At 46.2% G+C, this 71,003-nt stretch overlaps 2 protein-coding genes and 1 pseudogene across 6 annotated transcripts; all 3 read right to left on the bottom strand.

Annotated features, from left to right (window-relative positions):
- Positions 1-14,027: 14,027 nt before the first annotated feature.
- Positions 14,028-30,146, bottom strand: TMEM39B (transmembrane protein 39B). Of its 3 annotated transcripts, none has more exons than XM_074976606.1 (10): positions 30,063-30,146; positions 28,324-28,444; positions 25,570-25,789; positions 23,885-23,968; positions 21,441-21,485; positions 18,827-18,981; positions 17,108-17,444; positions 15,482-15,669; positions 14,914-15,034; positions 14,028-14,403 (listed from the first exon to the last, which is right to left on the bottom strand). In XM_074976606.1, exons 1-10 carry the CDS (start codon positions 30,064-30,066, stop codon positions 14,167-14,169), a joined length of 1,512 nt encoding a protein of 503 aa, XP_074832707.1. In that variant the 5' UTR covers positions 30,067-30,146; the 3' UTR covers positions 14,028-14,166. The 3 variants fall into 3 exon arrangements, with proteins under 3 accessions (XP_074832707.1, XP_074832706.1, XP_074832708.1); XM_074976605.1 differs by having other exon boundaries at positions 28,324-28,527; positions 30,063-30,136; XM_074976607.1 differs by lacking the exons at positions 21,441-21,485; positions 30,063-30,146 and adding an exon at positions 28,633-29,733 and having other exon boundaries at positions 28,324-28,527.
- Positions 30,147-36,304: 6,158 nt separating this feature from the next.
- On the bottom strand, positions 36,305-67,103 carry KHDRBS1 (KH RNA binding domain containing, signal transduction associated 1). Of its 3 annotated transcripts, XR_012642473.1 has the most exons (12): positions 66,550-67,103; positions 58,740-58,864; positions 58,041-58,157; positions 54,183-54,329; positions 51,272-51,405; positions 49,521-49,725; positions 46,972-47,039; positions 46,516-46,574; positions 43,345-43,534; positions 40,727-40,787; positions 40,125-40,214; positions 36,305-36,650 (listed from the first exon to the last, which is right to left on the bottom strand). XR_012642473.1 is itself a non-coding variant. In XM_074976608.1 (9 exons), exons 1-9 carry the CDS (start codon positions 66,860-66,862, stop codon positions 43,437-43,439), a joined length of 1,266 nt encoding a protein of 421 aa, XP_074832709.1. In that variant the 5' UTR covers positions 66,863-67,103; the 3' UTR covers positions 40,809-43,436. The 3 variants fall into 3 exon arrangements, 1 of the variants encoding a protein (XP_074832709.1); XR_012642474.1 differs by lacking the exon at positions 40,125-40,214; XM_074976608.1 differs by lacking the exons at positions 36,305-36,650; positions 40,125-40,214; positions 40,727-40,787 and having other exon boundaries at positions 40,809-43,534.
- A 1,978-nt stretch (positions 67,104-69,081) lies between these two features.
- On the bottom strand, positions 69,082-69,453 carry LOC142001111 (histone H2B 5-like; annotated as a pseudogene).
- Positions 69,454-71,003: the final 1,550 nt, after the last annotated feature.

Genomic DNA, 71,003 nt, shown 5'->3' with positions numbered 1-71,003 from the left:
GGGACTGAGCAGGGACAAGGCCATGTCTGGGCCATTGTTCCTGACTCGCTGGAGAAGCAGAGCGAAATTCCGGCAGAGGACCTGCCCTGCAGCTGGAGTGGGATGAGGAGCCAGGTGGGATGTGTTAGTGGGTCCCGTTACATCTCTAAGCGAGCCCTTTCCAGCAGCGAGGAGAGGGCACTGCTGTGAGCAAACCAGCAGCTCCAGGAGTCCCAGGGTGCTGCTCTGGGGGGTGGACTATAGCTGGCACTGTTGTTAAGGAAGCTCACAGCAACAGCTACAGGGTTTCCTTCTACAATCACCCTCCCTAGATAGATGATCCTGCAACTGCTGCTTCAGTTGGGCAGCAGCCTATCGGGTGTCTGGATTCCAGGAGCACGGCACACGTCTGATGTTCCCTCTCGTTTTCTCCCTCCACGCGTGGAATAAATTTTGTTATATGCACCAAGGCATGTGTGGATGTGCACCACCAGTAGAAAGACACAGGCTGCCACCTGGGGGGGCACTCTGCTAATCAGCTGGGCGGCACCTGAATCTCTCCTGGGTGGCTGCCCAAGAGCTCCACTTACGGGGAACCCTGCTCATGTCCCATTCCTACAACCTACTCATCCCCAGGCCCCTGCTAAGCAGCCAGAAAGACATTGCAAATGAGCAGCAAACCCAGCTCCTGTGGCGCTCAGCTAGAGATACGGCAGCAGAAGGGAGGGACGGGCCTCCCCCTTGTGGCGCCATAAACCCTGGCCTGGTGGAGCACTTGGAAGAGAGCAGGCAGATTCCAGAGAGACGTTGGGCCTAGTTGGCTGATCTGTGTCCTCCTTCAGGGCGAGTCTGCCAGCCTGGCGTACCATCCAAAAATGGCCGTGACTGCCCCGTTTCCCCCCTCCGCCCATCCGTGTCTGCTTCTGTCCCAGAGCCACCTGCTCCGCAGCCGGCTTGGTAGCCATGAGCGTTCACCTGTCAGGCCATTAAAGAGCGACGTGAACCCTGGACCCCCACACTCAGCTAATGGCAGGTCTTTGCAGCTGCCTGGCACAGTGTAGGGGCAGGCCAGACTGGGCTGGGGAAGGGGGCGTCTGTGTGTCCCTGCTCCTGATCCATCCTTGCGCTGCCATTGAGGGGTTGGCATTTGTGTCTGCTGAGGAAACGGGTGGAGGGAGGTGGGAGGGGCTCACCGAGGTTGTGGCTGTGGGCTACTGTCTTTGCCATGTGCAAGTTTCTCGTGATGGGGGAATTCCACTGTGTGTGCGTGCGCCCCTCCTTGTCCTTCATGGTTGGCATTGCAACCCGCTGCGAGGGAATTCCCCTTTCAGTGCTGCCGGCTGTGGGCACTCTGGTAATCAGCTGGGCAGTCCCTGAATCTCTCCTGGGCAGCTGCCCAAGCGCTCGGCTTCCAGGGAACACTGGTGGCTGAGGGGACGGGAGAAAGGACTATGGTCAACAAACTCGACACCACGGGTCCACGCCTCCTCCAAGCTATCGTATTCCTGGCACATGCTCCAAGAGGCAGAAGAGAACTGCAGCCAGGAACCAGGGTGTGGCCAGAGGCCAGCATGGTCACAGTTCTCCACACCAGTCCCATTTGGTGTATTCACAAGAGCAAAGTGAAACCGCGCAACACACACGAGGGGGCCCTGGCGGGAGGCTGCAGGCAGGAACAGAGGGGGATAAAAAATGAAGCAGCCGCTGGACCTGGAATCTGTTTGAATGGAATAAATCTGCTCTCATGCGACTAAAGCAGCTGCTGCACAGCACCTCTGCTCCCTCCATCCCAGCCTTCCTCCTTCCTCTGCTGGCTCCCCGAAATCACATCAACACTCCAGAGCCTGGGCTCCTCCAAGGACAGTCTGCCAGGAGGCTTCCGATTGGACTAAACACCCTTCCAATTCTTGGAGCCTTCCTGATGGGCAGCAGGAGGTTGGGTGGAGAAGTCACTTTCCATTCTCCTAGGCTCAGGGAGGTAGCTGGAAGTCTGTATCTTCACAAAACAAAGCAAGCAGTCCTGTAGCTCCTGAAAGACTAACAATATTATGTATTAGGTGATGAGCTTGCGTGGGAAAGACCCACTTCCTCAGAGTCTGAAGCAGAACTGGGAGAAAATGGAGGAATCTGCTAAACATAAAAAGTACATTCTCCTAGGGCCACACAGAACTTTTTCCAGTTCGCTTTGTAAGGTGGGTCTTTTAGATCTTCCCTCACACCATCAGAGCTACAATCTCCCACCCTCCTGGAGGATGGAGTCAGAAAATCGCCTCTTTGTGCTCACGCTTCTGCCACATTTGGCTGTGTCTATGGGTCTTTCCTCTTCCAGGTGTGGTGGTCCCATGTGGTCTTGCACTGTCCCCTACCTTCAGTTACTGATGGTGGAATCTGTGTTTGACAGAGGTCTATCTCTGGTTTCTAATTCTTCGCAGTAGGAAGGGAGTTTGCCCATCTGTTAACAGAAACTGGATTTTGTGATTACAGTTTTTTTCCCCAGTCTGATTGTTCCACCTGGTGACTGTTTTGTCTTTCTTGGTTTCTGACAAGCTCCTGAGTATTGTTTGCTTGTCGGGTGGGGCTGTTTGCTCTGCTGACCTGGAGGTTGACTTTAGAACAGCTTAGGAGTCCTGGTTTGTGTGAACAGGGCGTGCATTTGTCTAGCATTCATTTTTGATCTGCTTGTGCTCTGTGCAACTGGGACGGAGTTGGCACCACCAGTCCTTTTACACTGTACGTTGCTAGCCCAAGGCCTGTGCCAAGTTCTCCTGCAGTTTGCAGAATCCCAATGGCTGTGAAGCATTTGTTGATAGGACTGCAGGTTTGTCCTGTTCAGGAGACCCTGCTCAGGCGATGAGCCAGGCAGTGGCTGATCTTGGTTTGGATTGCCTTCTAAACCTCCACCCAAGCGTGATCTGGGGTTACTGCTGTCTACAGGCCTCGCCACACTGGAGTGGATGCAGAATGCTTTCCTCCTGGCCCATTTTGCAGCCGTCTGACGCAGACACACGCTGGGCCCTTGTCCTGCTCCGGGGAAGGGTCGTTGGATTTTTGTTTGCCGACTTGACAGTTGCTCTTCCTTTCCAAGTTGTCTCCTGGGGCCTACGTGTTCCAGCTCATCTCCAGCAGAAGGCACCAGGGATGACGTCACAATAAGGTCACCCCCAGAGGGAAGATATTGACTGGCTGCCAGTCCTAGATTTGTGGCTCATAAGGGGATGACATGGGCCCCTCACTGCTGGATGCACAGGGGGTGGAGAGGGTGAGGCAGAAGCTGAAGCTGCTGCCCTGCTCTTCTCCCCTCTCTTGTCTGGAGATGTTGGTTTGCGAAATGGCCGTTTCCATCTTGCAGTGGAGGTGGGGGCGGAGTGTGGGATAGATTCAGCGCTGCCCCATAATCCCCATTGCAGTGCTAGAGAGGGCAGCTTGCCTGGGGACAGCCCTGCCTGTCACTGTGGGGAATAGAGCGTTTCCTTCTCCGTTGCTTTTGTTCTCTGTGTGCGCAGGGGCTGCAGTAGGTGTGGTGTCCTTCAGCCCCCAAGGCCACAGCAGTTATGGAGATTTACAACGATCCTCTCGCGGGCTGTCAGTGTAACCGCTCCCCATTAGCCTGGTCTGCCCCTGGCCTGTCCCAGCCTTTGTCCTGGCTTCTGCGTGGGCATAGTTGACTTTCCGGAGGTCTTTGTGATCCCCCCTCCATCTCCCTTCCCCAGTACACACCAGCTCTCCTGCAGCACTTTGTCCCAGGGCCCCAGTTGCTTTCCCTGGCTCCTGACCCCAGAGAACTGCATCCTTGAGGGAAGGAGCTGGCTGGGTTTGAGGCCAGCCTGGCTCTGCCAGAGGAGCAGCTCTTTGCTGCCTGCTAGTGCCAGCCGCGGGAACTCCAAGCTGGCAGGGCTTTGGGGTTCTCACCTGGGCAGGGCAGCCTTCCCTCCCCATGCCAGAGCGATCCCCAGGAGCCGGCTACTTTCAAGAGGGCGAGGGGGAGCTAAGCCTGGCAGCTGCTGGCATGTGGCATTGCAAGGGTCCCACTGGCTGCTCTGGGGGAGTTTCACGAGTCCTCGTTCCAGGAGCAACTGCTACAGTTGTTTCTGTGGCACATGCATGTGAAAGCCCTTCCTGCTTCTGGAAGAGGCCACCACATCCCTCTGACCCCTGGAGGTGGGAGCTGAGTGAGGGGGGTGTCTCAGCATGCTGTCCCTGCCCCAAGCACTGACTCCCAGCTCCCACTGGCTGGGAACAGGGAACGGTCGCCAATGGGTGCTATGGGGTGGTGTCTGCAAGCAGAGGCAACACACGGAGCCACGTGCCCCTCCCGAGGGTCTGCAGGGATGTGCTGCCTGTTTCCTGGAGCAGCACAGGGCCAGGGCAAGCAGGGATCCCGCCTTAGCCCCGCTGCATGGGGACCAGGAGGTGCTGAAAGCACCACTCAGAGGGAGCCCAATTCCCTCATCCCCCCCCCACCCCAACTCAGCCCTGAGCCCGTCTGCCCCCAAACTCCCTCCCAGACCCCCTCCTGCCACCTCCCACACTCTGAACCCCTCCACCCAACCCAGAGCTCAGCCCCCCCCACCCCCCAAAATAGCTCCAGCACCACGGGTGGCTACAGGGCCTTTTCCGCTGTCAGGTCACTGGTAAGCACAGCCTGGGGGCTGCTATGATTTTACCTAGCTCCCTAAGGCCGCTGCAAAGCTTCATTCCCAGACAGTTGGTACCTCAGCTTGGATGGCAACAGTGGGATGTCTCTGCCCATCGCTGCAGTGGTGCCCGCTGGCCGGGGGAGCCCTGCCAGTGTCTCTCGCCCTCTGTCTGAGCTATGAATATAGATGCCTGCTGTGAGTAGGGCTCTGACACTGACCCAGCCTGGTTTCCTTTCTGTGACTATTCCATGGGGCCGAGAGGTGCAGCCTGCAAACTTCTCCCTCGCCGCTGACCGGCAGGAGCCCAGGCAGCCGCGTATGCATGCGCCCAGGCTGCTCCTGGGAGGCAAGAGAGGGGAATAGGGGCCCTCGCCCTTGTGGACCGCACAGAGACCTCACCACCTCATCGCACACAGGCCACCAACCTGCCCAGGGAGCAATCGCCTGCCAGGCGCACAGTGTGCCCTCTATTTTAACACCTGGGGTGGAATAAATTTTACATGCCCTGAGGCATGTGTGGGAGTGCACCACCAAGAGAAACACACGCTGCCGGCTGTGGGCGCTCTGTTAATCGGCCGGGCAGCACCTGACTCTTTCCTGGGCGGCTGCCCAAGCGCTCAGCTTACAGGGCACACTGTGCATTACTTCCCTGTGCTGGATTTGCTGGGGTGCCCTGGAGGTGAAGGGCCTGCTCTGGGGCGGGCAGCACAAGGGCCAGAAGTAGGCTGAGTCGCCAGGCCCGTGGTGTAGGGTGGAGGCTCAGAGGTGCTGTTGAATCAGACCTTCCCTCCAGGGCGGGGGCTGTTCCCCTCCCCTGCTGCCGCCTCCAGGCCGACTAATTCCATGCTGCCCCTGCTGGGCCCTGATTGGCAGCTGCCTGCCGGCGGGCGAGGCAACCAGCTCAGAGACAGGTGGGGGGGCCAGCAGGGGAGCTGGCTCCTAAGCTGCCTTGAGCTGAATTGGAGGCCTGGCTGCAGAAGGGTGCAGCACCAGGGCGGGAACCCTCTGCAACACCTTAGTGCAGCTCCTACACCCCTGGAGCCATTCTGGCGGGGGGGGGAGGGGGCCCCCCAAGTATTGGTGGGTCACATCTGCCAGGTGGATGGGCCCTGACCTGCAGCCCTGTGCAAACTGCTGGCAGCACTTGCGATAAGAGGACAGCAAGGTGGCTGGGGGGGAGCCCTGGAGAGGGTCCCCCCCAAGTGGGGTACGAAGGGGGACAGGCTCCTGTCATCCCCCCCCACCCCCCGCTGGGCCCCCAGCTGCTCCTGCGAACCTGTGTGGCCTGGCAGGCGCTGGGTGGTGCAGCCGAGGGCTGTGGGGTGGGTGGAGGATGGGACCCCATGGGGGGGGGGCCATTGCGGCTTTGCTCTAGGCTCTTTTAATTACCCTGCAAATAAATCAGCACTCGACTGTTGCCTTGGAAACAGCTGGTGGTTTGGCTTTGCAGCGTCCTGCCGTTGGTCCAGTTAATTAACCTCCCAGAAGCCAGGGGCAGCTCCTGGGAGAGTGAGGGCCTGTGAGCGCTGCCTCGGGACTGGGCAGGGACCGAGCTCCCAAGGAACATGGAGCCTGAGTTGCCACTTGGGCCTGGCGCTGGGCAGAGCACAGGTAGAACATCTCTCACGCCTGGGCCAGGCAGTGGGTAGCTGTGTCGCTCCAGGGTGTGAAGAGGGGGCCCCCAGCGCAGCTTGTTTCTCAGGCAGGGCGAGGCAGGTTTGTCAGCAGAAGCTCTGTCTCCGCAGCGAACAGTTCACCATTTAATGCCCCTCCGCGACAGCTGTGCTGGCACAGTGCTCCAAGCTCAGCCCTGGCCAGGGCAAGGGGCCCGAAGGAGCCATCTGGCTTCACCCTGGACCCCCCCTGACATGCTTTTCCCTTGTGTGTGTGCAGTGATGGCCATGTGGCTGGGCTGGAGGGAGCAGCCAGCCGCCTTGGGTTGGAGGGAAGCACTGGGGGGCTGTGAAAGGCCAGCCCAGCTCAGCAGCACGCTTCACAGAGGAATGTTCTTCTCCAGGGCAGAAACCTGGCTATTAAATATTTAATCTCTGGGCTAAGACCTTTCTTATTTGATTGACAATAATCTTGCTGGTGCAGATGGTGCTGGGATGGCCTAGATAGCCAGAGGAGCCCTCAGAGCTGCAGGGAGAGCAAAGCATGATGGGGCCAGTGGCCCACCCCCCCAGCAAGCCCCGCTACCAGTCATGGGTTGCCTAAAGTGCCCCCTTCCCTCCTTGTTGTACAGCCAGGGAGGCACTGCACCAGGCAGAGCCAAGCTGGGCTTCCCGGATGCACTTGCTGGAACCCAGGCAGGTGCACAACGGGGACAGGCCTGTATGGGGCTGTGAAGTTCAAGACACTGTCTCAGCGAGGCTGGCTCTGAGCAGGGGTGGAACGGTGGTAAAGTAGCCAAGCCCCTCCCAATGTTCTCGCTAATCTTTTCCATCCACCTATGGATTTTGTCCACATGTGTGTGGAATAAATTTTATGTGCACTGAGGCAGGTGCAAATGTGCACCAACAGCAGAAACATAAAACCTAGCTTTGGGCATTCTGCTAATCAACTGGGCAGCACCTGAATCTCTTGTGAGTGGCCACACGAGTGCACAGCTTACAGGAAACACTGGCCCCGCTCTTCCACCTGGTGCAGCTGTACCAATAGTGCACCTGCAGGCTGATGAGGTGCCATCTCCATGGTTGTAATGGTGTCCTTGCACAAGGCGGCTCACCACTGCTGCCCTACTGGTGTCAGAGCTGGCTGGAACTAATTAGCAGCATGGTAGCAGCTTAGCCGTCGGCTGTGCACTGGTGCCAAGCCTCGTGCTGGGACCGGAGAGGCGGGGGGCACGGGCAACCTGAGACTTGGTGTGGCCTCTACAATCTGCGTCGGAGCACAGGCAGGGATGAGTAGCTTGGGGAATGCCCCAGCTTGCAGCCGAGCAACAGTAGCCCTGTTGGCCATTGCTGCCCAGGGGCATAGAGAAGACATAGGAGTTGCTTGCCCGGCTGGAGCACATGGGTAGGCAGTGTTTGCTCACTGGGCTTGACCACCAGCAGCAGCAGCCACTACTCTTGTAGCTCTGCGTGTGTGGGGTGAAGGCATCCACACGGTACCATCCCTGGTCGCTTAGTAGCCAGACAGCGAAGCTGCACACAGTGCCTTGCCCCACTCAGATGCTGTGTGAGGATCTCTCCCAGAAAGCTGAACTACAGGTGAGAAATTTTCCCCTGCACACACACCCCATGCAGAAGCCCTGCACTGGCGCATACAGCTGCAGATGGGGCCAGACCTGTCCGGGAAGAGGAAGGTGCTCGCTTTGCTGCAAGCCCCAAACTTCAATGCTTTGTGTGCTGCACAGGCCACCTGGAGTGGTTCAGGCCTTCCTGCAGGTCCAGCCTGTGCTAAGGCTGGCCTGTCCTTCCCTGCAACTGGCTCCAGCTGGACAGGTGAGCAGACTCCCTACCTCATGCGGGAGCTAAATATGCACTGGGTCAGGGAGCCACAGCCACTGTTGGTGTGGGGGGGCCAGGACACATCTGATGTGCAAGCACATGGCTCCCTGTGGCAGTGCCAACCAGCCCTGGTGTGAACAAGCACCTGCAAGGGAAGGCTGCCGGGGCATTTAGTGCCTTTTCAGTGCACATTAGCAGCTGGCGGTGGGAGAACAGGTGCTGCATGCGCAGGCTGCATCGCAGAGCCCCAGCGTAGGCATCTCAGTGCTAGGGATGAGGGCTGGGTTGGCTTAGCTCACTGTGCTTATGACTTGAATTGTGAGTGAGCCCAATGCATTATATGTGCACTTACCCTCTCGGCTGTGGGTCAGTCACCCAGCGCGGCCCTAGGACAGGCAAGGCCGTGGTGCTGCAGAAAGCACTCGGCAGCACAGAGGAAATACAGCAAATGGATAGAGGGAATGGGGGGGGGCCGCCAGCCTTTGCGCTATTGTCTCTCTTGCTACCGAAGCTGGCAAAACAAGGTGCCATCTGTTGCAGAGCCGGAGACTAGTGCATGACACAAGGGCCACCTAGTGGTCGAGCACACAAGCAGCACCTACAGGTTACAAAGCAAGGTGCTTAGCACAACCAAGTACCAAGAACCAGCTGCCCCTGTCCCGCCAGGAGCTGGGCACTGGGAGGGGAGGGAACTAGAGGGGCCAGCAATTGCTGTTGCACACTAAAATACATTGCTTGTGCATGAGCACTGGCTCTCGGGCATCAGGGCCAGGGTTTCCGCTAATGTTCTCCCTCCATGGGTGGAATAAATTTTGTTATGCTCACCCAGGCATGTACGGATGAGCACCACCAGTTGAAACACACACTGCCGGCTGTGGGCATTCTGGTAATCAGCTAGGCTGCACCTGTAGCTCTCCTGGGCAGCCACCCAAGCGCTCAGCTTCCAGGGAACACTGATCACAGCCCTGCTCGCTCCTGGGTGCAATGATTGGGAATGTGGAATTCTAATGGGCTTTCCGATCTCAGAGGCTGAGCCTCTTTGGCTTCTGCTGCCCCTGTCCTGTCGCACCTGTGATGCAATAGTATTGCAGTATTATTTGCATCATTCCTGTAGCACCTATGCAGGGCCTCAGACATGGACAAGACCTGTGCTGTGATAGTTCTGCACGGCTGAAGCCTGCCAAGACAGCCCCCCAAGGGCTCTCAGTCACTCGCTTGATGCTGTGGAGCTAACGCGGTGCCTTTGCACATGCTGAAGGGATCTGGCCATCTTATATTCCCCAGCGCCCTGGGGAGGGTGCGGGGGGGATGATAATCTGCCCTCTGGTCCCTAGTTGCTGGCTGCTCTTCCTTGCCCATTGGCCACTGGGGCACCTCTGTTTCTCTAACTACCAGCAGGTCAGCCTTGAGTGATGGGCTCTGAGGAGTTATGGCAGGACAGGGCAGGGAGCACTGTGTCATCCAGCATATTTGATTTGGTCTTCTTTCCAGCTAGCACCCATCAACACTGCAGCCTCTTGGCTATCCAGCCACCCCCTTGGGGTGAGGATGGTGCTGGCTCAGCACTGTGTCTGCCTGGCCACTGGCTGAGGTGGCATTGCCTCTCCAAGCTGAGGGACAAGGCAGGGCAGCAAGCTGTTGGTCCGCAAATGTTCTGGGCTGGCTGCCATGCCCCCAGCCTTTCAGGGCACCTCTCCTGCAAATGCTACTCACGCAGGTGGAACTTTAGGCATGTGACACTCCACCTTGCAGATCCAATCCCCCTGCCCCCCCAGCTAAGCCAATGCACCCACCTTCACACAGCACTTCCAGCTCCTTGGTGTTTGCACTCTGGGCATGCATTACAAAGTGCTGCAGGGGAGCCAGAGGCAGAGGTGGTGGGATTTGGGCTAGAGACCTGCCCTCAGTACTGGCTAGTATCAGGGCCTTCAATGGCAGCTGCCTTTATAGTTTCTTGCTTGAGCAGCGAATCCCTCCCTGGCTATCAGGGTAACGGCTCCTGCTGAGGACATGCCAGGGAAGCATCAGAACTGAACCTGCATCATTTTGGGCTGTTCCAGCTCCTCTCTCCTCCTTCTTCCAAGCAGGCAGTGGTGGTGCCTTTGCATCCCAGGTGGTCAGGGAGGTCTGACCCTCCCCCATACTTCTCCCCTCTCCCTAACACACCCATTCTCGCAGGTCACTTTGTTCCAGGCCCTTTGCATGGCCCCCACCCCTTTTCCCTGGGTCAGGTGTAGCCATCTGGCTGGAATTGGTGAGAATGAGGCCTGCCTGCCTGCCCTCCTCACTCACCAATGAAAAACTAGGAGCATTCTCTGCTGTCCCCTAGTGCCAGCAGCTGCCATTTCCCCCAGCAGGTGTTTGGGTTGACAGATGCCCTTTCACATATTTACAGGGCTCCATCACTAGTAGAATTCCAGATCAGATGGGGCTGAACACCTCCCTGGCCAGAATGGGCCGGCCGCCCCACGTACACCAGTGCTAGGCAACCTGCATGCAACTACTTGGGGTTCCACATGTGGCCTGTGAGACATTTTGCTCACCGTCGCCCATGTTCTGGTTTGCCAGATTCTGCTGGTTTCCATCTGCACGGTTGTTTTCGCCAACAGCGTTATTAAAGTGACATGCATGGGAAGGAAGGGGTGTGCTGATTACGCACATCGCGAGAGCTGAGCGCTCCCTCTGCTGCCAGAGCACTGCTATGGTTCAATTGGCAGAGCCTGCAAATTCTAGATACACAAAGGCATTTGGCAAAACTACCCTATTCCAGGAGGCTGTTTTGGTTTTGACAGTCTGGTGGCCCCCTGAGATGTAGGGCCACTCATGCAGCCAACTCACTAGCCTACGTTGCCCATTGTTGATGTACAACATACATCACATCCTCTGAAATTGGAGTCCTGATGGGCTTTTGTGTAGCAAGCCTGCTGCAGATTGATGATCATTAAGTGGTGTATGGCAGATTCACTCCACCTGCTGACCCCCAAGAGAGCTGCTGGGAATGGCTGCACAGCTGGGAAAAAATGTTCTAGGATGTCATTTGGGACAGCACTCAGGTGTTTTTTAAAAAGGCAAGCGATGCTGCCTATTTTAAAGAAAGATCCGTGCGTGGTTTTGCTTCTTTATGCCTGCTTTCCTCTTTCAAAGCCGGAGCATTCAGGTGGGTCCTCTCATGAACACTTCTAGCTTGCAAGACTTGGGATTCCCTTCATGGAAAGGGCACAGCTCTGCCTTCACATAATGGGAATGACCACTGCAGCTAAATAAACAGCTGCTACCCCCAAGAGAGCAACAATCTTTCCCGTCTCTACACACTGATTTGACTTATGCATGCCATTTGTTGCACAAGTTCTCCAAACACCACAGAACACTGCAACGTAAGCAAGGCTTGCACCGCAAGTGCAGGGGAATAAAATACAGCAAGCAAGCTGGGGAGTGGCAGGGGTAGCACCTGTTTAAAAAAAAGACAAGTGCAATTTATGTTTCCACGGAAGATTACATTTAAATGAGCAGAGCTGGGTGGGAAGCAGATTCAATACTTAGCAGTGTTTACTTTAAGCAGAAGATTAACACTGACATGGTTGTCCTTCCAGGGTTTGATTTAGCGCTCCTAGTAGAAAAGCTCTCAATGAAACCCTGAGGTCACCCCCATCAACCACCACTACACTCCTCGCAGTCACGAGCGGAAAGGGAAGTGGACAGGAGAATTTCTCCTATCACCTCCTGCTGTGGAACCACGCCAGAAATTCAACTTAAGGTATGTCAACTCCAGCTGCGCAATTCTCATAGATGGTGTTACATATCTTAGGTCAAATTTCTTTTGCAAGGTAGACCTGCCCTCAGTTTATACCAATCATAACTTCCACACGGCTTGCCTTGCAAAGAACACTTCAAAGTCAGCTCAGAGAGATTTTTTTTTTTTTTTTTTTTTTTTTTTTTTACAAGAAATTGACAAAGAGGAGGAGTTGCTTGAATTATAGATAACACATCATGGGTACTACAAAATGTCTTTAATCAATAAATTAAGCTGCTGCAAAAACACAGTCCAGCATCAACTGAAAACATCACTTCTACCAGCTGTCTGTGCTACAGGGCAAACATAGAAAGTTTAAGAGAGTGACTGACACAATACAGACTCTCAATAGCGAGCCAGTTAAATTACACATGCATCTAAAACCCTGCAACTTTGCAGATCTCCACTTTATATCGGTGAGTATCTCCATCTACAGATATGGAAATCCAATGGTTTTTGCAGAAGCAGATACTAACTTTGTGTCCATGCAGAGCTCTGCATATAGAGGTATATCCAGTAGTTGTGTGCAAAGCCTCTGAACCTTTACCGAACCCTTCATCCCCACCCACTCACTGTCCTTTCAGAAGGTGGGCGTCAGAGCCTTTAACGCCAAATTTGATTAAGAAAGAATTAACTGCCAATATTTCGATTTTGCAAGAGAGCTGAGCTTTGGGTTGAGAATGCAAGTGTTTGTAATCCACCCCCTTGCACAGGCTGTGACCACCCAGAAAGCTCCCGAAGCACAGGGCTGCCACGTGCATAAAACCCACAAAGAAAATTCAGACGGTTATTTCCAGTGTAAAGCCAGCCCCTCAAGGGAGACAGGAAAGGCAGAGGGTTAGTAGCAGTAGGGTTTGTTACAGTTAGCAAAGCTCTCCTAGCGCAGCTGAAGCAGTACCAGCAAAGCTGCACTTTGTAGCATTGTAGAAAAAATTACCACCTATCCTGGCAAGCAAAACAAGATATAAAAGTAACAATCATGTTTGCAGTACAGTTAGATCTACGCAAGGGGCTTTTGCCAGCACAGTTCTGTCAGTCAGGAATCACTTTTCTTCGTACTCCAGACCAACAGTTTTGCCATCTGAGGTTGGTAGGGAAACACAGCCCTACTTCATTCACCTCAGGGAGCCAAAGCAGTTTTTGCTAGTTTGTAAAATAAGATTTTTGAACCAGATGGTTTAGTCAAGGCGTAAGAGAAGAAATTTTGACAGATCTGATCATCTGGTTCAAAAGAGATGAAGTTAAAATTGCACACACCAGGGGGTTATTTCAGTTGAAATCACAGTAAAGCTTTCACTAAGGGCCTCGCCATTTTCACTCCATCAGTACAACCTCCTCCTGTAGAAAGGCCTTAGATCAGGGGTGCACAAAGTTGGGGGGCGGGTGTAAAATTTTGTAAGGGGGCGCAGCACCAGCAGCTGCTGGGTCTCAGGCTCATCCATCTCATTAAAAATGTTGAAATTTGTTACAATGTGTGTGTATTCACATGTATAAACCAATTCATAAAGATTTTACATTCTACAGCCTTATTTTCTTACGCATGCCGACAAGGTGTTTTTCCGCCATATGAACATAACCAAAATTTTCACTGGTTTGGATTACATAAGACAGATTGGGGGCAGGGGGGCCTGCTAATTGCAAGGACAAAAAGTGGGGCCCAGTATAAAAAGTGAAACCTCGAGGTTGCCTCCATCAATCACCACGATACTCCTCGCAGTCACGAGTGGAAAGGGAAGTGGACAGGAGAATTTCTCCCATCACCTCCTGCTGTGGAACCATGCCAAAACTTCAACTTAAGGTACGTCAATTCCAGCTGTGCAATTCTCATAGGTGATGTTACATATCTTAGGTTGAATTTCTTTGCAGTGTAGACCTGCCCTCAGTTTACTGTATACCAAAAAGTTTGCTCACCCCTGCCTTAGACTTGACCACTCCCAACCAACAAGCAGCTTATGAACACAAGCACACTGATCTATCCATTCCTCACTGACTCAACAGCCAGATCCTCCCTATGTCCTCTTACCCCACAGATAAACAATTGCACCTGTTCAGAACAGAAGTGCAAAATCACTTGTTTATACAGAGATGCTGTAAGTACAGATAGGGTGTGGAAGTAGTATTGTTTGATCCTGCTACCCAAAACAAACACACAAACAGCTGTTGGGAGTATAAAAATATGTTTTTTTCCTTTTAATTACGTCTGTTATCAAACAAAAAAAAGCAGTGGTAAAAAAATACAAAGCTCTGAGGTCATTCGTGGTTTTTTTTTTTTTTTTTTTTTGTAATTCAAGCTGAGCAGCAATGCGATTTAATTGCACTTCTGCTCTGAGTCTCTGGTGGCAGAGTATGAGTAAGCTTTTCCCAGTACCAGCCGGTCCCGCAGCAGCTTGAAGAAGGCGTAATAATTGCTGAAGAGGATCAGAGCCAGTGAGATGGTCTGATGCCACTTCTCCGACGAGATCAGGGAGTAGAGCTGGTAGAAGATGACAGCTCCTTCCAGCAGAATTAAAATGTTCAAGATCCTCAGCGGTTTGCTGAAAAAGAACTGGAGGATACAGAGCCAGGGTAAGGAGCTGCATGGGAGTTAGGGAGCTCAGCCTGGAGTGTTCTACAGAAAATACAAGACACATTAAGAAGGAACGCTCCAAGAGTTAACCTCTAGAGACCAGCAGCGCACTCCCTTCTGACTTACAAATTAAATGTGTTCTGCTCTCCAGGACATGCGTACAGACATCCTTTCAAAAAAAAAAAGCCTACCATTGCTTGTGTTCCAGAGAGGCATGGAATAGGAACAGAGAAAGCACAGGACTAAGACTCAGACCGGGGCTATTCCTATCTGTCACTTCCCTGCTGCATGGCTGTGAGGAAATCACTTACTGTCTCTGCGCCTGGTTTCCTTCCAACTGTCTCTCTCATCTATTTAGAGTAGAATACAAGCCATCTGGGGCAAGGACTCTATCTGCACCATGCAGCAAACAATGGGGGCTTGAACCTGTCTAGGTGCTTTGGTACAATAAATAATTCTAATAAAAGAGGAGGAACAATGTCAGCTTACGTGAAAGCGGAAGTGTGAGACATCAGATGGCACAGCCACATTGTAATGGCCCACAGCTTTGTACACATTCTTGCTGTGTTTCACCAGCACCCCCTGTGGCCACATGCATTCTTCTGTCCACCTGCAAGAGAAACCAAATCCCTGAGCCCTGCCTCCAGAATTACAGGATCAGTCACATAGCAGGTACCCGTGGCCTTGAACGGAGCTTCTGCAGAGGAGTCAATGGCATTCCCCTGTTAGCTGGGGGGTATACCAATGCAGCCACCAGCAGTCCCAATTTGAGGGGGCAGAATTTGGCTCACTGAATCAGCATTTAATAGCCACTGGCACTGTTCACCAACAAACCAGAGGTTTGCTCACTGCATCTGGTAGTGGATAGGGTAGATCACGAGCATCGAATGTCAGGCAGCTTAGCAGCCACACAGAGCAACCCTGGTTTCATTTTAATTCTGGCTGAACTGAGTAGAGATCTCTCCCCACAGTAGGAATAGCAGCCTGGGAAATGAGCTCCCCACCCCTGCACACAAGAGAGAACAAACAAGTGCTAGCCAGTGGAAGGGTTCCTTACTGGTGCTGTAGCACATTGGAGCACAGGGCTGGATCCACCTTCTGCCAGCAGCCCAGGTGTGCTGCTGCTTTGTGGAGGAGGTCACAGTAACGGGCAGGCAGGAGATGCTGCATTAGAATCACAGATGTACTGATGGATACCAGCAGGAACAGCTCACATGACCACCGTTTGTCATAGTACTGAGTGTTCTGTGAGGAGCAACAATACAATGTGAAAGTGTGTTAGGACACCCCAACCCAAAAAAGCAGTGTCAGAACGCAAGGCACTGAAGTGAATCAGTGCCTTCCACTGCAGAAATTAATCCTGTTTGAGAAATCAGAGCAGGGCAGTAGCTGTGCCAGCCCTGCAATCAGAAGTAACTGGCCAAATGAAAACAAAAAAGGAGCCAAGTAGCACTTTAACAAAATAGTTGAGGGATCTCCATTCCAAAAGGCTGACTGTAGTGCCTTGCATGTTGGACAGCGAGATAGTCGTGTTAGTCTGTATTCTATCAAAACAAAAAAGCAGTCAAATAGCACTATTTAGTCTTTAAAGACTAAAGTGCTATTTGACTGCTTTTTTGTTTTGACAGAGTACAGACTAACACAGCTCTCTCTCTGTCACTGGCCAAACGAAGAAAGATTAAACTTCTGAACACTTCAGATGTGAAATCCAGGACAAGCTGGGTAAAAGGGTCCTATTCAAGTAATAGTCAGTTTCCTATGTCCAAGAGCAACAGTGAGTGAGAATTCCATATCTGATACTTATGCTGAAACACTTCATCCCTACACCATGGAGGGAATCACTACTGGTCATAGACCACTTAGGGCTAGAATCTCACAACTGGTCTCTTTTAGAGCAAGGAGCTTCAAGATCTAGTCCCATGACTTGAAGACATGACAGGCATGAAGCCTAGAGGCATGACAGATTATAAAAAGTCCCCCAAGTCTCTACTCTTGTTCTCTATTCATGCAAATGTTTGCTGGCCTGCACAATTTACAATGAAAATCCAGTAAAATAGAATGAGGGAAAGTCCCCTCTATGACAATATACCCCATCCCTAAAGAGAGGTAGGGAAGAAAAGAGAATCAGTTTTATTCTTGGATCCGTCCCCACAAGATTTCACAGCTCAAGAAAAGTGGGCCTGGCAATAACCAAAGAGAAAATCCTGCAACTCTACTGGGAGAAAACAGTTTCACCCCAATAGAGAGAACAAGCCCATAACATTTTGCCATGAATGACCGGAATACAGAAGGTATGTATAACTCAAAGGAATCAAGGCACTGAATAGCAGAAACACACACTGTAGGATTTTATATTGTATTACATTACATTAATGCTTTTCTATTTCCTTATAAGCATTGCAACATTTCACAAAACTAACCATGTTACAAGAGAATTTGGAATTAAACAAGCCCATATAAACCAGGTGCAAATGGATTTAAGTGTGTCCACACAGGAGTCAGCCTGTAACATCCAAAAGTGGATCTTTGACTCACTTCCCATACACCGGGTGAGAAGTAATCGTGTTACAGCCACACCCATCTCCCACAGACTCACTGATTTTGCTAGTGACACACCAACCTGCCTTGCTTATCCCATTAGTGGGGGGAATTACAGAAGCACATATGGGTACACAGTGCTCACCTTCACAAACCAGACAGGCACGAAGGCCACATAGTAGGCACTGAGCATGGAGCTCACCAACACCTCTTTCATCCTCCAATTAAAGTCCATCTTTAAGTACTCCACCTCATTGCGGATCAGGTTCGGAGAGAGGCAGCACGCATGGGGCGGCATGGCCTCCATGCCATACATTTGCTTGGTATGCTGCTTCCAGGTCTCTTTCAAAACTGTTACGTAGTCTTTGCCCCTGGAGTTGATATCCCCTGTCTCTCGGGGGCCAATGTTAGCCACTTGGGAGAAGAGGGCCGTCTTCCGAAGGTCACAGTTCAGTTGGAGAAAAGGAATGTACATGCCAAACCTGGAAAAGCACATGGGCAGGAAGGCTGTAACATCACTGTCCCCTGTTCCCCCACATCTGTCTTCCATCCCCATGACTGCAGAGACTTCAGTACCAGGGTTCCCTCTATTTTTTTCCATCTGGGGCAGAATAAATTTTGTTATGTGCAGCAAGGCATGTGTGGATGTGCACCATCAATGGAAACATGTTATCAGCTGTGGGCACTGTTAATCAGCTGGGTGGCACCTGAATCCCTCCTTGGCAGCTGCACACACGTTCAGCTTACAGGCAACATTGGTCAGCAGCCTACATCCCTTTCTGAACGGAGTTTAGGCTCACAAGAGCTTCTTCCCACACAGCAGCTAGCTAGAGGGGGCAGCTAGCAAGAGACTTCCATTTTTCACTGGCCATATATCTAGGGGAAGCTAGAGACACAACATAATTAGGTCTACCTAATGCACCCTGTTGGTTTTGGACGTACATTGCCAAAAGTGTCATCTCAGTAGGAATACTCCTTGCTCCTGATTTTACTGGACACTCTTCCAGCAGTTAGGTTCTCCTCCCTGAAAGATTCCTTTAATCAATCACAGCTGCTAAGGGGCCAGTCCTCATCCCTTGTGCCAGTCTCTATCATAAGAGATCACACCATCGCCACTCTACCAATGGTGGTCCTTACATCTGCCCACCTACAGGGACACAGAACTCAACTATCTGACCTGAGACCACAGCCTCATATTGTTTTCTCTGCATCTCCTTAAAAACTAGCGAGGTATGGCACAATATTCTCATAAGATGCTCCCTGCTTCATCAGCACAGAACATGTATAACTCCCAAACCACATTTGCCTACAACATTGAGTCCTCACCCATTCACCGCTGGGCAGGAAAACCTCTTCCAGAACAGAGAAGAAATACCGCTGCCTGCACAGAAACAGAACCCGATTCCTTGGCTGCAGTCAACAAGTAGCAGGGGAAAAGTGTTTGGTTCTATCCAGCTTGCAGGAGATATTTATGGCTCAAGGCAAGGAAAAGGGAAGCTCTGGGAACTGAGCAGCCAAGGACAAGTTTGAGAAATGGGCTATTTCTAGAGCATGAGAAGTCTCAACATGGACAGACATTTTACAAAACCCTGGGCACTTAGCAAACCGTGGTTAACTCCTACACTGGACAGATCATTGAAGTAGACTACGAAGACCTCTACTTAGCCCCCAAGATATCTAACCTAACACAGGTCTTTGTGATCTACCAACACAGGAAAACGTTGCAGTTCTGTTTCAAGGAAGTTAAGTGCTCATTTACTTTCAGGCCACATCTTGCCCCATGTGGCTTTGGAATAACAGCACTTGATTGAAGGCAGCTTTAGAAATTCATCATCAAGACTCGCATGGGAGAAGAGATACTTACGGGTAACACAGGAACAAGAGATTGAGGAACGAGTAGGTTCTGAAGAGGTGAATTATTGATCGGCATAGGCTCCAGCCTGTCCCAGTGAGGACTGCAAATCGAGTAATCACAAGGAAAATGGAGCGCGGCAGGGAGACTTTGCTGCTTTGTGAAGCCTGCAGATGAGGAAGAGCAGAGCAGGAGTTAAACAATTAATCCTCCTCCCAGAAAGCAAACAAAAAACCTGACAGTATAACTACTGCATGAATTCTACTCAATCTCACTAAACCAGCATCACACAGCAATGGAAGCAGATCAACCTCTAGGTACTACATGGATGCAGCCAGATGAGAAGGGCCTAGTCTAGCTCAGGATCAGCATTTGTCACAGATTTCAAATACATTTCCCATTTTGCCAAGGGAAAGGAGAGCACCTCTGTTTTCTTATCTAGCCCTGGTATGCCTCCTGTCTACAACCAAGGGGGCTACTCAGGTAAGGAGCAGATTGCTTTTGTGGACACAGTGGGAAGAAAAAACTCCAGTATCCAATTTAATGCAGCAAGCCTCCAAAGTGAGCCAAATTACCATAAGTATAAAGGACTGTCTTATTCAGATTCTTCTTGGCAGGAAGCTAGAATAACTAGAGAGAAAGGGAAGGTGAAGAGAGCCAAACATCATTCTTTAGTAAAGGATAAAGTAAGACTGTCAAGTAATTAAAAAAAACTAATTATGATTAACTGCACTATTAAACAACAGCATACCATTTATTTAACTATTTTTGCATGCTTTCTAGATTTTCTAATAGATTGATTTCAATGACAACACAGAATACAAAGTATACAATAATTTTTGGTTACACTTATTTGAACAGTAAAAAGCAAAGTATTTTTCAATTTACCTAATACAAGTACTTTAGTGCAGTCTGTCATGAAAGTTAAACTCTCAAATGTAGAATTATGTACAAAAAAACATTAAAAATAAAAATGTAAAATTTTAGAGTCTGCAAATCCACTCAGTCCTACTTCCTTTTCAGTCAATTGTTCAGACAATCCAGTTTGTTTACTTTTGCAAGAGATGATGCCCTTGTTTACAATGTCACCTGAAAGTGAGGATGGGTGTTCTCATAGCATTGTTATAGGAGCATTGCCCTGACTAACAAGCAAGGGGGAAGGGTTAAAAACCAAAATCAAAAAACCTTCACTTCATTCACGCAATCTGGGGCACCACAATTCCCCTTCCACTCCAGCCCCATGGCAGGACAGCAAGGCTCAGGGCTTCCCCCAGTGCAGGATTAATTCTTTTTGGGGGCCTATAGCTAGTAGATTTTGTGGAACCCCTCCTAGGCTCTGGGGTGGGACCAAAAATGAGGGGTTCAGCGTGTGGGAAGTGACTGCTAGGGAATAGGATGAGGTGCAGGACTTGGGCAGGTAGTAGGGTATAGGAGAGGGATAGGGATGGGGTGCAACATCTGGATAGGAGGAAGGGTGCAGGAGCTGACTGGGGGTGTGGGGTCTAGATAGGAGAGAATGTGCAGGAGCATACAGGGGATGGAGTCTAGGCAGGAGGGAGGGTACAGGAGGGGGCTTGGGTGCAGGGTCTGGGCAGGAGGGTGAGTGTAGGAGTGGATCAGGAGAATGGAGTGTGGGCAGGAGGAAGGGTGCAGGAGTAGAATGGGAGTGCATTGTGGGCAAGAGATGGGGGTTACTACCTGGCACAGCTGCTGGGGATGGCAATGCACACAGATGACTCCTTGTTGTCCCACATTGGCAGACACTGCTCCCATTGACCAGAGTCGCTTCCTCCACTCACCAGGCAGAGCCCATGGGCCGGATTTGGCCTGTGAGGCTTGCTGCGATCCAGCCTAAGAGGTTCAGAGCTTCCCCGCTAGGCAGTGGGGAGCTAGCACAGGTGCTCCAGGCATGCAGGGCAGGTGTGGGGGGTGAAGCAGCACTGAGGCCCTCAGGTGGCTGTGGGACTACCTCACCCCGCTGCAGAGGGGAAGGAGCCCTGAGCCTTGCAGATTGGATCAAGATAAGCCCCACATTAGAGATTCATATGTCTCTTCATGTTTCAACTGCCGTTCCAGAGAATGTGTCCATGCTGATGAAGGATTCTAGTCTACAATAGTACAAAGTAGTGCAGACCGACGCGCATTCACTTTCATTATCTGAGTCAGATGCCACCAGCAAAAGGCTGATTTTCTTTTTTGGTTGTTCAGATTCTGTAGTTTCCACACTGAAGTGCTGTTTTTTTAAAACTTCTAAAAGCACACTCCACTCCTCGTCACTCTCAGATTTTGGAAGGCACTTCAGACTCAACCCTTGGGTCGAGTGCTACAGCTATCTTTGTAAATCTCAAATTGGTAACTTGCGCTTTGTGAAATCTGCTGTGAAAGTGTTCTTAAAATGAACAACAAGTGCTAGGTCATCATCTGAGTCTTCTACAACATGAAATATACGGTAGAACGTTGGTAAAACAGAGCAGGGGGCATACGGTTCTCTCCCAAGGAGTTCTGTCACATATTTACGGCATTTTTTTTTTAAACTAGCATCGTCAGCATGGAAGCATTTCTTCTGGAAAAGTGGCTAAATCATGAAAGGGCATACAATAGTTTAACGTATCTAGCACATAAATACCTTGCAATGCCAGCTACAAAAGTGCCATCCAAATGCCTGTTCCAACTTGTCCATGACATTGTAAATAAAAAGAGGACAGCATTATTACACGTAAGTGTAAACAAAGCTGTTTGTCTCAACACTTGGCTAAACAAGAGGTAGAACTGAGTGGACTTGTAGGCTCTGAAGTTTTATATTGTTTATATTATTTAACAATCTACACTTTTATATTGTTTTATATTGTTTATATTATTTAACAATCTACACTTGTAAATTGTCTTTTCACAACAAAAATATTGCACTATAGCATTTGTGTAAGGTGAATTAAAATACTATTTCTTTTATCATTTTAGTGCAAATATCTGTAACAAATATACACTTTCATTTCTATTACAACACAGACTACAATATATACGGAAAGGTAGAAATACACCTCAAATATTTAGTAAATTTCAATTTGCTAGTCTATTGTTTAACAGTGCAATTAAAATTGCAATTAATCACGATTAATTTTTTTGAGTTAACTGAGATTGACAGTCCTAGGAAAAAGCAAACTCAGCGTAGTTTGAAACAAAACTAGGAATTCAGTAACCAATTTTACAAAACTACAGTGAAACCCATTCAAATTATGGCTTGAGACAGCTCTGTAAATCAGTATTCCAATAGGAAATCAGACCTAGGTTTTATGTTGCAGTCCATTCCAAACCCTTCAGAACATGGCAGGAAAAAGGAAATGTTTTAAATGGAGTCAGGACATTCCACTGTACATTCAGCTTCCAGTATGTCCCAGCTTCACCCTATGGTCAAGCTCCTGCAGTACCTGGAAGACTTCCTGGATCTATCATCTGGTTTTTGCTTTTAAATGTATCACTCTGTTACAAAAAGGTTTTACACTCAGCTGTCAGTACACGCCTTTGAAAGCGGAGTACTTCACGTGCTTAGAACACTCAGATATTTCCTACAGAAACTGTTTTATTGATGGCTCTTCAGCAATTACAGCTAGAGCATGCTGATGTTATACTTCACATTCTTTATGAAAATATGCTTATGATATGGATAGGACTAACTGAGATGTACTTTATGCAAGATGGCTCATGTAAAATATCACTGGAAATGTTATGATTTACTGAATATGGCTATTCATGTGCCCGTACAGGTTCAACCTCCCTGGTAGAGCACCCGAGGGACCTAAGAGGTCCCGGACCAGGGCTGGTCAATTCTGGCCCCCTGCTGGCCTCAGCCCCCCGCTCATGGGCTCCCTGCCTGCAGCTTCCAGTCCCCCTCCTCCACAAAGTGCAGGCTCCCCAGCTGCCGGCTTCCAGCCCCAGCCCCAGCTTCCCAGGGCCTCACCTTCCCACCTGGCCCCGGTGATGAGCTGCCAGCTAACCAGCCCAGGCCACTGCTCCCTGCTGCTGCTCCCAACATGGGCTCTCCTTGGCTGCTGCCGCCCCCAACTTGCTGCCAGACCAGCTGTGGCTGCCCTGCCCTGGGCTTCTGTCACTGGTCTGGCTGGCCCCTTCACCTCAAAGCCTCAGGACTCTCTGGTCCTGTAAGATCCAGGGTCCTGCTGGACGATGGATGTTGCTGGATGAGAGAATGTAGGATTTGGGGGGTTTTAATTTATGGAATAAATTTTGTTATGTGCACTGAGGCATGTGCAGATGCACCCAAACAACAGAAACATGCTGCTGGCTGTGGGCACTCTGCCAGCCAGCTGGGCAGCACCCAAATCTCTCCTGGGCGATCACCCAAGTGCTCAGCTTACACTGGTGAGGAATTACTTTTTGTAGCTAATTTTTTTTAGTGACTTAAGCTTAGTTTGCACATTTCGTTTTATTTGCTGAGTAATCTGCTCTGTTTGCCATCTCTTTAATAGCTTAAAATCTGCCTTTTATATTTAATAAAATTGTTTGTATTTATTATTAAACTCAGTTTATGTAATTTGTACCTGGGGAGCAAAAAGTCATACACTTCTCTCTTCACATTGACGAAGCGAGTGAAATTTTATGAGCTTGCACTCTGCAGATATTTCTACACAGTGAAAGTCAGTATATTTGGGGATCACCTCCCAAAGGGATGTGTACGTGACTGCTGAGTGATTCCTTTCACACACAGCTGATTTCAGTCTGTGTCTGCATCTGGCTGTGGCCCTATCCAAGCGTGTGCTACAAGAGGCTGGAGAACCTAATTCAGCAAACAGGGAGAAGAAATCCAAGCAGGCAGAGCAGCAGCAGCTCAATGAGACACCACTACATCAGGTGGCATCCCCAAAGGGGCTCCAACCTGTCTCAGTGGCATAGTCAGCACAGCTAACAATGCAGGTGTTTTGGCTTGATAAGCTTCTATATTGATTTGAAAGACCCTTCTCTGCTTTCTTTTACCTAATTCACCCACATTACAGAAAAGCAAACATAAATGATCATTAAGAAGGTTGGGAAGCTTTTCAGCTTGGCCTGAGGCTTTACCTCCTTCACAATGGCACCGATCAGTCTGCGCGCTAAGACAATGGTCGTCACCGTCAGCACGTTGAAGTCAATGAGGTGAAAGTTCTGCAATGACAAAAAGGAAACTCTTCCATTTTGCAACAGGCAGCAGAGCACCCGGTGGGTGGGGGTAAATTACCCACACCATTTCTACCTTTTCCCTGGATTATCAGGAAAAGGCCAAGCGTACATAATGCCAGGGTGTTCAAACTTTGCCCAAATGAGAGTCACTTGACAATTTACCAGGGGCCTGAGACACACATCTAGTTTGCATGAAGTGGAGCTGGTTATAGTCACCTGAGTCCTGAACAAAAAGGCACAGCCTACAGAGACTAAAAATCCTAGGATACAACATGGCCATGCTACCGAAATAAAGACCGAACACTGCCTGCTGGACCTCTTGTCACAATAAGCCGTATTCTTTTATTGCAGTTCAAGGCAGCTACAAGCCACAATGCAGAATTGCTGGCATGACGCATTTGAAATCGTGGGAGAGCTCCATGTTACAATCCAGCACAATATCAGCCAGGAGGAGCTACAGCTTGTTCTTGTTATGAAAGAGGTTTCTTTCAAAATTTTGGATCCCCTTTTCTGCTGATCTCCTCTCCTGTATGCTATTCCCGGTCTCCCCACTCCACCCAGTATTAAAATTAAGAGGCTCAACTTTATTCAGAGAAGGAAAGTCAGCATTGGGATGGAATCCCAGATCTTATGATTCTTAATATTATAGACAAATTCAAAATAAAAGCTGGCAGAAGCCAGAGGGCTTGTACATTCAATGTAAATATACTTTTTCTCAATGCTTATTATACAGTAGCACCTCAAAGACACAGTGCATGGACTGACTGGACAACCTGACACCATGTGAAACTGTAAGTGAGCATTCTGGCAGCAGCAAAGACCAAAACAACAACAACAAAACTCAACCCACAAAGATTGTACTATGCCCATACTGCAACTTAAAGGTAGGCATACCTGGGTTGTCTATCCTCACTCCCAACTCCAAGTGTAGAGCACCCGCTTACTGTTCACAGGCAAAGCAGTGAGCTTCCAATGTCAGCCCAAGGCAGCCAGAACGGGAGCAGCACAGGGGCCTAGACTCCTTTTCTGTAAACTATAGGTGTGATTTTCACCCTGCTTCTGCCCCTGTCTGGGAGGAGAGTGGGTGCTTTTTTCTCCACCCCACTCTCTCACCCTCCACCCAGGCTGGGAGGGGAACGAGCTTATTCAGTTAAGAAGTTGCTTAGCTGCCTCTGGATCCTGGCCCAGGGTGTAACTGCCAGAGTTGTGTTTTGTGCAGAGTTATGGAGACCCTCCATTCTTGAGGTGCTCATAGCTCTGAGGTTCTACTGTATCACTTTTCAGCGAATCAATACATAGCCCTATAGACCCTACAGGGGCAGGATACTGGGCAGATGGGCTGTTTTCCTGGTACTGTGAAAAAAGCCACTGTCACAAGAGCTGGGCTAGACTGAAGTGCTGTCCAAATAGAGCACACACCCAGCTGCTGTCAAAAAGTAGGAGGCACAAGGATACCTGCTGAGAAGGGAATGGGTTTTGGGAGCTAAGCAATCTGGAAACAGCAACTGTGCACATGGGGGTGACTGCAAGTACCTGCTGGGGCAGGGGATCTATGTGAGTTCAGCAGCACATAACCAAGTACCTACCAGCGAGGTGTGTGATGGAGGATGGGAGGGTGGGTACCACCACACAGTTTTGTAGATATTGATGTAGTGGACAAATAGAGCGATGAGATGGCAGAAGAAGAGCTGAAGTTCAAACAAGACACTCCTCTCCACAGGCAGCTCTGGGATCTTACAATGCCGGAGGGGAACCACTGTCTGGGTTGCCAGAGGAGGGCTGGAGAGGCCTGTACCTGAACCGCTTCTACCAACATAAACCAAAACCCACCAGTTACTCACCTGAGGAAAAAAATCAATGCCCACCCCCCACCCACACACTCAGATTGCAGAGGATGGAAGGGTCTATGCTAAGTGAGCAGCCCAAGCTCTATGCCACGCTCAGAGGCTGCAGTGAATTAGTACAGCCACTGCTAAGAAGATACCTGTTATGTGTAGATGTGAGGCAATGTTCAGAAGTAGTGTTGCACACTCAGGGTATGCCAATACGTTTTTGCTTGACACAGGTACAGAATTTGGTTTGCATAGCAAGAACAATATTTGGGATCAGGCCAGCACCACGGCATCTATTTTCCCACTTTCAGCAAGGCCTGAGACTTATACGCTTGCAGCCCTACAGGGACAGGGAGCGACCTTTTAAGTTAGTTGCAAGTGTTTCAGCATCGTGCTGCAATTTACATTGCATCAAGTCTATGCACAAAAGATAGGGTACCATAAAATCCATGTGAATAAAATAAATAGGTTTCTTATTCTCCCACAGAATATCCAAACACACAGGTCTAACTCCAGCTACCAACCATTTACTCAAAGGGAAGGTTATAAATGTAAGTCAAGCAAAGTACAGCCAGTGAATGATCCCTAAGCAACACTCGGCAATTAGGCCTTAGAGTTCCAAAGGGGATATATAGCATTAGATGCCAAACTCTTCCTCACAAGAGCCAGCTAAAGGCCCTGAAGAATACAGAGAGATGGAGACCTGGTGACTTGTTTGCTCAAAAAGAGAAAGCACGGAGGTGGAACAGCTGGGGGTGATGGCGGCTGGGCTGCTGCAAGCTGGTCAGTCTCCTGGTTTGGGACTTGGAGGTGGGGAGAGAAGCCAGGGGAAATGTGCTCTGGATCCCTATAATCCCTCCTTCCCGCCCCCAACACACTCCCAATGGACTGTGCCACGAGATCTGGTCTAATGCATGTTTCCAGTCACCCTTCTGTTTCACCTCACTAGCTGAGAGTCAGTGCGGCCTCCAGAGGTGGAGTGCATCACCCCTAGCCTATGGGTGTGTGCATCAGGCTTCCCCATGTACCCCACCCAGGTGAACTCACTGTAGAAAGCTCATACTGTGAACAGGGAATGTTAAACATTCTGAGGTCAGACCCAGGAAGCACTGTAGCCAAGGAGGCTTGCTCAGGTGAGAGTGAGCCCTGAGGGGGTGACACGCTGCACTGGAGTCCTGACTGACTTCATTCAGAGCATGCCAGAGCAGGAAGTCTGACTTCATCACAGTGTCTCACCCACACTTACCTTGGATCTAGACAGCTCAAATGACCGCAATGAAATTGCAGCAATGTGGGCAGCAGCAAGGACCTGGGACGTGTGCTCAGGACTAACTGGTCCTGACGCGACCTTGCTGCTATTTTTACTGGAGCTAGCTGGATCAAAGCTGGCTCAGGTATGTCTGTCTATGCTGCAATTACACTTCTGATTACCGTACAGACATACACAGATGCTCAAGTGTGTCACTGAAGGGATAACTTAACATTCATAGCCTTAGCTCTGAAATCCCAAAATTCTCAAGATTGGTTCATCTTTTCAGCCTTTGGAACTCCTGCTGAAAACACTGCTACTATGATATAGATGTCCAGAAGACAGAGATATGAGGCCTCATAGGCGCTGTGCAGACAGGAGAGCGCTAAGCACTTTTTATAAAGTAACCCTAACCAAAACGTTCCCCCGCTCATCACAGAGGCTTGCCTTCTATCTCCAAGGAAGCTTCCTGCACATCAGGGCTGCTATGTGTACATGGATTATACTATGCTCGGGACTTCTGGGGATGAACTGCTATGTAAATTACTAATATTAAAGAATCACCTCAGCCTAGAGCCACAATCACGGAATACAATAACGGATATTCACCTGCAGTACCAAGGACGATCTGTTCAAAGGAATTATGAAGAGCTCGTCATACGGGAAACCAAATGCTGATTTTCCACCACTTTCCTTCTCCTCTCCTAAACCTCTGTACCTTCCCCAGAGAAGTCAGAGTAAAAGCATACAATCCCAAGGAAGAGATGTCACCATTCAACCAGTTCAGGATTTGTGAAGGAAAAGCAATTGCCTCCATCTGTCCTAATCAACCACTGCCCCTGAAGTGCACCAAATACCATACGCTGCTGGATAAGTTTGATTAAACAAGCAGGACTCTGGAGCCATTTTATAAATAAATCTTTGTCTACAGCACCCTTCTCTTCAATGATCTCCAAGTACTTTAGAATAGCTACCTGACAGAAGTCAACATCACATACCAAGCACTCAGCAGTCCTTGGTGTATCAGAACCCATATTTCCTAACTTTAACTTTAAGGATAAAAAAACATATTCCATAGAAGTTGACATGGATAACCGAGAGTGAGGCAACCCAACATCAGCATATCAACAAAAACGTCACTGAACCACTGTCAAAATGGCCAAGGTAAGGATAGGAAACATGGACCAATGTCATGCTACATGTTTCACAGAGGAGAACCTGTTACACCATGTAAGGGAACAAAATGGACACACATTTACCTGGTACGTGAGCGCACACCAGTGACCGATGAACTTGTGGAATGTCCAGTACCCCCAGTAGCCCCAGTTTCACAAAGAGGATTTCGGCAGTAAGATGTCCGGTTAGGGCCCCGCCTTCCCCCTGCCATAACAACAAAGGGTATGGAGACTGCCTTGAGCAGCTGACTGCTGTTCACTTTTTGACTATTTCTTCAATCCTTAGAACTGAAAAGGAAAGATTTACAACACATATGGATTTGGAGCAGAGTAGATATATAACGTTCATACTCCTCTAGCATCTCAAAGCTACAAAGACTAACTTAACAGTACCTCTATGTTGTTATCCCCATTTTACAGATGGGACAATGTAGAAAAGGAGCCCTGATCCTCAGACCTGAAGAACTCAGTGCTGCTTGAAAGCTTGTCTCTTTCACCAGAAGTAGGCGGTCCCGTAAAAGATACCACTGAATGCACTTCTCTCATATCTTAGGATCATTGTGACTACAACAATTCTGGAAAAACAGATCCTTCAAGGCATTTGGGTTCTAATTTTTATTGAAATCAATGGGAGTTAGGAGCCAAAATACCTCAGAGGATCTGCCCAGAAAGCTTAAATGACTTGCCTGAAAGTTACAACAACATGCAAATAAAATCCAAGTCTGCTTAATTACAGTTTTATGCCTTAACCACAAACCCCATTCTCCCTCTCAAAGAGGCCTTGCAGAAGAAAAAGGTTGGCACACTGCCATTTTCCCTTCCTTCCAATGACCGCAGGCTGCAAACTCTTTGGGGCACGAGGGTTTGTACATTCCATGACTGAGGTTCCTAGGTACTCCCACAACACGTAAAAAAGATTCAGATTATTTCATAAACAACAACAACCACCAACTTTTTTTTTTTGGTTTTTAAGAGCACTGGATGTTTAAATCCTGTTTTGACTGGAGGGGGCCTCTAGAAGAAGCAAGTTGGCAACATCACATTTCCTAAAGGAGCACAAATATGGCCACTAACAGGGAGGGTCGGTTTTGTTTTGTTCTGGGGTCCGGATGGCTGAAAACACTGTCGGGTGATTTGCCTTCTAATTCTCCCCCAACCTCAACATTATTCCGACTCTTCGGTGGGACGAAAGCTTCACAGCCACCTCCGGATCACAGCAAAGATCCAGCCCGCCCACCAGCCGGTCTCCAGGCAGCAGCCAAGCCCAGGTGCGCCGGGGGGGGGGGGGGGGGGCGCCCAGGTAACGGCGCGAGCTACCCCAGCACCCGCTCCCCGTCCAGGGACACTGGCCTCTCCGCCCTGCCCGGCTAACAGCCACTGACGGACCCATCCCCCGGGACCTCACCCAGCCCTATTCTAGCCTCGGCCCCCACCACGCGCTCTGGCCGCCCCACGCTGCCGGCGGGGTGTGGGGAGACCTCCCCCCCCGCGGCTTTAGTTTAAACCCGCCGCCCGAGCCCCGTACCCCGCCAGGGAAGACTACGGGAGACAACAGGCAAGAGAGAGTGAACACCTGGGGGGGGGGACTTCAAAGGAGCACCCCCCCCCCCCCCCAGCAGCCACAACGAGCCCGGGCCCCAGCACCGCCGCCCCAGCCGGGGGTGGGTCCCGGGGTGATGTCCGAGCCCATGGGCAGGCCCGGGGGCACGCTGAGGTGCAGGGCGGGCCTGGGGAGCCGGCGCGGCGGGGTGGGTCGCTCCCAGAGGCAGCCCGGCCCCCGTGCGCAGCATGACGCTGCTAACCCAGCCCGGCCCATCCCTCACCCATCTCCGCGACGGCGGCAGCCGGGCCTGCGGCGGGGACAATATGGCGAGAGGGGGCGCCCGGAGCGAGAGAGACGGCGGCTGAGAACGGACAAACTGCCTCGGCGCGCAGCCGGGCCCCGCCCCTCCAAGCGGCGGAACCCAGGGGAGGGTGGAGGAGCGGCGCCGACCCACGTGGCCTAATCACCTCCCTCCCGGCCGGCGCGCAGAGGGGGAAACTGAGGCCGGCGGCGCGCCCAACGCGTCAGGGGCAGAACCAGTGATAGAACCCCGGGGCCCTGGCTTCTTGCACCCCCCCACCCCAGCCTGCCTAGGTCCCCCCACGCCCGCTGTAGCCACTAAGCGCCCCAGAGTCCTGAGTTCCCTGTCGCGCCGCTCCCTTAGCCACGACTGTGACCAGAACACCAGCGGGCCAGCTGTGATCATTGGGCCACACTACCTCAATAGCCCTTGTCCCGCCTCTTAAAGCTCCAGAGTTGTCAGACCGCCAGACGATGCAGCTCCTTCCCCTGCTGCACCAGGCTAGTATTTGCCCCATAGTTACTGCAGGCTTTAACCTAAGATCAAAGGTAAGCAACCCTTGCTGACACAAAGGGTGGATATTGCTCTTTTGCCCTCGCTGTAGAGGCCAAGTGCTGGTGATGCTTTTTAAAGTCACTAATAGTCCGACTTACAAGAGGTTCATTAATCAATTAAGATGCAGAGCTTTACTGGTGAGGTGGTGGTAGGCAGCAGTAGCTGGTCCTTTGTTAACCCACAGGCAACATGGCATAGCTTTTAGCAAGCTTTTGGCTGCATGGGGCAGGAGGGGTGGAGGTGAGAATCAGCCCTGGTGTCACTCGTGGCATCACTGTGACGGGCTGTAACAGCAACGAAGGGTCCTGTGGCACCTGCATCAGCCAGGTGAGAAGCACCTACAGCAGGCACAACTGGAAGTGAGGGATCATATGTCCGCCAGCTAGGGAACAGCCAGCCAGCCAAACCGACTCTGAAATATAGTAGTTTTACCTTTCTCCACTCCTGTTCCAAGGAGGTTACAGTTATTATCCTTGTCTCTGGCCCTTTACTGCCTCCATTGTCATTATGCACTATAACTGTCTCTGGTAGCAACCCCCTCCCTTTCAGTTTTATGGGAAACAGTCACACTCCAGGCATATCCCATTTTCCTGGCACAACCACACTTACCTTGCTTTATGTTATGAGAGGAAGCTGCATACCAGAGCTGGTGGTCCCAGCTGCTACGGTTTAGATATTCTTCAACAGACAGATGAGCTTTCTCAAATATATAGTAAATAAGATAACCGCAGCATAGGTGAGGGCAGAGGCTGGGAAAATGTGCTAAAAAGCATGCCCCACTTCTCTTTTTTCACTGGCCCTTTCCAATCTATTTTGAATCTAGGGGAGGAAAAAAAATCAGAAGGGGACAGAACAGAATTAGGAATGGAAAGAGGCTAAAATTGTGTAAGGTGCTCTGATGCTACTTTAATTTAAGGACAGGACAGGAGGGATGAATGTATGGATAATATTACTATAAACAGAGTTATATAAAAAAAGTCACTATCTTCCCCTTTCAGGGATTGACAGGTGTATTTGTGTGTGACATTTTTGTTTTTTTAAACTAAGACTTCTCTGGGTTTTTCAGTGGGGCTAGGGAGAAAGAAAAGCATGCTAACCCTATGTAACACAGTTTATCTTCTACAAAGCACACATAAGAGTACATGTTACATATTAGCTACCTAAATTGGCACATACTGGGTTCCCTGAACTACCTTCAAATTAATTGCAAATTACACCAAACTCATTCATGGAGCTTTCACCTGTTATGCTCAGAACCTGACAGGTCCCTAGTGGGATTATGTTTCTACAAGATTTATATAAACTATTTCACTGTTGCAAATGTGTATAAGCAGTGTCATTCATGTATTTTATATATATATATATATATATATATATATAAAGGAGGTTGTAAACACATGGAGTAGGCACTATTAAAGGTTATTTATACAAAATGTTTTTGAGCCCCTTCCCCATGAAGTTGTAGATTTATTGGCAAAGTTTTAAATTAATTTTTTTTTCCCCCAGAGCTACAGGCAACCCAACAGCCTATATCAAAATGACACAAAAGGTCTACACTGACTGAAATTTCAGTTCAGGCTGCAAAGAAGATTGCTTACAGAAATAACAATTAATACTTTTTTTCCCCCTAGGCACTCAAAGTGGGATTTACAATGGAACACTGGCTGCACCTACTTATCCGCAAGCAGTAGGCACACAGCTCTGGACTAAAGAAAAATCCACATGCCTAGGGATGGTTACAAAGTACATTTAGTGCCATTCATAACAGGTAAAATTACATTTTAAGTGTAGATAAATGAGAGACTTTTGGGACACATTTTCAACAGAACTCTGTCACTTTACTTGCTCATAACTAATTCCCCAACACACTCACATCTCAACGTATTTCACTCGTGCCACTGCAGCATCAGCTGCCTCCCCATAACAGCACATGACATCATTGATGCCTGAAAGACCAAAGGTGCAATGTCAGTTCCTATTCTTCTAAGCATGTACTCTTCCCTGGACTCAAGACTATTGAGCATAGGTTATTCATACTAGTTGACTGCAGCTCATGCCACAACTAGTGAGCTCTCCGCGTTCCAGGAAACAAGACTGCCAGAAAAGGAAGAACAGGAAATGCTGATGCTTAGACAAACACCCGGGAAGGGAAGAGACATGAGGCTTAAGTCTGCTCTGCTGGCCTGCATTACCACCCACCATTCAAACAACAAGAGACTCCCCACTAAACAACTGTACTCTTAACACTAATCTGTGACTAAAATATCATGCTCCTGAAAAACCAAAAACTACCCCCATGATTAAACCTAACAGACAAAAATGCCTTAAAGATCTGTGTCTACTCTTACAGCACTCAAAAGGACAATGCAGTTTTCATTAGGTGCTGCCAAACTCATCACATTAAAAGGTACATGGATTGCTGAAGAACACAGAGCCTTAAAAATCAGCCTGTTCACCCAAGAATTCTAAGTGAGTTAAAAACCAAACCGTTTGTCCGTGCCAATTTCTTGTAGTGTGAATGTTCTTCTCCAGGACTGCGTAGAATTCCCACAATTTAACAGTCCATTAGTCTACTAAAGAATTCAAATTCCGCCCCCCACCCCCTCTGTATTTTTGAAGGCTGAGTGATCCCTTAAGACTCCACAACAGCCTTTTGGCCTCACATCTTTCATTTTTCCAGTCCGCTAAAATTTGCCCCCACCTCACTGCTTTCTTGCACCATCTGTGACTAATTCTGACATTCAATGTGTGACAGACTTCACTGCACTGGGTAATGTTAATATATTATGGATATTGCAGTAACGTGCCAAATCTTCAGATGTACCCCCAGGAAGGAACTACAGTAGTTTTTAATCTGAACAGCATCTGTTCTTTACATACAGCATCCCAATTCCTTCTAACACCAGATTGGATGGAGATTCCATGAATTATGGCTGCAAGTAAGAGGAATAAGTACAGGAGGAGAAACTATGTTACAAATTTCATATTTGAAGGCAAGGAAATTCACAACCAAGGACTTTATCTACAGGAAATGAACTATGAACCTGTATTAATAGCACGGTTAATTTATTGCTAAATATTAGCTCCATCAGGCTTGTTAATTAACTTAGCTCCTACCTATGCAATAGTAATTTTAAATCTAATATTTGCATTGATCCACATTGACTGTCTTCACTACTTTCTTTTAATTTCTGCTCCTACCCTGTGTTTCTGACTCTACAATGCAGATGATGGAATGCTATGAAATGTGACAGAGAATCAGCTGTGTCCAGACTGGAGGCAAGTTTAGAAAATAAGTGAACTTATTAAACATGACAATACCAGATAGTAAAAGGGATTTGACTTTCTTGCCTATCTTATTCCTTTCTGATAGCTATGCACAGAAAATTAACATTGACATTCCAAGGCACATTTCTTAACTTATTAAAATTTTGTTCCATATGTAATGACAAAAGATTATGGGTAGCAATTACTCACTGCATATCAAACACTGAAGTTTAAGGTAGCAAACCTCCCACTAGGTTTGCTTCTATAGCTACAAGAAGAAACAGCAGTTGAACTGGGAAAGAGGTGCACTTTGCAGTCAAGTGCTGACAGTTACCACTTCCTTTCAAGGTTCTGAAAGGAGTGAGGCTAAGGCTTCAAGGTCCTCTTTACGTACAAAGGAGCCCCTTCTGAAAGGCAGCCTAGGTTAGTTAATGAGACTGAATGATCCCATTCACATAAAGAGAGAAACCAGTTCACTCATATTCTATGGCAGTGGTATCCAATAGGAATTCAAAGATTGCCACAGTTATTTTCATCCTTCCATATTCGCCATAGCCCCCAACCTCTGCTCTAAATAAATGCCCTCTCCCAGTTTCCCTCAGCCCCTCCTGGCGCTAAATAAATGACCTCCCCTAGAGCCAGGCAGCCCCCCACTTCAAATCAACACTGGCGAGTCAGCCGCTGGAGTAGCTGGAGCCACTGCTGTACACTTGTCCCACCAAGCAGTGGGATGCATGTGCGGAGCAGGTGGAGAACACTCTATGGAGAGCCGCATTTAAAGGCTCCAAGAGCAGCATGCAGCTCCAGAACCAGAATCGCCACACCGCTGTGTCCTGTTCGTGGTGAGTGGTGAACGTATTAGACATCGTGGCTCTTTGGTTTCCAAAATTGCAGAGCAGGGGAACTGGCCCATTTTGCAAAAAGGAGCGTTTAAAGATAGGAAAGTACACGAACAAACTGTAGTACTGAAAGGCTTCAAGGGCTAGGTCATACAAGCAAAGTTAGCAGCAAACTCCATTACCAGGAGTTTATGTTACCGGGGGAGGAGAAAAGGTTTAGTATTTACATTCAGAACTGTGAGAACTTTGATTTCAGCTATACTACAGACAATTAAAGAGATGGTTTCTGCCTTTGTATATGTAATTTAGACCAAGCACTTTCAAAGTGCCAGAAAGTCAAGTCCTATGAAGATTTATGCTCTGAATCCAACTCTCTCTCATGACAGAGGTAGGCATTAAATGACTGTCCCTTCTCCAACCACCTTACAGAAGTCTTTCATTACTAGTATTTCTTCTTGCCTGCAACACCCCCCCGCCCCTCCAGACTGGTACTTTAATCCTTAAGTCATTCAATGTCCAGAGAGCCAGGCGGGAGGGGCTCACAGCTGGTCTCTCTCTCCTCTCTTGATGCCACTCCATGATTCCTGCTGGATACCTTAGAGATCATCATATGTGTTTTTTTTTTTTTTTTTTTTTTTTTGGAAGGCAGGGACCACGGACCATGGCAGTAGTGTTCACAAAGGGAAGGGGCATGGAACAAAAAAAGAGTTCCCCTTGTAATGATGAACTGCCCGTGGCTCTGTTGTAAAACAGATGGCAAACATTCTGTATTAAACACACCACATTTGACTCTGATCAGAGCCCAACCTTACTTTTAAAACCAAGCTGGCATCAAAATCTTGCACGATATACACCTCCCCGTGCACTCCTAGACACTTTACAGTGGGGTATCATAATTCTATCTTAATCTAGAAAGCAATACTGTGCCACAATTACCTGTTTTGGTAATTTACTTAATCTTTTGTCCTACTAAAAACATATACAAAATTAAACCCCCTCTCAGGGAAGTTCAAAAATATGAAAAGCTGCAACAGTGGTATTGTGAAATAAGATAGACACTCACTTTAAGAATCCCAACAGGAACTGGAAATGCAGAATATAAGGAACCAGTGCAGAACAGCTGAACTTCCAGATAGAAAAAAGAAGCAGACACCTGGTTTTTGTAACATGGAGTTACTACTGTTATCACTTCCTCCTGCCATCTCAGTTTCCCACATCTACTGTGTGTCCATAAGGACAACAAACACGGGCAGGTGTTGACTATTACTGTGTCCTAACAGGGTTCTAATCTTGATTGCTACCTCTGGGTGCTAATGTAATATATAAAAGCTGTAAACTCTTTGGTGGGGTTCCTTTGGTACTGATGACTTGGACCTCAAGGATCTTATTACAGGTAAAACACTCAGACATTTGTTAGTGCAGAACCACACTGAATGGGAAAAAGTGATGGTCTCAGGGAAAAATTACTTTTAATAGATTCATAGATATAAAAAGTCTGGAAGGAATCATTATGATCATTTAGTCTGATCTGCATAACGTAGGCCAGAGAATTTGACTCAGTCCCATTGCAAGCTTGTATTTGTCTAAAGTAGAGCATCTTTCAGAAAGTCATCATAATCTGATTTTTGTGTTGTAATTCTAAAATCAGTACATATACGAGACCAAAAAAATCAGATTATACCAACACTACTTAAACCAGTTTTGGCAAATACAATTATTTACAACATTTACATTCCTCCATAAATGCTAGTAATTTTCACAAACATATGCAGGAAGTGTAATGCAGAGGCAAGCTGTATATACATTCCAAATGGCAGTGCCACAAGATTCACTTCTACTGGATAAAAATCTGCACCATAACGGGTGATCTTTATCACATCTTTTCCACAGGATCTAAATGTTGTGCCTAGTAGGAAAGAAATGGGAAAAGAATTGGTACAATGATGGAAATGGATACAATAATTACATTGAAAAAAATTATGCATTGAATACATGCAACATGGAATTCACCCATACTGAATGGTTTCCCTAATCAAACAATTGACTAATACCTTTAGACACCAAAAAGAATTCTGAAAACACTGAAACGTTATGTTACCAGTTGCTAACACACAGGTACTCATCCTTTCTTTCCTACTGCAGATGAATAGTGTTATAGATACTTGTTTGTTTCTTTATAGTTCCACAAAAGATTGATCTGCTTCTATGCTTCAGGGTTTTGTTCATTTTGCAACATGGTTGTGCTTTATGGGCAATGTAATTAATAAGGGACTATTACGTTGCAGTTCTGTTCCTTTGGAAGTTTCTCACTCCTGGGTCTCAAAAGTCTAGTGGGAAACTGACCATAAGCCTGAAAACTATGTTTTATGGTTTTTCAGGGTGGGGGCAGAGAACAAATGACTTCCAACAGGATAAGCAAATGAATAATCACAGTGCCCACCAGAGGGAGCACATCCACCGATAGTGGTGGCAGTAAATGACAGCTGAAGGAGATTATACCACTAACCTAACAGGCCCACACTCTTCCATCAGCTGATGCGGGGGATGTACTGCCCTTCAAAACTTTTAGCTAAGCAAGCTGTGGTCAGGGTTGAAAACCTAATGATGAGAAGTCTGTGCCTGTATGTTTAAAAAAAAATGAAGCAATTCAAAAAAAGCCAGCAGCTAGCTTAAGCCTCAGAAACCCACCAAGGTTTGGTTGTCTGGATACACGTAAACAACCTTAATTTTTCATTAGTGTCTCCTGCACATTCCTACTCTTCGGCTCATTTGGCGAGCAGAATACTGAAGATGGGAGGGAAGGACATTTAAACAATGATTGGAAACCTATCCTGCCATATCGAGTCAGATCTGGCTGCCAAACCATGACGTTCCATGAATGTGTGAATGGAACACTGTGGAGCTGGTCTACATAGTTAAATAAGGGAGATGTGTCTAGCACATGCTAGAGACACAGCAACCTTCCTAGTAGAAAGGGGTTTAAGAACAAAAGGAGTGCAGAGTGAAGAATTTCTGCAACTCCATTATATACATGAACTGAACAGAGAGACTAACCCTCACAGCGACCAGAATAGGAAGTGATTACGGGGCATAACCTTTCAGCACCAGTCAGTGTTCTTGCATCTATAGAATCTAGATTCTCCCTTTTGTACATGAGATTTTGGACATAGTGGTGAATTAACGCAGTGCTTTATAAGAAAAGCTGAAATCTCCTTAGCAACTACTTTGTGGTGCAGTCCAAGAACTACCTTGTTCTTATGGGAAATATCATACGGTGGGATTCAGCCACCAATCCACACAGCTCACTGATTCTTCTAGCAGCAATAGCTGTTATTACAAAAGGCATCTTTACACAAAGATGAAATGGGAAACAGCTCACAAGAGTTCAAAATGAAGAACACAAAAAGTTATGTAAGAGCAATGTCTCAATTTCCAGAGCAACTGGGTCTTATAAAGATAGCTATAAAGCTTAATAAGCCCTTTAAACTAAATTTTTAACTAAATGTATTTTAAAACTGATTTGCCATCAATCTGCACATGGAAAGCTGCAAAATGAACTTCAACAGACATGGACAAACTCAACCTTTACGTATAATCTAAATTGCGTTTTGAATAGGACTTGAAAATGGATCAACATTCTGTATTAAATACCAACATACAAAAGAGATCCTTGTATATGTTGCCATGTTAAGGGAGTTAGTTGGAGAGTGAATATGACAACAAGAGACCTTCCCATGTGATCAGGCACAACTTGCCAGGTTTTTTTAGAAACTGGCTGAGAAGAAGAAGGATTGGTCCTTATACCTTTTGCTGGTTGACAAAATTCCTCTACTATAGGCAAAAAATATTTTTGTAGTCAAACTAAAAATGTGGAAGATTCGCCGGGTAGCTTCTTCTAAATATACCGATGGCAATTTAGATCTACTAACCTACGACGCTCAATTGCATCTTATACAAGAGAGGATACTGAAGCTACATTTTCATTTGGCACTAAATCACCTTCTAGTTTAATTTTATTGTAAATCAACTAGAGTGGATGTTTCTTTTCCCTTATCAGGAAGCACATCCTGTACCAAAGCAGGAGAGCACTCTGTAGCTGTCAGGTCTGAGCAGCTCTGATCAGAACATCTGGGACCCACAGATTTAGGTGGAAGCCGCTCCGCAACCAGAGAGTCAGACCATTTCATATGGTATGGATAAGCAGGTGTTGACCAATAGAGCCAAATCATCCATAGCGGCATCTGCTAGTCTTGCCCCATTTTGACCTCAAATCATATGCTTCTTCCATAGACTGTCTCATGGCGTCCACTCCAAAACAAGGACCTACTGTGCAGAAAACTGTTCATCTTTGGATTCCATTATTGGATTTGACTTTTCCTAAAGGCAGATCTAACTGTGACCTCATAGGAAACGTGACTGAAGTTGAATCTGTAAAGAGGAAAATGGTGAGTCTCTCTGAGAGAGCCAGCTGGAGTCATAGATGGTGAGAAAACTGTCTTTGGAGATCTATCCCAGTCAAGGTCCCGACTTAATTTCTTGTTCGGGGAAAAAAGATTTAGTCAAACTGTTCTCTCGTGGAACTGCAAGATCCTCCAATAGAACTGTAGAAGTTAAACTCTTATTAGTTGCTCTACTGGGTTTCAATGGTCTCTTCTGGATCCACCCCATTAGAACGATCTGGTATTTTATCTTTAGATCTTGGATCCACACTGAACTCCAGATGGCCCAAAGAGCCCTTTAAGATATGCTTCAATTTGGCCTGCCTTTCCCACAAAACTGAAGTGCTCGGTCCCAGTAGTCTCTCTCGAGCTTTATGTTCCTTAGCTAGGAACAGCTTTTCTGGAGGTGGCATCTTGGGCGTTGGATCAGAGGATTTGGCCACCATGAGCTACATCAGCTTGAAAATAGAGTGTTCTGCCAAGGCTAGAGCTTTCCCTATTGAAGCTTTCCTGGATCCAGAAATTCTTGGTGCTGATTCATGCCTCTTCCACCTGATCCTCTCACTGCATCTAATCCTAAGGCTTGGCTGACAAGGGCTGGTGTAACAAAAGCCATTCTGTTTCTCTTTACAGCTCTGAGGAGTAAGTGTGCTGCACATAGTACAATATGCAAGAGAATGCTTCTGTCCTAAGCACTTCAAGCACTGACCATAAACGCTAGAAGCCAGGAAGACTGCTGGATATGACACACAAATTTAAAATGGATACTTCTTAACGTTGGGCTCCACCTTGACATCAACACCAGGTAATTATCACTCAGTCTAGACTTTAACTTATACTAAAACAACTGACATCTTTTTTTTTTTTTTTTTTTTTTTTAAACTAGCAGGATTTTTGTATCTATTAGTATGAATCCTTGCGATCTGGAGAGATGCAGGTACCTTTCCACTGCTGTTGTCGGAAGGAAATGAAGCTGTAGCCAGCGCTATATGCCTTCTTTTGCGGCCACACCTTCAGATTGCATTCAGATGCTATGGACAGGGGAGGGACATGTAAGCACTAATGAGCACTGATACCAGAAAGCACTTCCATGCAAGCTGCACCATTCAGTGCCCCCCTAAGAGTGGAAATATGCAGGGGATATGTGATAAAGTTACTAGATATAACTGCTCCATTGTTGGAAGGTGGGGTAGCGCCTCCAACACAGCCTTATGCTGGCTTTGAAGTGAATCCCTCTTCTGTCACCACACTCGGTTCAAAAAAATCACTGTGCCCTTGTCTTTCCACCCTCTCATCCCTCCCAAGATCCATCACTTCATTCTGCAGGAGGTTCTGTGGGAGAGGTCCTAGCAGGAACACTTTCACCCACACCTCCCCATGACCACTAAAAGCCAGTCACACAATCAGCCTTTTAGAACAATCTAATTTATCTGTGTGCATATGAAGAGCTGCTTCTATTTAGCACCTCAGATGGCAATGCCTCCACTTCCCACACAGAAAATGTTAACTAGCCATGTGATGCAAAACTCAATTAATAACCTACCCAGTGTGTGTTTGACAAAAAACATCTTCAGCCAGGTAATTTGCAGCAACATTCTGGACTCCTGCAAATTGAGAAAAGATTGTGAGTTTCCTTAATAGAAATACAGATTTAAAGAAAGAGACCCGGCATGCAAATTACACAGGAAGAAAAACATGCAACTTAAGCTGCGCTCTGAACAACATTTCATAGTGAATATAAATGTGGTGGGGGGGGTCTATAAGGGCCATCATTTTACATTTTAAATAACTGAACAGACTTTTTTTTGGAAGTAGCAGTACTATATTCAGTGTCATTTTACATTTTTGAAATTTAAAAACTTTCAGATTCCTTTTTTTTTTGCCCAGGTTACATTACAGTGCATTTACAAAGTGCACGATTATTGAAATTATGGCTAATTTATGCAAAAACATGTGGTCTTTTTTTAAAAAAAGATCTACTTTTAAACATTTTTTTTTTCAAATTTTACATTAACATTTGAAGAACTGTTTCAATAAAGTTTATGCAAGTTGCCGTCACAGTTTATGTAAAAGAGAAATGTGCTATTAAAAGCAGACATTTAGGTTACCTTTTGTTTTTTGCGATGCATGTTAGCTTTACACATCCTTATTCTCCTGCGATAATTTTCCTTTAAAAGGGGGGTATAGGGTGATCTTTTCATCAAGCAAGACATTATGCCCTGAAAGCTGACTCCAAACCATTGTTGAAAATTGTTATTTACATTTTAATAACAATCTACAAATACAACTTTGTTTTAAAGTATTCCCCTCAATCATGCACTGCTTCAAGCAGTTTGGTTCCTAATGTTCTAGTGCATTTTTCACCCCCGAGCAGTTTATTTCTTCCCCGTATGACAGGTTTGTATTTTGCAGAGAAGGGTAATACAGCAGACCATCTCAAGTTTCTCTAAGCAGCATTTTACTTTAAGCTATTATACTTTCCCAGAAGGATATTAAAAGCAATCATCTGGTCCCTTCTCAAAACAATTGTTGGTTTGTAACTGGCTTCCCAAATGCAGGCCACCTTAAAGCAGGTAGGCATCACCTTTAGATAAGAATTAGTTGTGTTCACAAAATAAAGCTCCTTTTCTCCCCCTCTGTTGGTAGCTAGTTCCTGGATTTGTCAATCTTCATTTTGTCATTCTACTTTTAAACCAGCCATTTCAGACTCCATCTGGAGTCTGCAGAACGCTGAAGCTATTTGGAATCTGATTCATTCAGCTAATTCAGTACAGAACCATAGACACTCCTTCCACTTGCAGTTTTGCAGAAGTCAGATTTCTGCTTTAGTGCTGGTTCAAACTGCTTTCAACAACTTCCAAGGGGTGAAAAAATAATAAAAAAAATAAAAAAAAAAGCTTTTTCCCCTCTTTTTTAAATTAAGGTCACTCACCAGTTTGATAGCTTTTTGTAAAAGTTACAGAAAAACACCATTTTAGCATGTGTCCATATTTTAAAAAGACCATTAACTTTAGCGTTAATTTAAATTTATTTGAAAAAAAGCTATTTTATTGCTCAACAAAAAAATGACAATTCATCACATTTACTTTGATTAAAAAAGGACTAAACTTTATTGACAAACTGCTGCAGACATTTTGACAAGTTTTAGCTACCTATTTAGGCAGACTTACACACGTAGCATTTAATCTTCAAGAACAAAGTGGGAGGACAGCGTACAAATCCAGTTAGGACTTTAACCTATGTACAAAGTGAAACTTCTAATTTTTCAGCTGCAGTGTCCCTTTTTATATGAAGCTAGTGTTGAGACACACTTGAACAAGTCAATGGGATTGCTAAATATGGACGTTTGCCAATTTTAAACTTCCACTGTATTATCTGCCCCGAATATCCTAAAACGAGAAATCTGTAATTTACAGAATGCAAACCTACTATCCATTTAATACTTTCTAATTTCAAAGCCTGGGCAATTAGACAGAGCCATGCAACAGTTAAATTTGTTCTTCTCAAAGTTCTCCACATAGAACCAAGCTAAGAACCACGTGACACTGGAAAATCTGCTTACCAAGCATCTCTCAACACCGCATATTCGGGGCTAGATTTCAAAACCCACATAAAAAGTCAATTTTACAAACCTAATTTTTTTAAATCAATTAACTTTAAAAAAAACTATTTAATTTATTATGAGGATCTTTGTATTAAAATTGAAACTTAAGATGCATCAGCAATCTGCTTTTAAGGAAAGTTTGACATCTGAGCTTATTTTTTTAAACGGTGGCAGCCACTACCGTTACATTATGATTTTAATTCTTAAAAACAACCCTGAATTTTGAAATGTAGCCTACTTCTGGGATTCTGCAACTAGAACTTTTACGGGTTTCTTAAAAACCAAACTGAAAGGTTAACAAAAACCTTAATTTCATAAGTATTAAGCAAGCATGTCACTTTTGAAACTAACTTTTTAAACTCAACTTTCATTAAAAAGGTACAGTTGTGTTTATATCTAAACAACAAAGAAAAACAATCTACACACTTAAAAAAATTAAAGTTGGTCTTCTAAATCTATTTAACTCATTTTAAAATACTACGTACAGAAGCCAGAATGCAAGGTGAGGATGGAGTGGGAGATAAAGGGGCCACGAAGAAAAACAGTTAGACAATTACTTGTCCGGTGTGAGTAAAGCAACAGGAATCCTGGGAGATACAAGAATCAGTAACAACTGTTTGCTCATAACTGATATTTTTCCCTCATGTGTTTAATAGCGTCCGTAGGGATGCTCTCTGTAGGCTCCCTTCACTGGCCTAGCTGGCGGAGCCTTCAGGGAGGGCCTTGTTCCATTCCAATCATCTTGGCCTGCAAAAGAGAGCAGTAAACATCAAACTGCACAGCACACTAACAACGTGAGATGCACACTTGCACCGTGTACTAGCTGGAACACCTGCCTCCAGTTTTGGTATCGCAACTTTGTGGAGACCAGTGACATTAATATTCCTATAACTCTACTGGCTTACAGGCCCTTTATCTATAAGATCCCAGTGTCAGTAGATTTCAAGTTCCATAAACATTCACCTTCTACCAAGAACATGTTTTTCCCCAGCATTTGACAAACGTAACTTGTATAAGAACCCCTTTGGAATTCTTCAGGTAGGATAACCCTAGGCTTACATTTGAACAAACCTGGTATCTTTTATCTATGAACGACAAGCAATTTCAGTACCTCTGAAATGGACTCCAATTCCTGGAGCAGCTTTGGCAGTCAACCTCAGCTAAGGTTACAGCTGTGAAAGCTCTTTCAGAACATAAGCAGGCAGCATTTCACAATCCATATACTCTGATTCAGCTATGTGGGATACTGCTACAAGAAGTGTTTCTCTCTTTTCTTTTTTTTTTTTTTGTGGGTTTTTTATATAAAAGCAAGGAAGTCTTTTGCACAAATCTGCTGAAAATGACTAAATCATGTGCACCAATTCTCTGGGAAGGAATTTTGTATTCAGCCTGTAGCTGTAACACAGTTTCCTGCCAGTTAGTACCAGAGAGGTGGGACAGTGATTACTTAGGCATTGTCTGCTAAAACAGTGTTTCTTTTTCAGTCCACAGACCACCAAACAATATTTTTATGCAGAACATCTATGAAAGTGTTCTTCAGGAAATTTTTGCCAGGTGAAAAAACCCACCCCCACCAAATAGCAACATATACAGCAGAACCAAAATGAAGTAATTTAATCAGGTATCATAGCAATGAAGTAATACTGTATCTGGTTTTAGTAACAGAAAATATATACTATCAGTGTATTTTTCCAAACACTCACAGCACACCTGGGAGCTGTTCACGCAACACCTGTGTTCCACAGAACACAGTTTTACCAACACTGTTCTAGACAATACCTCAACACTGTGTGACTGTCTCCTGAGAACAGGATTTTCTTACCCCCTAAACATGCTAATTGCACCAATGTGTGTAACTCTTTATGGTAAAAAGCTTTCAGTAGGGCAGCTGAATACGCTCATAAAATCCTTTTGCCATATAAACAATTAGTAAAGTATAGTTCAACTCCCATTCGCCTACAGCTAGCTCAAATCCCATATATCCAAGCTCAGCTTTCGTTATGGTTTGTGCTAGTAATTTTCTTATTTTGCACATCTGCCACTCTTTCCACAGGTCACTGGATTCAGAACAATGAACATACACCTGGCACCAAGAGATGACGTCATTGTGAAATGCATTTTGATTCTCCTCAAAGTGGCCTCCACGCTGGCTGGCCAGTTTATTTTTCTAATTTTGTTTCCATGAAAGCAGAGACCAAAGGAAATGACTGTGGATAAACAGATTAACTGTGGCAACTTCATGAGAACCATGAAGGCAACCAGCAGTTTGCTCTTCAGATTCCAGACAACACCACTGCTCTCTTACCAAGCAGAAAATACAAAAGCCTGTTTGTGGTGCACAACCAACACAGGCAACAAAAAAGGCGTTTAACAGCCATTCTAAATGCAGACATGGAAGATATCCAACATTCCTTAACCAAGTGTTTATTTGCATTTCATGCTGATCCATAAAAATCTTTGGTTAGGCAGCTGAATTTAACTCCATACAAAATAAGTATGGATCAGTACGTCACCACAAAATTCAACCATACTTTTGATTCACTCCCAAACCAGGCGATATAACATCTTAGTATTTCATATGCTTAATCACAGAACAACTAAAGATTCCCTCTACTTCTCTGAGCCTTGAAAGACTCTTGTACTCCATGCTAGCTATCCTTCTCCTCTTGAGTTCCAAGGAGGCATACTTATTGGTATTTCCACTGTAACTAATTCTATACCCTAACTGACTGTACCAGCTGCTAGAAAATGTGCTTTCAATGCATCCAGTGGCTGATCGCATTGCTTTTGTGGCACCTTCAACTGCTAGTCTTAGTAGAAAGATGGGTAGACCAGAAATCTTGCTCTTTGATACACGGCAGTGCATGTCACACCGAGCATGCCAGAACGGTCTCAATTTATTCAAATTATCTACCTTCTTTATAATGCAACAGCAAAATAAATATTTTACTATGTTTCATAAAGCGTTCTCGCTTCATATTTACTTTGAACAGCATTATTAGATCAGATCTATTATTCTATACTATTAATGCAGATTTGGTGGAAATTACAAACAGAATATTTTCATTAGCCAAACATCGCTCACATTTAGTTGTAAAGCGCTCTATCAAGTTAAAGAGAAGACTCAATGGTAGATTAAAATTCCTTCTTCCAGTAAGTATTGACTGCAGTTAGTCTCAGCTGGATGAGTTTGGACGATTACAAGGAAGTAGCTAGATCTGTGCATTCATCCAACTCGATATAACATCCTTGACAAGCCAAACTGCTGTGGAAGCAGTGCTATATGTGGAGATTCAAACCTCCAACTTATAGAGCATTCCATGCACAAAAATGACAGACACCAAAATACCCGCCTTTTGAAAAAAGTCAGGGGCACACAGTAGCAAGAATTCCTACATGGCATTCTACTGCAGGACTTTAGATAAGGTCACCTCTGTAAGAATCAAACTAGATATGAGTATAACAAACCATGACCACCTTAATTTGACTGTCATGTAGACCTGCCTTACCTGTGGAATGTAAATATTTTTCTCCCATGAAAGTAAGTTTCCAATCACTACTCCCCTCCTCCTCCACACCCCAGTCATTTTTTGGAACTATCATCAACTTCTTCTTGCATTTAACACAGAACCTTTAAATCAAAATGAGATCTAATAAACTTTGAGCAATTCCCAACTGAATTACAACCCCTTCTCTCCCTGTTGCATAAGCAGGATGTGAAGACATACCATAAGCTTCATAGGATTCTTGGGCCTCCCCATGTCCATAATCATAATATTCTGTGTCCCTGAAAGAGGAAGATAAGTAATGTTTAGCTTAATTATAAAGAAGTGTAAACATTTATTCCCACACCCCAAAAACTGGAGTACACAACTTGATGCAGACTCTCAAAAATAATTCAAGACTTGCTTTTGTAGTACTTGAATTATGACACCCAACTCCCCACTACCTGGGGTAAGTACACCCACTTAAGGCTAGTGGGAACTTTCTCAAATGTACCTCCCCCCACACGATGCTTGATTCAAACACATTAGAAGCCAACAGGACATGGCATAATTGGTTTCAAAATTATTAAAAACAATGGAAACATTTAATTTTACCTGTAAAAACAGTGTTAAAACAGTCATGCAGTATTCTGTCTCAGGAACGGGATTTAAAGGGAACTGAATGAATGGCCAACTTACCCTTGGCCCTGGCTGTAGTAGCCTTCATATCCCTCATAACTCTGCTCGGCATATGTATCATCATAACCCTGAAACAGATACTGACATAAGGATGGATACACGTGGAAGGCCTCATTCATTATGAATAAGGAGAAGAGCCAAAGTGAATGTACTCAGCAGTCCTTTTCAAATTACTCTTGACAGAATTCTGCAGGGCCACAGAATTCATATGATCTATATATTGCTATTCCTTGAGCAGCCTCAGCAAGGCCACTCACTCACTGCAGGGAGAAGGGGGCTGGGCATGCCAACAAGTGACAGAAACCAGACATGGACAGGCAGGGCTTATTATTATGCACTAGGCAGAAATGATTGATCTCATTCTCTGAGGCAAAAATGTGACTGCTGCCTGCACAGTAATATTGTTGATGTTCCTATATTGTTAAGTTCCATTTTCAGTCAATTCCCCTAGAAGCATAAAATCTGTAAAAAAAGCCCCTACATTGCCAGAGTGATGCAAAGCCTTATAAATAACCATAAGGAATGATCAGGTGGGAAGACCTGTGCGCTCTCACTCTTTTCCATACCAAAGTTACACAAAGGGATTACAGTTCAGGATTTATTTTATTTATCCATTTAAAAGAAAGAGAGGACGACGACAAACAGAACATTTACCAGTCAATAAAATATCAGAACAATCAGAACCAATCAATTCCCAAAGGCTATGTCTACACTGCAGGTTTTCAATGTTACTTATTCGACTTTTTAGTGTCTAAATAATGTAATGTTATGTTGGTAAAATGCATTCACACAGCCACAGCATTACAAAATGGAGCGTTCGCATGAGTAGATAATAGCTCTGCCTTGTTCATACATCTTCCTTTTCGATCTTGAAACGGTGTGTGCGCTAACACTGTTATTCGCAGATCTGGAGTAATTATTTAAAGGAAAAACCTCTCATCTCGAATTCTCCTGCTTGGCTGTGTGAACACTGTGGGATTTTTTTGGAAAAAAACGTGGGTTTTCTGGGAAAAAACCCAACGTGCAGACAAGGTCAAAGTAACAAGCAGGATGACGACCACCAAAACTGTATGACTTTCAGGTGTGAAAGTCTAAGCAATTTAAAAATTACTTTCTTGGCTGTTTGGTGTTCTATAATGTAATTTAGATAAAAATAAAGAATTATAATTGGAATACAAGGTATTAGCTACCAAGCGTTTGTAACTTTAACTTTTCAGTATTAAACACGTGAAAGTTTTGACTTTTTCCTGTACTGTAGTTTAAATAATTACCAAACCAATTGAAACTGGTGTGTTTATACCGCACTATTTTACTAAAGTACACAGAATTTTGGCACAGAATCTCCCCAGGAGTATTAAATGAATGTATAAATCCCAGCATATTCTGAGGGAACCTTTGTCTTGCAGTGAAGGTGAGAACATTCATCATGTTCATGATTAACTCCAGTAAAGTGTCCAAGGCTGCATTATATCCACAGTGTCAGAAGTCTAACTGGGTTCCCAAAACAGGATTTACAGAGCCAGTGGGAAAAAAAAAAAAACCAAAGGAAGTTTTGCCAGATGGAAGGAATCTTTTCTTGGGTGGGGGGGGGGGGGGGGGGGTTGGGTGGGAAAGAAATCTCACTGTGATGGTTCTTCAAATATTTACACTGGTACTATCTAAAGCAAGGCACTGTGCCACTTCTCTCTCTTTAAAATAGAGTAAGGAAATATTCTGAACTCAGCAAAGAAAACTCAGAGGGGCACGTGTTTGTACTGACAACACTGGCGCTATTTAACCAAGTTTGTTCACGTTAAAATAAGTTCTTACTGCAGTTACATCATCTGAAGACTCCAATGCACTCTGATTCTATTAAAAAGCTTTCTACACATTTGCTTCTAAGCATGGGCCATAGGCTAGACTCACTGATGACTGCAATTACTTCGTTACTAACCAACATGTAAGTATTTAGTAGCAGGAAACTGTGACCCATCAGCATTACAAGCATGGCCTGCAAGATGTTTCATTTCCTGCTGCTCATGAGCAGGGCTGGCAGATTCTGCTTGTTTCTGTCCAAGTTCTTTTTTCCTACCAGTACTACTAAAGTGATATCATGTGAAGCCAGGGCACACGAATGAAATATATGCTGATTGTACACAACACGCCTCCACATCCAAAGCGCTGCTAAGGTTCAACTGGCACACCTTGCAAAGTCTAGGTACCCAAGTGCCGTTAGCAAAACTACCCTATCTCAGGAGACCGTCATAGTCATGACCATCTTGGAGCCCACTGAGATGAAGGAGGGTTCCTTATGTGCCCCATTGCTGATTTAGGGCACACCTACAGTGCAATGAGACACCCATGACTGGCCCATTCCAGACAATTCAGGTTCACAGGATGCTCAACGGCAGGAGAGAGGTTTAGGCTTGGGCTCAAGAAAAAGTGTCTATGCCATAATCAAACAGCCCCTTAGCCCGAGTCAGCCGGCACAGGCCAGTCACAGATTCAGTGGAGACATGCCATTAGATAAGTGAGTTCTAGCTTCTTCAAAGAGTATTAAAGTTTCTTACATAATCTTCGTAAGTTTCGGGTGCAGGTGGAGGAGGAAGCGGTATTCTCTGAATGCCAGCTGCACGAGCTCTCGGTACAGGTGCGCCCCTTACTGAAGGAGGAGGTGGTACACCCCGAGCCACAGTAGCTCCTCTGGCTATGGCACCCCTCACTGGTGCTCCTCGCACCAGTGCTCCACGAGGAGGGCCCACTACACCACGCCCTCTAAAAAGAAAAAGAATAGCTACATATGTACTCTGCAAAAGCCACAATATTTTAAATACCCCAGACAATATACCAACAGATCTGCAGTTATTCATTGCACGTGCTATATTGCTGATAACATAGGCTGAAAATGCAATTCTGGGAAGAATTAAACTACTACTTAAAAACTACACATAGGAAACATTACTACAGGAAAATGCAAAGACAATGGCTGAATACCCAAGAAGTCACTGCTTCTAAACATCTTAAAAAGGTGTGAATCTGCAGAGCTTGCCTGGTTACTACAAAACCAGTCTAGAACCTTTCCTCAAAAATTACCCTAGCAAACTTACTCTCCTGATCAGCTAAGGCAGAAAGGGAACCATGGGGCCTTAAAGTCCAAAGAATGGATGACTAACCACCTAGAAGGGCCCACCTTCTAAACACATTTAGACACCAGCAAGAGGCTTGTCTTTTCATCCTTCATTTGGGATAAATCCTGGCTCTGCTAGCACTGTGTAGCAGTTTTATTACTTATTGGCCATGTCTACACTAGCCCCAAATGTCGAAATGGCCACACAAATGGCCATTTCGAAGTTTACTAATGAAGCGCTGAATATACATTTCAGCGCTTCATTAGTAAACTTCGAAATGGCAATTTCGAAGTTTGGGGCTAATGTAGACGTAGCCATTTAGTCCAACGAGTTAAGCAAACCGGCAGGGTCAGGAGAGTAGCAAGATGAAGTTTCCAAGGGCATTACTATGATTACGCACAAGCTGCAGACACTAAGTGCACCAGAGAACCCATTGACTGGGCACAATGAACCAGCGAGCTTTACATTTCAACTTCACTCGTTCAATAGTTCTAGAAATCAGACATGATATCTAGAGCCCTGCATATCTGTCGATAGTGGATCTAACAGGAGAGCCCTGCGAGCCCGAACTAGGGATGGAGATTTGTCATCATGGTAGGCCCCTGCGCCACCAGGAAGGACAGGACGCAAGAAGCTCTTTCCTAAATCTTACTGTGAGGGGGGCCAAGAGCTGGCTCTGCCTGGTCCCCTTTTCCCCACCTGGTCAACAATGACCTGTGGAACCCCAGCCTTGGTTCCTGGCTGTCCCTTACCCCCAGTCCCTTCCTTCATCCTGCTTTTCTTTTCCCTGAAGGATCCTGCCCCCTCCTTGCTCAGCTGTGCTCCTTCCCTCCACAGGATTTGTTGTGTAGATGCAAGTAAAATGTGGAACGGATGAGGAGGGGAGCCTGGCAGATGTGGGTCCATATTTTTTCTATCTGCACAGGCTCTAGTGATTTCAACAAGGTGGTTTTTCTAAAGCTACCACAAACTCAGCTTACAAAACATTCACCAACCTCTGTTAAAAAGCCTTATTACCTCCTTTCTATCATGCCCACTGCTAGAGCATACAAGACCATAAGTCCCAAATTAATAAAAGCAGCCCCACAATATCGTAAGTTACAATATTTGAAGCTCAGCAATAACAAAAGATCAATCAGCTCGCTAGGCTGCACACACAGGAAGAGTTCCCATTTCCAGAAGCAAAACTTTACCTAGGAACAGGTGGCGGAGGGGGAGCGGCTCCTCTTCCTCGCACAGGGACTCCACGGCCACGTGCTGGTTCTGGTACTCCATTCAGATAGGACAGCTCCAAAAACTGTTCCTGGCAGATGTCATCCATCATATCCTGAGAAGAAAGAGGAAAGAGAAAATTGACTCCGGACACTAACTAGTTGCTCTGTGCTGAGGTGTCAGAGGTTAATGCGTTTGAGCATCAGTTGCTCATAACTCTGAGTCACATTTCAAGCGACAGTGGCTGTCCTAAAGCATCTACAGTCTCCTTTTGAGAAATGTATGTTCCCTGCCAGCCAAATGCCCGTGACAGAAAATGCCATGCTCTGCTCTAAAGATATACTGGAAACTGATTGCAGCACCCACAGTAAAGCAGGAGAAGCTGGATGAATCCCAATGAAGAGCAAACGCTCATTTGCAAATCCAAGCCATCTTTTCATATTCCCATGAACACAGAGCAGCTCTGCTCCATGCTTTAGTTATTTTTTAACTCCCCGGGGGCTATAGCTTCTGGAATTAGTAGATTCTGGTAACTCAGAAGAAGCCATTCCAACCCACTTCCCCCTCAAAAACATCCGTATGAATTAGATTAGCAAACCAAGCTCGCCCATGGGGATTCCACAGAGCTGCCACAGCAACTCTGCTTCCGTGAGCTAAGCTTATTGCACACAACAGGAGTGCCTAGCACATTCACCTTCCCTAGCTCCCTGTCTGCCACTCCTTCCAATCTCTCACCTATTGCAGAGACATGTTGCAAACCCCAGCCCTCCCAGTGACAGGAGCCCTGTGTGCCCACCACACCACTTTTATTTTCTTTCCTTTAGGATAGAGACCTTTCAAACAGCTGGGACAAGGGCAGAACTCAAATGCGGGTGGTCTTGTTATGCTGGCATGTTTATTTTCTGTCCCTGATCAATTCATTTACCTACTGAGAAGTAAATAAGAGGTGGGCCAGGGATGACATATATCCTCCATTTTTCCCTTTTGTTTGCTCTGGTTTTCACCAAAATCCAAGCGCTCTGCTAATTGTCTCTCAGAGCATTCCTTGAAATTTTTGATTTGATCTGACAAGGCATTCAAAACTTATTGCTTTACAACCAAATAATCCAATGCCATGAAGTTGCACATAAGAGCCTCAAACTCACTTACTGAAAATCATCTCCAAATTAAAAAGAATGGCATAAGTGTTTTTATAACATGCCCATTATCAGCTGAAATAGGCTGTTTCATGTTCTGTCAAGCCCATTAAAACTGGTGAAAAGGCTGACGTAAGAGCTGACAGGACTTTTTCCTGTCAGGTCTCTAAAAGGCAATTTCAAGTGACGAATGGAACCCATCAGGGCACAGCAAAGGCTGCTCTCTTGATAGAAGAGCTGCCATACAAGCTCAGACCAGATTCATCCACTTAATCCAGTGTCCTGTTGCAGCCAGAAACAGGTGCTTCCAGAAAGTTGGCACAGGAAACCCTAAAGTGGAAGTTACAAAGTCATGTGCCATTAAAACCAGCTTCTTTCTAAGCTTGACCAAGTGAGCGAGGTTACATCTTTTGTTGGACTAACATCTTTTGGTGAAAGAAACAAGCTTTCAAGTTTACACAGATCTCTAGCATCAAAGTTAAACTACACGATAGAACGCGTTATCTATCGTTAGCACGGGGTGGCTAATGAGTTAGGGATGAAGAGCCAAGGATAGAGTGCAAAGAGACATATATTATATGTTCATTTCTCTCTCGCTCTCTCTCTACATATCTAGATCAGTGGCTCCCAACCTTTTCAAGACAGGGACTCATTTTGAAAATTGAGGAAGGCTTGCCGACCCAAGCAATTCAAAACCAGTGTGGGGTGGGGGGTGAGGTTGTCCCCTGGGAAAAATGCACACCCCCCCACAGCTTAAACACACACAGCCCGCAACCCTCCCGCCAGTCCTCTCTCAGCTACCGTTGCCAGATTTTTAGAAAACTTATATGCAGGACAGGCAGAACCACCCATGGGATTGCCAGCCAGAGATGCCTATCCTGTATAAGAGTTCCAAAAGTGGGGGCAGTGGGTGAAGAGGAAAGGAGGAGGGGGAGGAAATCCCTGCTCTAGACATAATATATAGATAGATAAAAATAAATACATAACATGTGGCTCAATGTCCTCTCTTTTCCCCAGAGCCAGGCACTCCCACCATCCTGCTGGAACCCAATCCCTCTCCGCTCCTCCAGATCCAGGCACCCCCAGGTCCCTGCTCTACCCTAATTCCCCACCCCTCCTCCAGATCCAAGCACCCCCAACTCCACACTCAAATTCTAACCCTTCCCCAGGCACTCCCAGACCTTCTCCTCTAATTCTAACTCTCCCTCTCCTTCAGAGTCAGGCACCCCCAGCCCTAATTCAATGACTGTCATGCCACACCCTTCTCCCTCTAAGGGGGTGGGGTGGGGGGGGGGGGCGGATACATAGTGGTGGTAAGTACTCCCAGCATGTGCCTTGGATTTCTTCACTCAAAGAGCTGCATGCAGGCCACCTTCGCATTAGTATCTAAGACACAGTCAGACGCCACTCAAGTTGAAACAGCCGGTTTATCAGTAACGTTAACTATGCATACCAATCAATTTGTTCAATCTTGTATTTAGCTGTAACACCAAGCACCTTTTCTAGGCCTGAAAAAGCATGGTGAAAGCTCAAAAGCAGGTTGGCCTAATAAATGGTATTATTTCATCCACCTTGTCTCTAATACCCTGTGACTGACATAGCAACACCTCACTTCTGGGCTTGGTCAGTTAATGATTAAAATCTCTTGTTTCAGTGCACAAGTTAACTAATAAGTGACTACGCAATGTTCCCCAGGGAAATGTACCAGAACCAAGGCTCTATTCTAAAAAGAGTGCGAAGAAACAAATTTATATACCGGAACAAGGAACTTCTTGACTTCTTCCATGGCATGAGCCATAAGAGCATAGGCCTCACAAGGTGGTCCAAAGACTTCAATGAAGACATGTAGATCCATATTTAAATGAGCATACTTGGGATCTCCTCCTTTGCGGAGTTCTTCCTCCTGAAAAAGAAAAAAAAAGGCATGATTCAACTTCCTAAACCCAGAAACAGTGCAGAGAAACCACTTTGTTCCTTAAGCATGTTTCTGAGCATTGATGAGCAGGACAAGGCTGTCTACCCTAAAATTTCAGGCCATGTTTGATCACAGATGTCGAAGAATAACCCCCTCAAAACAGGTTTCTGACCTAATTATTTATTTGTATTGTGCATGTGGTGATAGAAAAGTTAAGTCGTGCCACGGAAGACAAATGTCTGCAGTACCAGGAAAAAAAAATGATCATAATTTGCTGATCATTACTTCACCAGGGCAATATGTACACAGATATTTGTGTTCCTATCTATACTTTACTAAAACAGATTCCAAACCAAGAACAAACCAGTTCCTTAAAGACAAAATCGAGCTGACATCATCTTAGCCACATGCCAAAGGCAAATGGACCACCACCTACTTAAGTGGCCATTCTTTGGCAGGAGAGAGAGGAAAAAACTACAACTTGACCAAGAAACAGCTGAGAGCTCCTTGCTCCTTTCCCCAGGCTTTGTCCCCTGATCTCCAGCTAGATGCGACTCTTGTACAAAACCACTTGAGAAGACACTTGAACAGGAGAGGACTTTACGAAGAAAAAGTAATCAGCACAAATTCTCCTAATCAACAACACTGGATGAAAAAAGGAAGCAGCAATGGATTGGGAGAGATCCTTACTGAAAGATTCAGGCAGTAAGAGTTTTGGACTTTATGGCTGAGTCCTTTGCTTTGAATTCACTTTAGCTTTTCCAGTCAGATACTTGTTGAGTTTTACTTTTTATTTCTTTATAACCTGTTTCGTCTTTATGCCTCGTTACTTGCGTGGTGTAGTGGGGGATACATGTGTGCGGCTCACAGAGGATGTGGGGTTCCTGCTGAGGGTAGCCTAGGCAACCAGGTGACACCTCTGTACTGCAGATAAAGGGGGAGGTGGAGCCTGACGTTCTGAATTGGAAGTGGGATTTGGAAAGCAGTGAGCCTGGCAAAGAGACACACAAAGAAGGGCGCAAGGCCCTGGCTCTGGGGGCCCTCAGGGCCTCCTCTCCCCAAAATGAATTGGAATAACTGTTTCTGATGCTGTACTGACACCTCTGTACGACACTGGGTCCCTGTTGGTTAACAAACCTGCTGTTCTCCTTCTGAGTGACAGTCACTCCTGCCTGCGGATGGGGCGCAGAGCTTGGGGACCCCGAACCCCATTACAACTTGTAACATTTAAAATCTTTCTGTAGTTAATAAGTTTGTTTTACCATTTTATCTAAAACAATGTATTTTGAAAACATCATTTGGAACAACAGGATTTGTGCATGCCATTTTCTAGTAATCAGTGATGGATTTTATGATCTTGTATTGTTCAGGAAAGTGCTGGGCAGCACAAGACACAAATTTTGGGGATAAGTCTGGGACTCTGCTGGTGCAATATATTCCAGGAGTGACTGGCTAGAGCAAGAAAACGTTTTTGGAATTGGGGGTCAATGACTCACAAAAAAACCCCACAGTCAAGGTCCACCCAAAAAACCCACAACCCTTATAGATGTGGTCCGCAACTGAGACGCAGACATTAAAGACATTCACCTCACTGCCCTCAAGCTCCACCCCAGGACCTAGGTGAACTGGGGCTAGTAGGTTTTGTGGGGCCCGCCCAGGCTTTGGGGTGGGGCCAAAACTGAGAGGCTCACCTTGCATGAGAGGGGGCTGCAAGGCAGCAGGCTGGGATGGGGATGCAGGGGTGGGCTGAGGGTGGGAGCACGGGGTCTGCAGTAGCAGGCTGGGGGTGGGGGCACACGAGCAATGGGACCCTCTGTGTGGCTAGAATGCCAGCTTGTGCCCCTGTAAAGAGAGGGGGATGGTCCCCAAGCCAGTTCTCCATCCTCTGGAGCACAGCATTCACAATACTGCTTGGAGTAATTTGCACACAGAGGTGAAAGAGCGCAGACCGGGAATGATTGTTCTCACAGCGAAGCAGCGTAACAAGAGAATTCAGGGAACACAGCTGTCCAGACTGCACCTTGAAGAATGTCACAGATGGACATATAAAAGAAGTGATTTCCCAAGATTCTAACCCATTTCTAAAGTGGTGTGCACCTGTTTCCATTGCATGATATGGAAACTGCGAATGTACTCAACACCTCTGAAAAGGCAGACCATAAAATTTTAAGAGGCTATTCATGATTTCACTGTGATTTGACCTGGATGAATTTTACTGCAGCTTTCAGGAGTATATACTTTCTGGTGCATGCAATACAAGTTCACAATACTAAACTGGCTTGCCATTAACAGCTAGTCATATTTCTTCTGCGTAAGTGCTTTGTATCACTTCCCTTGTAAGGGCTTCCTGCTCTCAAATGCACAGTAGGACTCAAGTCACATGTCACCAGCAACATTCTTATCCAACCATTTACCAAAATCAGTTAGTCTCTGCCCCTACTGCTTCCACCTTTCTATATCAGTATGAAAGAGATGTTGGTACTTGTATTAATGCACTGTTCTAACTGCTTCTTTCAGAAGATTTTGGCAGACACAAGTAACATCCCCTTCCAACAGCACACTTTTTCCCTCCAGGCACTGCTTTGCAATAAAAAATTGAGGTAACACCTCAGACAGTGCCAATTCAGCTTTACTGTTAAGTGTCTAAATTAATTCAGCAGACTCCAAGTTGGAAAAAAAAATCTAAAAACATAAAGGTAACTTGCAAAGTTAAGTAAAATGGAGTGACAAACTAACTCTGCACTGACTACCCATTTAACCAAGCTTTAGAGGGAAGAAGGAGGGAAACATTCAGCATAGAATTTTGTTTCTGTAGCTCTTCCATTCAGAAATGCTACTGGTGTTTTGCTGTTCCCTGAAGATGAGGACTGACACATTCCAGATTGACATGGTCAGTGAACCAGTAAGTGTCTAAGGGATTTCACATGGGGAAAGATTTTATTGTAAATAATTTATTCCTTTTGGATGATGCCCTCCCATATCTTGTCTAAGGAGGGTACTAAGGCCATGTCTACGCTACAAAACTGTGTTAGAGTCAACTCACGTTGGCATACGGACCACAGTTATTTGAATTGCTTGTGTGCGTACACTTAGCTCCTGTTGTCAGCAGTGTGCAGCCTCGTCAGGAGTGCCTATGACTATTATATTACCAGATGAGGACCCTGTGAGATGGCTCCAGAAAGCTAACAACAGTCAAAGTAAACAATGAGTGTTTACACGGGGCACTGTTCTCCAAATTCCATTGACTGTGACTCTGTGCTACTCAAACAAGCGGTTTTAATCAGCCTAGGGAGGCACTTACTTCAGCAGGACCCAAAAAAAGTGAAGACATTTCCTCAGCTAAGTCAATGCAAAGCAGTTTACGTTAACGTAACCATGTATCGTGGATCAGGCCTGAATCAACAAAACTGGAATTATACTCAATTCTTTAATTTTCAAGTTCGGTGTTCCAGAGAAAAATAATTAGCCTTTGTATCCAAATGCAGACAATGCTTAACAGGTTACCATAGGCCGTATTTTCGGAAGGATCTCAGCTCTACCATAGTAATTTTATGCAGGGTAATGGATACATGAATGTAGATATTCTCAGAGCAAGAAACCCAAGTCAGCACCCATAAGTTTTAATGATTTTCACCTTTTAAAATACTTTGAGATTCTCAACAAAAGGCAAGTTGCACATATGGATGTTCAAGCCCTTACCTTTGCTTTGTCTCTCATTGAGCCTTTTCCAAGCACAGAGATCTTGGCCCCAGTTTCTTCCTGCAGTCTTTTGATGGTGTTGCCTTGGGGTCCCAAAATTTTCCCAACGAAATTAAACTGATAAGGGATAAACACATTTATTCCCAAAGCTGAACAAGGTTACTAACTGTTGCTGTTGAAACTACACTGGCATACAAGGTAACACTGGAGTTTAACCAACATCACCCATAGCGCTACCTCACAGAAGGTCTCATGGAGATAAACTTTAGAACTATTTTTTGGAGAAAAGATCAGCAACTGGCTCGCATGCTCTTTTTATGAGATATTTTATTTTGCCAACAGTTGATGCTGGATCAACTCACTTTGCCTATTTAATTCTAATTACAAGACTCCAACCATTTTACAGACAGCAATTCTTAATAGAGGGATTCTTAATTTTGAAGTATTAAGAGAGCTAAAGAAACTCCACTTTACTAATGAAAGAGCGTAGCTAGTCAACTGACACATTTTTAGCCTGACATTCTAGAAATCCAACACATTAGAAATAAGATACTGCAAGTTTGCACAGGGGAAATTCCACAGCAGTAAACGAGCACTCAAGCATACCGTATAATGCCACTTGAAGAAAGACACTACTCACTAAGCATAGCACTTAAGATCTTACGTTTACAGATTTATCTGTTATTTTTTGGCCCTCACCTTGGGATACTGTTTAACAGGTATCAGAACACGTTCCTTCAGTTTCATGTTCTTGTGGGAAAACAAATCCAAGTAGTTCTCTTCCTCATCTTTCTTTGTTTCACCCTTCTGAATTTTTTCAATTTCTAGACAAAATAAAAAAAAAAAAAAAAATTTACATTCCCCAAACTGAAATGTCGTTTCAGATTTGGTAGCACCATGACATGCTATGGCATCCTAAAGTCTCTGTAAATATATTTATGTTTATAATTATGTGGCAACAAAACTTGGATGTGTTAAAAGGGAAGCCCCAAAGTCTAGTGCTCTAAAAGAACCAAGGACATGATTGGTTTGTAATAAGCAAATGGAATGGTGGATTATTATACGAATCACCACAACTGATATTAAGCATGAAGCCTTAAAATACAATATGCCATCTGTGCTGTGGCCTCCTTTCTTTCATATCCCATGAATTAATAAAGCAAAGAAATTCGTTAGTGAAATGTTAAGTTTGCCTGGTGATAGACTGTGCTCTTCCAGAGCAATGAATTCCACAAGAAAACCCCCTGAAAACCAGGAAATAGAGTTAAGGTAAAAGCCCACACAACCTTAACTCTGCTTCGCTGCAGATCACAATAGTCAGCAGGAATTCCAGGGGCATGCATGCTCTCTCACATACATAGCCACAAGAGGTGGGGCTTAGACATCTGACGGGGGAAAAAGGGGAAGAGGGTCTGACACCTCTGAATCTAGTTTTCTAAGCTGGGGTGGGCAGAGGAGCTCAGATCTCTCTGCCCTCATCTCCTAAAATATCCCTCTTTCCTAAGGGTAATATTTGCACCCTTAAAAAGATACTTTGTTTTGTTTTTGCAGGAGGGGAAAATATAATCAAAAGCCACCCTGACATATTAGCAATATGCCTTCAAACCAGTTTTCTGGGGGGATCTGAACTGACTGGCTGGGTGAGTCACATTCAAAGGACAACTGCTTATACCCAAGAGCTACTGAGCTGGTGTGAAACTGAAGGTTAATCGCACTGTAACTCCTTTAGCTTGTCATTAAATACATTGAGTGGCTTGTGTCCTGCTAAACAGAAACAAAATCTTTTCCAAATACAGTTATTTTGTGAATGCTTTTGTCAAATAACCCCAAATTTGGACCTCTAACAGAGCTATACCCCCATGAAGCACACCAAATCTCAAGGAAGTCTAACCAATCATAAATTGTAGAAGACTAAAGGCTGTTCTACAATGAAGTTAGGTCGACCAAACTATGTTGCACAGAGGGTTTGAAAAACTGGCACCCCTGAGCAATAAAGTTAAGACCAAATAGCCCCCATTGTAAAAAGCACCAGGTCAGTGAATGAATTCTTCCATTGATCTAGCTACTGCTAAGCTAGGAAGTGGATTAGCCATAGCAATGGGACTCTTCCCTCTTCCCAGTCCCTGTAGTGAGTGTTTACGCTAAAGCACTACAGAAGAGCAATTGTGTTTGAGCTGCCCTAATGCTTTAAATGAGACAGCCTCAGAAGAGCAGAGTGAATGGAAACCTCACCTTAATCTTAACTATGCCAAGGCAGTAACTCTGCCACAGTACAAACTTCATCTTCTGTTGAACAAAGTACCTCACCTTCAACCTCCTACAGTGATGCTCACTAGTTCATAGAACACTCCTATTTCAAGGAAACAACCACCTGGGAGTTAGGTCAAGTCTGTTAAAGGTTTTGTCCATACATGAAAGCAGCACAATTTTACACAGGCTACGATTTTAATCCAACTGAGCTAAACTTTAGTTTATTTCAATCTATCCTAAACTAATCCCAAATCATTTAAAATAAACCAAAATTAATGTATCTGCGAAGCAGTTTGTACTGGTTTAATTAACTGGCTCCCAAAATACATCTTTAATGAAACCAGTGCAATTTTCGCAAGCCCTACATGTTTGGCTTACAATTGTATTAGTTCAACTGAGTTGTCTTAACAGGACTGAAAAGTCAATTCAACACTTGTTAAAATGCAGACCATTACATTTGGAGATATTAACTGATCATGTTTGTACCCTGGAGGGAAGCCTGAGCTATAAAATCACCATCTAACACCACTTCTAACATGTTAGCTAGCACTACCAAGAGTCAACAGGGTTTTTCAACCGTGTCAAGCCATCAAAACTGGAAAAAGTGTTGGTTTTCTACACCAGCATAGCTCAGTGTTAATTTGTAGGGATGGACAGCAAGCCATTTATATCATTGTGGGAAGAGACAGGTGATGCAACAGACTGAAATAAAAGCACAGTATAGGCTAGGTCAGAAATCTCTCTGGAAGACCCCCCTAAAAATGCCAGCACCCTCCTAGCTGTGGACAGAAATGGAAAGTCCAATGAAGCGGAATCACATACAACAGAAAGTTAAAAGATTAACACTTCTTTTGAAAGACCCTCAGACCACTCCAGTTAGCCCAGTATAAGAACCTAACAAATCAGAACAAAGGTTCAGGGAGTCTGTCCATAATTTTTAGAAGCATCAAATTCAAGTCCACAAAATCAGCAGATGGGGGACCTACAGACCATGGCTTTCCCTGATCCAGTCTGGACTCTGTAAGTTGTCCCCCACTCCCCCCGACATCCCATGGCTGAGGGAAAAGCAGAATATGGAGGGACACACTTACTTGTAGGCACCCACTGGACAGGATTCACAGACAATGGAAAGGCAGCAGATCATACTTTCAAGGTGAGGTTGGCATGGAGCTACCTGTGCACCCCTCCCCCCACCCCGCATCCTCCGGCAGCTGTGCCTGATAGGTGTCCAAATTCTCCTGTTCCCTCCCACCATCCCACACCTGGCGCTCTCAGGTGACTCCTTGCCCCATCACCTGACCATACCTCACACCACTATCCCTAGACCCTGCTCCTGTCTTCTCCCTCCCAGATGTTGCTCCCCTGCCCTGCTCCACTGCAGCCTCCTCCTGCACTCTGAGCTTCTCATTTTTGGCCCATGCCAGAGCCAATGGGAGCCCCACAAAATCTGCTAGCCCTGGGCCCCCAGAAAAGTTAAGCTGGCTCTGGAGAAGCCCTGAGCCTCAACACTCCCCACTCCTCCAATGGGGCTGGAGCATAAAGGGAGGGAGGTGTTTGCTCCCCACACCCCACCACATTTCATTAGGGATACATAGTCTGAGAGACTGCCCCCCCCTTCTCACTTGGGGGCCACATCAGTGATGGTGGGGTGCTCCCCCCCACTTCTGACTTGTGTATAGTTCTCCTAACTGACTTCCCTGTGGGTCAGTGGCCCCAGCTCAAAACAGGTTTCCCCACCCTTGCTTTAAAGAAACATTTCATCAGACAACGACAGAACACCACAATTCTTTTCCAAAGGACAGTATAGACAGAAATAGCAACTCAAAGGCCATGTCTACACTAGCCCAAAACTTCGAAATGGCCATGCAAATGGCCATTTCGAAGTTTACTAATGAAGCGCTGAAATACACATTCAGCACTTCATTAGCATGCGGGCGGCCGCGGCACTTCAAAATTGACATGTCTCGCCGCTGCATGGCTCGTCCCGACGGGGCTCCTTTTCGAAAGGACCCCGCCTACTTCGAAGTACCGCAGTTGCCCACATGCTAATGAAGCGCTGAATATGTATTTCAGCGCTTCATTAGTAAACTTCGAAATGGCCATTTGCATGGCAATTTTGAAGTTTTGGGCTGCTGTAGACACGGCCAAAAGGTTTAGTTAGGGGGACACCATGGTGTGTGCTAACTGGACTACTATGTGTGCAAGACCGTATGGATTAGAATTCATGCTGACATGAATTAACACATGCAGACAAACCCTTGGCTGCTAGGGATAGCTTTGAAGACAGACAAGAAAGATGGCCAAGGCTTCTACCATGAAACAGCTTCTAAACCTGTTTATATATTTCACAAGTGACAGTCATTCTGTCCATCACATTGTGAGAGCCCCTTGCATCACTTGGAGGGAGGACGAAACAGACAGTAGTGTCAGCTGGAGATGAGATATAAAAGGAGCATCTCAAGCACTGAGCTACCAGCTTGAGAGAGAGACTAACTTCACATAGGTAGTACTACTGATTCTCAGCAACTTGGATGGAGGCAACAAGCATCTCCAGAGAAATCTGCTATTTTTTTGGGGCATGGGGGTGAAGACATGGAATAGACTGGGGGTAGACAGGGAGCACTAGCCATTGTCTCTTATCAAAGTTCACAGTACCTGTATTGGGTATATCCTACATGCCCTGTGTCTGAAACAGGTTCCTTCAGGTGACATCATAGTGCAACAATACCCACTTAATTTGAAGAGAGAAGAAAATGGTACTAAATATAGATCTCCAGGAATTGTGAGCCCTATAGGGATCATACCCCTGCTTACCCATGGTGCTGAAGGATCAGGACATACGGAGGAACTGATCCAACTGAATATTTGGCGGGTATTCTGGGTTCTGCATCTGCTAGTATGTCTTCTGGCATGTCTTCCACCAGAATGCCAAGAAAGCATAGATAAAGGGTGAACGGCGTGCTCAACTGACCACATATTATAGTACCACGGTGAGAGATACTTCAGTGGTTTGAGCACTGACCTTGTAAACCCACAGTTGTGAGCTCAATCCTTGAAGAGGCCATTTAGGGGTCTGGGGCGAATAGATTTACAAAAAATCTGTCAAGAATGGCGCTTGGGCCTGCTCAGAGGGCAGGGGACTGGACCCAATGACCCCTTGAGGCTCTTTCCAGTTCTATGAAATATGTGTATCTCCATATATATATTTTAGCAAAAACGCCATAATGTAGGTGGCAGCCTACCTCTTTGATTGTATTGTGGTGTCACATTGCCTCACTGTCTTACATTTTACTGAGTTAAAATAACTAACTTTTTTATAGCCAGGCATAAGCATTTAAGGCTAAGCCAAAGGGAGACCACACACTTTTACTCTTGTAGGACTCTTAGGACCTGAGGAAGATAAAAGGCACTGGAGTCCAGCAGGACTTCAGATGCCTCTGCAAGTGTAAAATGTGCATTTCCTGATCCATATGAAAACCTCAGATCCTTTGCCATCACAAATCATTGATGATAACTCACTGGGTAACAGTATGAATCTTTAGATGTTACATGGGCTGAAGAAGTTATACAGCATGGCTCTTAGAACGATAAATAATTTTCACAATATAAGAACAGCTCTGAGCATAAGCTCTTTTTTCAAGTCTCCTGGCAACAGCATGAGAACTGTAAATCTTCATGACTGAGGTAAATCTACTGAAAATTGAAAGACAGCACTGAAACTGAAGACCTCTCTTTATTCATTAGCCAAGCTTCAAGAATGCAGCTGCAATATTTAATTTTTCTCTGTGACTTCAGACCATATCAGAAGATACGTCAGGATGAGATTTAATTTAGTTCACATGCTAGTAACTTTGTCTGACTGGAATGTCAGACCCTTTACATATGATCCAGTTATCTTTAGACTAATGGAACAGAATTTTAGCGTATGAACTGCTAAATTGTGGATAAATATTTCTGAAAAAGTAATTGAAACATAAAACCAAACTGGAGCACTGCTGGGGGTGGGCAGAGTTAAGGGTATGACAAAGGCACAGTGTATAACTTAACTCCTCACTTCCTGGCTTTCAAAAGTTTACCCACTTTCCATAGTCTGGGAAAGCACAAGTCACAAAGGGCAACCTTAACTCAGAGGAGCCCCTTGCTCAAATAACCCCAGATTTGGGCCACTAACACTACACTGCATACCCACGAGGCAAAGCAAATGCGAGGACCATTTGAGTAAAGCCCACGGATTTTAGAGCACTTCAAACTTTAAGCAGAAAGAAAAACTATATCCATAGCAGTCCTGACACTTTACTGTGACATGCAGATATTTTGTAAATGGAACAAAATATGTAATATAAATCCTTTATACAGTACTCAGCAATTGAAAAATTACTTAGAGGGAAAATACAAAAATTAGCAAATCTCTACTGCACCAAATAATGTACTTATTGGTCAAAAAATTAACTGGTTATACGATTAAGATTGCATTATATAACCTTTTAACTATCAGTGGGCTGACTGCACCAAGGGCTGCTTCAGGCCAGTCTGTCCATCACAGGTGTGCTGGGGCCCTGCCTACCTGTTGGGGCCACTCTTGTGTACCTGCGGCCGGGGTCCCACCTGCTTTCCCAACGAGGCAAGGGTCCCACTGGCTGTCCACTGTGGTTTGGGAAAGGTCCAGTTATGGATTATCTCCGGGTGCAATCCAGTAAACCTAATGCTTACCTGATAACAAGTTATAAACTTTTACATCCCTAGCACCCATAAGGTTTCATTTCACTAATGCAACTCTGAAAAGGCACTCTCTCTGCTGTTGAACACCACCAGCTGGTTGATAATATTATACACCAAGATGCAAGAGTAATCCGAGAACATGTTTGTTTTAGGAAGACCCTTTAATTGCCTTGGGAATAACACATCTGATTTATCACAACCCACAGCACAAAGACACGAATTCGGAACTGAGCCACACCAAATCACTTGTACAACAAAAATGACAGCTTTAAATAGCAGTTTCCTACTTTTACAGGAAGAGTTGATACGGGTGATGTAATGTATCTACTAGGTTAATACTGGCAATGCCATATAACAACTGCTTTCTAATAAATAGTTACTAAAGAATGTATTATATTTTCATTAGTACCATACTTTTAAATTCAACCTAAGAAGCAAAATTCTTTTCTGAAACAAATATGACTATATCCTTTATATGATCCATATTTTTAAACAACTGTGTTTCAACCCAGCCCTGTCTACTTAATACAGCTACTGAATGAAACCACAGTGCAGCTGCGCGATAGTGATATGGAGAAATCCGAGCTGCCAGGCGATTGGTCACTGATGATGGGGGAAAGAGGGTTAGTCTACTCACAGAACAAAGACTGCCATGCCATTTCCATTTAGTCTCATCAAAGGCATGAAACAAGCTCTAATGCCGATTTTCATAGTGGCGAATAAAAAAAATTCCACAAGTCCATGTTTCAAAGGAACAGGAAAAGGGATTACATAAAACAACCCAATTTACTACCATTCCCTTTAGTCTTCTCTCTCTGAAGGACGTAGAGGGCCAAGAAGACAATAACACTTTTAAAGTAGTAAGTTGTAGGTTTGTGTTCGATCCCTCTCAGTCCATGAACTGACCCTGGGGACTGAATGTGCAGTTTGAAATAAACAATTATCAATATGGGCATAAGACTACCAACCCATTCAAAGTGCATTGCAGCTGCAACAAGTTGGACTACAAATCTGCCTCCCAGGCGATTTAACTACTCCATGAACTGCTCACAGCCTTACAAACTAGCCAGTTTGCAGAGCAAACATCAGCAAGTCCAGGACAAGAAGTCGATCGCCTCCAGCTCAAGCTCTCTCCCGGCAAAGGGGAAGGGCCCGGAGAGGGGAAGCGCCTGCCAGGAGGGCCTCATGGCAGCCAGTCTCCGAGCTTCCCCGCTACACGAGGATCCGGCCTAGCGAGGGAAGCCGCTCAGCTCCCAGGGGCGCATTCCTAGCGCCTGCGCTCCGCCTGAGCGGGGAGAGCGGCTCGGAGCGTCGAACAAAGCCCCGGCGCTTCCCGCGGCGGCTCATCCCACCCGCCGATCGCGGCCCCCGGGGAGAAGGACAGATGTGACCCCCCGCCCCCAACCGGCGGGAGGGAGGACGGGCTCAGTCGGCGGCGGCGGCGCCCGGCGCCAATAACAGCACAACGTGGGCGACCGACCGACACTCCCTCCCCGCGCGGTGTCCCCCCCCCCCGGGTTCCCCACCCTCCCCGCGCTACCTGCTGTCAGCAGCTGCATGGCGTGGGTGAAGGACGGGTCCAGGCTGTCCTTCTCGGCCATGAGCTCCGGCAGGTACTTGTTCTCAGGCTCCATCTTGACGGTGGCCCCGGGCAGGAGCGGGGTGGGCCCGGAGCTAGGGGTCTGGGAGGAGGCGGCGGCGGCGGTGGCGGCGGGCGGGAGCAGCGGCGGCGGCTGGGCCCCGGCCCCTCGGGCCCCCCCGCGGGGCGGCCGACGTGGCGCGCCCCCCCCCGGGCGAGCGGCGGGGCCCGGGGCTCTGCCCAGCCGGGCGGCGGGGTCCTCGCGGCGCTGCATCCGCGGAAAGAGGGGGCGGGGGGGCGGCCGAACGAGCGGGAGGGCGAACAGGATTGCCACACACCGACCGCCGGGGCTCCCAGCACAGGAAGTGAAGGGCCGGAAGCAGCTCCTCGCCCACTGCGCTTGCGCTCCCGTTGCCCGCTGCCGAGCGGCGTGTACGTTCGCCCCGCGCCCCCGTCAGCAGGAGTCCGCACCGGGCATGCGCCACCTCCGTCGAGAACAAAGCGCCGAAGGCCGCCGACGCGCATGCCCAACCGTCGCCCCAGCGGCGCATGCCCCGCCCCCGCGCACGCGCAGCGCTGAGCCCGCGAAGGGCGACGCGCGCGCGAGACTCTCGCCGCGCACGCGCCGAGTGGAGCGGCGCCGCATGAGTCACAGCTCCCCGGCGAAACCAAGCAGTGCGCCTGCGTCGTACGGTAACGACGCAGGTGGAGGTACACGGCGCAGGCGTGACGAAGGCCTGCCGTCCAGAACAAAGCGTCGGCGACGCCTACGAACGCATGCGTAGTGCCTTCCGCCTCTCCCTTGCCGCTGGGGCGTCGCGCAGTGGCTTCAATGCGCATGTGCGCCTCCCTTCCCCTGGGCCTGCAACAAAGGGTCCTGTGGCACCTTACAGACTAACAGAAAAGTTTTGCGCTTTCATGAGCACAGACGCACTTCATCAGATGCTGGTCTTGGAAATCTGCAGGGCTGGGTATAAATAAGCCAGAGCAGGGGTGGGGGTAACAAGGTCAGCTCAGCCAGCAAGGGTGGGGCTTACTGCCAGCAGCTGATCTGGAGGTGTGAACACCAAGGGAGGGGAAGCTGCTTCTGTATTTAGCCAGCCAGTCGCAGTCTTTGTTTAAGCCAGAGCTGAGGGCATCGAATTTGCAGATGAATTGTGGATCAGAAATTTCTCTTTGGAGTCTGGTCCTGAAATTCCTTTGCTGTAGGATAGCTACTTTAAAGTCTGCTACTGTGTGTCCTGGGAGACTGAAGTGCTCTCCTATGGGGTTTTTGTATATGGCCATTTCTGACATCTGATTTGTGTGCGTTTATTCTTTTACGTCGAGACTGTCCAGTTTGTCCGATGTATATAGCAGAGGGGCATTGCTGGCATATGATGGCATAAATTATATTGGTAGATGTGCAGCTGAATGAACCCACGATGGTGTGGCAGGTGGTGACCAGTGTTCCATGTAAGCTGAGTGCTTTGGCTGCTGCTCAGGAGAGGTTCAGGTGTCGTCCACTGGATTAGCAGAGCACCCATAGTTACCCACAGCTGGCAGCATATGTTTCCTGCCTTGGTGTACATAACACATTTTTTTCTGGCCACGGATGGGCAAAAATTAGAAGGAACATTGGTGGTGATGATGGGAGGCCGCAGACTGAGCTAATGTGGAAAGAACTTTCTCCTTGCAAGTTCTTATGAAATCCATCAATGTGGCAAAGCTTGACAATGAGTCTGGAATGCCTCAGGAGTGTGAATGCCAACCTTGGGAGGAGCAGAGCAGGCATTCCAGATTGGATGGGAATTCTAATCCAGGCTAACGGCAAGCGTGAACTTTTCACTGCAGCATCCTTAATAGGGAGTTAGATTTCATATCTTGTCACCCTAGTACACTTGCCTTTGTGATAGTCTCTTACACTAAAGATCACTATGATATTCAGATTACTTCTAGTTTCAAAGGACCAGTCACTTACTCCAACTCAACTGCTTTTTACATCCAACACCAGACAGTGCTTCTAGTCAATCCTACAATTAACTAAAATTTTATTAACTAAGAAAAAAATAGGTGTTTAGAAGGTTGAAGCAAATAAACACGCAAACGAGTTAGACTTAGGTTCCAAAATGTAATAAAAGCTGCTGTGATATGCAAGCAGTATAAGTGGTTTACAAATAATCCAGGCTAGGCAGCTGGAGAGCCCTTATTTATGCTTGGAAATCTTTGCTCCTCAGACTCTGAATAACATACAGTTCCTTCTCCCCAGAGCTCAAGCTGATAGGACAAGTGGACCTTCACTTCTCTTCATGGTGCCGGGGGAGCATCAGCAAAGTTTTTTGTCTTGTGTTCTGCAGTGGCTTATCTGGTATTTATGGGCCTCCTTCTATCAGGCAGGAAATGAAGTCTTGTGGGGAGGAATAGCACTGGTCTGCTAAACTCAGGGTTGTAAGCTCAATCCTTGAGGAGGCCATTTAGGGATCTGGGGCAAATAGATTTAAAAAAAAAAAACTGTCAGGGATGGTACTTGGTAACAGCCTTAGTACCCTCAGAAACAGCATGTTTGGCCAGCTCCCCAGGCAGTAGCAAGCGTACTGCAGTCTGGATCTCTCGGGAAGTTATAGTCGAGCGCTTGTTGTGTGCCAGACGAGAGGCTTCCCCAGCAATACGTTCAAAGATGTCATTTACAAACGAGTTCATTATACCCATAGCCTTAGAAGAAATACCAGTATCTGGGTGAACTTGTTTCAGAACTTTATACACGTAGATGGAATAACTTTACTTCCTTGATTTTCTGCGCTTCTTGTCCCCTTTCTTCTGGGTTTTCGTCACGGCTTTCTTAGACCCCTTCTTTGGAACTAGAGCAGATTTTGCAGGCTCAGGCATTTTCCAACTCGTGCTTGACACACTGTCTCTGAAACTCAACCCTATGCTTAACAAAAGATAGCATGGTAGCAGTTTTCAGGTATCTAAAAGGGTGTCATAAGGCAGAGGGAGGGAACTTGTACTTCGTTGCCTCTGAGGATAGAACAAGAGGCAATGGACTTAAATTGCAGCAGGGGAGGTTCAGGTTGGACATTAGGAAAAAGTTCCTAACTGTCAGGGTGATCAAACAGTGGAACGAATTGCCAAGGGAGGTGGTAGAATCTCCATCACTGGAGATATTTAAGAAGAGGTTAGATAGATGGCTTTCACGGATGGTCTAGAAAGTGCTTGGCCCTGCCATGAGGGCAGGGGGCTGGACTCGATGGCCTCTTGAGGTCCCTTCCAGTCCTACTCTTCTATGATTCTATGGTGATAGGTCCTGCTCTGAGGGCAGGGGATTGGATTCCATGACCTCTGAAGGTCTCTTCCAGTTCTATGAGTTAGATAGGTAGAACTAGTATTTGGCACTTAGTAGTACTTCCCTTCTGACTGGGAGTTTACAGTTTCAGAGCAAACAGTTAAATACTAATTTATAACATGGGCTATAGATACTATAAGTGAGATTAATGCATGCAGCAATTTACAAGCATTTCATAAAGTCCAAACACATGTCTATAAAGCTGATACCAATTTTAACCAGACTAACTGACACACAAGTGGACCAGACTGGTTTCCAGCTATGCATTTGTCAGTTTTGAATTGAGAGGCCTCAGAGCCTTGGCATAAGTTGGCACCTGTTTTGTGAGCATCACAGTTCCAATGAGGGATTTTTTTGGCAGGAAAACTGTGATGGTCACGGTTTGCAGGGATCTCTGCCAGTGTTGTTAATGAAATCAGCATTCCTTTTCTGGCTGGCAGGATCCTGTTCCTGGAAGTGACAGACTTCCCCACCATTGTGAACAGTGATTAATGGATTGTTTGGCTTATACTCCAGGAAGATGGTGGAAAAGTGAAATAGACTGACAGTTTGTAAAAGCTAGTGGCTACTGTGGAAAATCCTGCTGTGCTCCATGGTAAGTGTCTGCCATGTGAGGGTGCATTCAGGAGGCTCTAGAAGGGAAGAAACCTCTAAGGAGAGAGACTTCTCAGAGGAGGGTGCTCTCTAGGAAAGGTGTAAACCCTTACTAGCCTCTGTGTATAAACCCAATCCCTGCTACACATGCTATAGAAATGCAGTCAAGTATTGTTTGATAGTATATAGACTAGCACAGCTCCTTCTCTGATACTGTTCAACATGCTATAGAAACGTGATGCTTTTGGGGCTAGTGTAAAGTCAATCTGGAATACCAACACAGTTTCATACGTGGCTTGGACAATAATATCAGAGCTGGTCCCATTGTGCTAGGACAGTGCTGAAAACTGCTGTGTAGACAGCATGCAATAGTTGCCATTAGCCATTTGCATTTGACCTGTTCATTCAAGGACTTCAGAGAAAAGATGCGTGTGGCTAGTTGAAAGTTTGCTGTCATTTTCAGAGGAGGGAAAATTGACTTGTTAAGGCTCTGTGATGG

Source organism: Carettochelys insculpta, chromosome 24 (genome assembly GCF_033958435.1).
Source record: "Carettochelys insculpta isolate YL-2023 chromosome 24, ASM3395843v1, whole genome shotgun sequence".
Taxonomy (NCBI): Eukaryota; Metazoa; Chordata; order Testudines; family Carettochelyidae; genus Carettochelys; species Carettochelys insculpta.
Note: the sequence above shows the minus strand (reverse complement) of the source record. Positions and strands in the feature narration are given on the sequence as shown.

Excerpts from the sequence above, each read along its gene's own strand:
- KHDRBS1 (XM_074976608.1), bottom strand. The coding sequence starts at position 66,862 with ATGCAGCGCCGCGAGGACCCCGCCGCCCGGCTGGGCAGAGCCCCGGGC. Across the intron at positions 58,865-66,549 it reads CATGCAGCTGCTGACAGCAG|AAATTGAAAAAATTCAGAAG; the intron begins GTAGCGCGGGGA and ends TATTTTGTCTAG. Across the intron at positions 54,330-58,040 it reads CAATGAGAGACAAAGCAAAG|GAGGAAGAACTCCGCAAAGG; the intron begins GTAAGGGCTTGA and ends TTTCTTTTTCAG.
- TMEM39B (XM_074976605.1), bottom strand. The coding sequence starts at position 28,451 with ATGGCAGGGGGAAGGCGGGGCCCTAACCGGACATCTTACTGCCGAAAT. Across the intron at positions 15,670-17,107 it reads TGCCTGTCTGGTTTGTGAAG|AACACTCAGTACTATGACAA; the intron begins GTGAGCACTGTG and ends TGCTCCTCACAG. Across the intron at positions 14,404-14,913 it reads TCTCACACTTCCGCTTTCAC|TTCTTTTTCAGCAAACCGCT; the intron begins GTAAGCTGACAT and ends TGTATCCTCCAG.